Consider the following 72,089-nt stretch of genomic DNA (forward strand, 5'->3'; position numbering starts at 1 on the left):
ACTATACAAAGTTTTCACGACAGAGCACGCATTAAAACAAAGATCGGACTAAAAAAAATTGCTGTTAACTAATTAAAAATTTCATATTTCCCTAAGTTTCACGACAGAGCACGCATCAAAACAAAGGTCGCACCAAAAGAATTGCTGTTATCCAATTAAAACTTTCATATTTCCTTAACAAGTGTTGTTATCCAATTAAAAATTTCGTCTTTCACGGCCACAGAAGTGGAATGTCTGTAACAACAAAATGTCGGTTCCCTTTACTAAAGTTTTAAAAAAGGAAAGTTAAAATGTATTCTGTCGTGTTTATGGCCTCTGTAGACACGACTTACCGAAGAATAGCTAAGAAAATAAACAGTTTTGACAGGGACCCTTGCGACGGTAATTCTCGATGAAATTAAAACTATTAACCCTCTCTATGTTGATAAGGGTAGTAGTCGACCATCACCACATATATAGGTGCATCAAACATATGTACAGGCACTCAGCGGTAGGTAGGGTCCTCGTAATCTATATAAACCTTGACACGAAGGTCGTCTTAACTAAACTATATTTCTCACACATGGGTGCGTTCTTCCAAAGAATGACAAATTGAGGGGCACTCGACAAGGAATAGGTATGTAACATCTGCTGGGCAGTTTGGCATACAATTTGCGGTGTATCATGAGAAAATTACTCACTGCTCAATTTTTTTTTTTTTTTATCGAAACATTTATGTTATTTAATGCTAGAGCTTTTTAATTGTGAGAGGCTTAGAGTTGTATTAACTGTTAGCCCATATGGTTCGCACGTCACACTTAATTTTGCAATGGCCGACCAACAGTTCGCTAAGTTATTGAGCATATAAGCTGTCACAATCTTCCTCTAAGACATTTCGATAGAATCAGAACTTTAAGCTCTGTCTCTGGTAAAAATAATTTCTTAAGTCGCACGATTTGACAGCAAAAGAGACTTCTTTGTGGTTTTTTCATCGCATATATGCATTTCGTATTTACATAACGCTCTGTGATATCCACTTTCGTCAGTTCTTATGGGGAGAGCGGCGGAGGCGGTTTAAAAGGCAATTAAATAAGAAGAGCGAGTGCAATCAATATTCTCCTATCAGCTTTGATAAAAGCCTACCCAGAGACATTTTCTTCATTACTTTCTGACATTTTCTTTCTTTTTGTTGGTCCTCACCCAAAACAAATGATTTTTGTTCAGCTATATGCAATATAAGGCAATCGAAGAGTATTTGGTGTATAAGTATGGCTGTTTTAAACAGTTAATTGAGTCGATAAAATAATCCGTGGCTGTGTTTTCACGTCACCGGATTAAATTATGGTTTATTAGAGGAGCACGCGCTCATTTAAATCAATTTGTTTGAGTTATGGCAGTAGATGCAGATGGTGCTTGCGTGTAACAAAAAAACATATGCCATTAAAGGTATTATCAGTGCTGGTTGATCAAATCAGGTAAGGTCAATGGTGGGGGTTAACGCTAGAGAGAAAAATCTCCCGAGGTTGGCATCCCTCCAGTTGCATTGAATATTTCCAATTGCTTTGCCTTTAAACGAGTGGGGAAAGCGACTGTGTCGATGAGACTCCGGATATCAGTGGCTAAACCACTTAAAAACTCTTTCGTGAAAGTACGGCCGGTGCTTGTCATCAGAATTTAAGAGAGTTAAATCCATAATTACATGATAACAAATAAGATTTCTTAGGGTCAACTTCAATTAATATAAGAATCGCATAGCTCCTTTCTATTACAGTACCGTAATGTATATAAAAAATATAACTGCATTGCAACATTCAAAGTTACCCATGGAAATAACGAAAAATAGTCTGTCGTTTTTAGGCCACTGGTCTACTATGTGATGAGTACTTTAAAACACTCAGTAAGAGCATTTATCTTCATTTTAACCCAGTTTCGTGATTCTTGAGACTTATCGAAACAGACACCCGCGGTACATGGATGATAAGCGACATTTTCGCTATTTATTCACAAATCCTTAATTGAGATCTAAATCTATCTCGACCTCTGTCTCTACAAAAAAAAAAAAAAAAAAAGCAAAAGCAAAAAAATCAAAAAAACAAAAAACATGCGAATGCACTTCAGTCAGTCTTATCAGTCTTTTTGAAGTGCATATATCCAAACAATTACACCAAAATATTTAAACCAAAAGCATTATAGTGAGAGGCACTCGACAAGAAATTGGTATGTAACATCTGACTGTTTGGTATACGATCTGTAATGTATAAAACTTACTCCTAAACGATGCTTAGAGCTCATTGATACTTTTTCAAAAATAGAGCCTATCGTGAAACATTTCGTGGTTTTTAAAAGCTGCAGTTTTTCCATTTGAAAATGCTCAATGTCGTACCAACCATTAACCCAAGGGGTTTGTGAGCAACACAATCTTGGAAACAGAAAGAACCTTCGAAAAATCCAGTCTATATGATCGCATCTGCCCAAGGAGCGGAAGTCCAACTCCAGTCGTTTCAGAATATTTCAGTGATGATTTAGAATAAAGAACAATTTTGTCGGATACGATCGTCATAGCATGCAGTGTCTTTTTTCCAAGTTTGGTAGAATTTCCATTTCCAAACTTAGTCGGCTGGGTTCATCATTGGATCGGAAGGATTATTTTAAAATGAGCAATTTCAGTTTTGAATTCGCTTATCGTTGGGGAAACGGGAATGACGAGTCAATGTCAAGTCAATGGTAAGCTAGGTCAACAGCTAAAGTCAGTTTTTCAATTTGGCTCTCTAATAAGTATCACGTGAATATTTTGCTGATTTATCGTCCATTGTGCCGAAATTCGTTTGGTCTAAGATTTAAAAACCAATTGTTAAGTCCTTTATACTCCATTTTTTCACTAAAAAAAAAGTTGCTTGCCGTCATGTTGCTACCAAAAGCATGGTGATGCCTACAACCCTGAAATCAATCGTTGCATCGTTTTGCAACGGGAAAGACAAAGCGTGATTTCTTGTTTGGGGTTGGCTTAGTGCTGTTAGATCTGAGGATTATTTTCTGCTATTTCATTGGGACAAACGGGCGTCAAGCGCTTTGAATTATAGGTCTTTCGTTAAACATGAAGTCTGAATAGAAAGAGGAAATAGTTCTATAATAATTCAAAGACATATTGGGATTCCACTTTGGTTTTCAGTAAGAGACTCTGAGTTAAATCGACCACTGTAGGAAATACTACAATCCGATAGTTTGAGTTGCCCCTACTGACTTAGGGAGACAATTTCATGCATCACCGAATACGCCGCCAAACTTAGTTCTTTGTCTATCAGTTTTCTAAAAAACGCGACTTTAATAGGCCATATCTAAAGAAATACAAGTGGAGTGCAGCTGGTTAGTGCATTTTGTGTGACCTCAGAAAATCTGTGAATTCAAGCTGTCAGCAACCAGTTAAATTTACGAGACAAATGTGAAACATCTTGTAATGAAGAAAATTTCATCTGACTTGTCGATGGAAATCAATAAAGTCAAGACCCCTTCCGATGAAAAAAAAAAAAAAAAAAAAAAAAAAAAAAAAGGAAAGAAAAGAAAAGAAAAAAAGACTACGTTGGGATCGAGGCCAATTATAGATGGTTCTATCTTTCCCGTGGTGGAATATGTAACAACTGGTTATGGAATGAACGTCTTAAGGTCAGACTCAGTGGCCGGCAATTCTTGTTTAGCTATAAGATCGTAAATCGTATTTTTGACAATGGTTTGGTTAATTAAAGCGAGATCTTTGTCGACTTTAGCATAAAAGGAGGTGTCGGAAAGTTGCCGCGAAGCTTCTTTATGGTAGAGGTCGGCCCGCCAAACAACAACTGCACCGCCTTTGTCGGTCGCTTTAACGCTGTAATCAAAGCGGCCGACAAAGGCGACCTCTATCAAAAAGAAGCTTTGCGGCAACTTTCCAACTTTTCATTCAACTAATTTATTCCTGTTTCTCATCAGCATGTTCCCACCAATAGCCTAGCTCCATTTTCTGCATATAAACCAACACACAACCCACAATTCCTCCAATCGCTCTGACGAAGGACTAACGCTCGAAACCCCAGCTTTTTTACCCTTTACGGTGGCCGATTCAACTCAGTTGTTAACACTAAATTACCTGCTATACTCTCCCACCGACGCAGCACTACAGTTTCTCTAGAAATTTACCCCCTTTATTCACTTATCAGATACAAATAACGAAGGAAAGAAAATGCATAGGAATCGAAAGCAACATGATATCTGTGGAAAAATTACAAGACAAAGATAGTTAGAAATTCGCGCCTTTCTCTGATGGGGAACAAGAAGGAATTGATCACGTAATTGTCAAACTGGAAGAGCTCAGTGCGCAAACTCACAACTTAACTTCGCCTTGCATAAGATCTTTGATCTTATGCAAGTTAGAAAAGCAACTGTTTTCACGAAATTTCCGATCTGACGTTAGCCATTCGCTAAGCCACTTGAAGAAATACTTGTGAAAACATGGCCAGTCCTTGTCATCCATAGTCAAGAGTTTGTAATCCACAACTGCATGATAACAAATAAAATTTGTCAACTTTTGATTGATGAAACGGTTCGATTGCTCCTGGTTATCTCAGTAACGTACTGTATCAGAAGAAATATTTTTGCTATGTGACATGGAGAATTATTGGTGCAAGTGACGAACTAATATTTATCACTTTTGGGCCCTAGACAAATTATGTAATGACTACTCTATTATCTTTGCTCGATCCCATGTATTGGGAGCGCTCCCGACATCTCGCTTCCTCGTTTAGCTGGTAACAGGACTTAACTAGTATCTGGAAGTCACAAGTTCGAGTCGAACTTCTTTTGTGCAATTACTGTAAGTGCCGCTCATCCGTGAGAGTAATCTTTTTCTTGTATTTCAATGACATGTTAGCACATGTTTCACATTTATAGGATAAAGTGTTGACGGTTGTTACTTATTTCCTGTTGAACAGGAAATGCCAAAACAAGGTGGAATTCAGATAATTGTGCAAGGCTAGCTGATTTCCTAACACTAGCCGAGCTGACGCCAAGTTAGATTCCGGTAATATAATAAACGTACAAGTTCTCGTGAACTCCGCAAAAGGCTGACGAAAGACCAACTATAAAACAAAGGTGCGTCTAATTACGACCCTTTGTCGGAAATTGGCAATAAAATAGTAAAGTTTCTATTTCAATTAAGTACAAACGGAAGTTCTAAGCTTTCATAAATTGAAACTGAAAAGGTTTATCTCCTTTTTGTTTCCTTCGCCTATATCATAAAACAAAATTCACGCGCTTTTTTTGTCAGTTTTTGGACGGAGCACGAAGTAGGCGTGCAGTAAGAGAAGGTGAATAAATGGACTAAGTGAACTTAGTAGTAAGTTAAATCCTATCAGTCTTTGCCATTATACTTTTTATGAAGAGTTTTGATTTTTCATTTTGTTTAAGTTGTCAAATTATTTTATTATTTGTATTATAATTTTATTTATTTACTTATTTATTATATTTTTTTTGCAGCCTTTGTAAATAACACCGCGAACGAAACCCGAAGAATTACAATGAGGAACAAACGAGAGGAGATAAGTATGTAACATCTGGACGTTGAGTGTAAACTTTACAGTGTGTAGAAACTTACGGGCTAAGATCTAATGCTTACCTTTTTTAAACATAGGACTGTAAGTGAAGCAGTCATTTCAGTTGTACCACCTGTTTAAGTCATGGGTTTATATGCAAAGGATTTAAGTTGAGTCACGCTGACACTTACCTGATTTCCTCCCCCCCCCTCCCCCAACAAGCATAAGGCTCCGAAATATTCTTATGACTCCCCCTCCACCCCCCCCTCCCCCTTCGTTGGCAGTTCATTGGAAGAGAATTATCTTGGAAAACCATAATATACCTTCTTCCTTCTCCCCTTCCCCCCTTTCCCCCTTCCCAACCTCCTCCTCCCCTCCTCCCCACACACAGGTTGTTGCAGCCTTTTGTTGTCATTATTTCATGGTCTCATATTTGTAGTTTTTTTCCCAACCTCTTGTTTATTTCAGTCTGTCTATAACCTGGCATTATAACGTATCATAGCTGGAGTGACTTCAGACCGCGTAATGACTTCTCTCCTTCAGGTTCTGCTTTGCTGTTTCTGGCTCTTTTTGTGACTTTCGAAATTCTACCATCAACGCGTGCAGCCCCAATAAATTCCCAAAAGAACACTGCAGTCCACTCGAAAGAAGCAGAGGAAGACGTAGTACCAAAAAAAGTGACATATAACAGGACATCCGAGATATGTAAATAAGATTCGCTATTCTCGTAGTGTTTTGACACCCCTTACTCATTTTCATGTTTCATTATTATTATTATTATTACTATTATTATTGTTTTCTCCTTATTATTTCTAACAGCTAAAAACTGTGCTGAGCTGTACAAATCCGGTCAAACGCTGAGTGGTATTTACACAATCGACCCAGATGGTTCAGGAGCCTTTAACGTATCTTGTGACCAAACTACTTCTGGCGGGGGATGGACAGTCTTTCAGAAGAGAATGGATGGCTCTGTTGATTTCAACCGCACCTGGGATGACTACAAATATGGCTTCGGTAACTTTACCGGTGAATTTTGGCTCGGATTGGATAAAATAAACCGCCTGACACGAAACAAGACAAACAACATGCTTCGAGTAGATCTGGGAATAAAAACTGGAAAAACTGTTCACGCTGAGTATGGCTGGTTTGGGATTGGCAACAAAACGGCTAAGTACCGGCTGTTCATTGGCAATAAGACTAGTTCGTAAACCCTTCCTTTTCTTTCATCGTTTGGATTTATCTATAATTTTCGTCATCCGTTCAGAACCCTCTCTCCCTCCTCCTCTCCCTCCCTCTCTCCCTCCCCTTCCACACGTAACACATGAATAATGGTTTGTTCCTCTAACCGTCTGATTTTAGTCCACTCTCGCTGGGTTGAGTCCAAGCTCCTCTGTTGAAAATGTTACTTTGCTTTGGAGTTTGCAATTCAATGATAATACAGTTACCGAACTCAGCTCCAGAAAAATATTATAGTTGATTTACTCTCTGACTTGCCCGCTATTAACAAAATCACGATATTTCTACTCTTCGAATAATAGTTAATCAATTATCGTCATCTGCCATTGAAAATTCATGACGTTTATGTTAGGAGAAATCTTTTTAATCGATGCAGTATGTAGCTACTGTTTAAATTGAGTTTTGTTCTGCTTGCGTTTTTGTTCGCTTTGGTTTTTCTTTGGTGTTTGTTCGTTTGTTTGTTTTGCACAAACATCAAGCTTGACACTTCCAAGGTGTCAGCATGATCCTAATGCTGATTCATTTCTTTTTTGGTTTGTTTTGTTTTCAGATGAGACTGTGATCTTTGATTCCCTCGGTCGTCATAGGAATCTCTCTTTTGGTACCTGGGACAGAGATCCTCATAATTGTGATCAAAAGATAGGCGGAGGCTGGTGGTATGGAAATTGTGCTGTTTGGTCAAATCTCAACGGGCTTTACTTTGGTAATAAGACCTCGCGGGCAATCTACTGGAGTATGTTAGGTACCATACCAGAGGAAAGCATTCCCAAATCAGCAGAAATGAAAATTAGACCAGTGGACTTCGTTTCTTCTTTTTAGTGGTATATTGATTGAAAACCTTTTTTTTTTTTTCTTTGTCGTTTCTGAGTGGTATTGTAGAGCATTCACAGGTCAAAGGATACCTTTCATCGGTATAATTAAATTATCCTTCATTCATTGATCAAGAAAGTATGTTTTCAATACAGTACTCGAGATTAGGTTCTTTTTTTTTTTTTTTTTTCTTTTTTTTTACGCTTACTCAGGAAAGTAAACATACAACAAGTTTAAGTAATACTAATACTAGCATAAAGTAGAAAATTATTTACCCCAGTGTTGACGAAGGTGGTGGATATGTAATTACACCGGTCAAAACACAATGCTCTTTTACAAATGTCGCACATTGCCGTATTTATTAGAGCAAGCGCTGCCCAATATACTCCGTAAAGGTGCCAGACCGCAGTCTAGGCCACACCAATGATTTTCTATTTGAAAACGCATGCCTCTGAGGGCACGTCAACCTATTTTAAACACTAATACGACCAAAACGTTAATAGAAATGTAGATTTTGCTCTAAAAGTGGGGGTTAAAGAAAAGGTTCTGTTTCTTGGGATGACAATAAACAGGGGCCTTTAAAGAAAACGATCTCTTTTATCACCACTTTTGAGCGTATTTGTCAAGACAATAGACATAAAAGTATAAAAAAAGTCCAAACTTCCAAAGTGAAAGAAAAACGAATTTATATAGACAACTAAACAATGTACTGAAACGCTTGTGTGTTGGACCGGCTTTCTTGCCCTTACGTGTAGACGAAAGTAAATACTCATTCAGAAGTTACTTTCGTCCGGTCGGGCCTTGAAAGCCCCCGCAAGATACCTCCCCAAAATCAAAGATCCAACCAAAAGCAAAGCCAATGGAGACGGCAGGGTTTGATCGAATAATTACGGACAGCCGCAGTGATTGGATTTTGTCTTACACCCAAACTGTCCCTTCATCCTTCTGTGATTGTGATTGGCTAATTAGTGATCGCGTGTTTGAATGTATTCCACCGATTAAACACCATCCTGGAGTGTTTCCCTCACAACAAGACATGAAGTGCAGTATTTGCATGTTCCGTGGGGGAGGGGGTGGTACATGGACCAATTTTTGCTGGGTATGTACCGCTGGCCTCCCACAGCCCCTAGCCTATACTCCAAAATTTAGGTCGCTTGTATTTTAGTCCATTTTTTTCAATGTATTACTCAGTGATTTTTAGAAGTGGATTCCTGGTTTAAGGTACCATAATGATAACAATTGTATCTGCCCAATCAATAAAGTAGTTTGTCCGGGAAGAAAATTGTGGTTCACTTTTTTCAATACCTTCAATTACAGTGGATCAAATTATGATAATATGCAGATTAGCTAAGTAGCAAAGTCATAGACTGAACCATATTTTATCAAATTTAATGAAATATATCTTAGCTAGTTTGTATCAAAAATGTTTGGTTCTTCGCAGACTTTATAAGGTGTGTTTAAAAATTATAAACATATAACGTGAACAACTTTAATTTCAGAAATGAATATTTTCATCAATTAATTCTGCAAGACTTACAATTGCAATGTATTTATACCCTTAGCTGCTGTTTATACATATTTTTTCTTACCTTACAGTTAATACTTTTCTAGTGATTTTTAAACATTGCTATTTCAGTGCTATCGATAAAGCCATTTCCGATTATATCGTTAAAAAAATAATCTACGATCGCTATGTGACTTTTATATCGTGAACAAATAAAGACTATTATGCATTACTTCTGTTTTTATATAGATAGATTGCGATTGTGTTGCCATATTAAACCCGGCAGATCGCAGAACTTCTCCTATTATCGAGGATTTCCAAGCCTACACCGGTTTTTAATTTTGATTTTTGCCAAGAAAGCTTTTTATGGGTGATCTGACAAACATATAAAGGTGTAAATTGGACACAGAATTTCCTCACAACTTCTCAGTCTGCCATGTTTCATTGTTCGTTGCATATTGACCGAGATAGCTCCTTTTAAATACTTTTCAATATAAAACTGGATCATGTAAACGGCATCACCCGTTATTTGTTTTACATATAGCACCGACAAAAAGAAAAAAAAAAACACAACAACGACAACAACAAATATGTCCAAAACTAAGATCGATGTTCGGAAACGGAAAAGTTATCATTAATCTCTTTATAATTTTGTAGGATAAAGAAGGTAAAAACAGAAAAAAGAGAATTTGCTTACTCAGTTTACCCTTAATAAGCGTAACCCTCTTAAAATTGTCTTTATTGTCATTGTTATTATCATACTAATTTTCTGCGCATTGTTCCTAGAATTTAGGAAACTGCTGATTTATCAAAGCGAACCAGTCTAAAATGTCTTTCTCTAAGCCACAAAGTTGTTTTCCTTGGTAATGAAAACTTACTTGGACTTGAGCGAAACCACAAATCATTTCATAGATTAGCAAAGTGAAAGTTGAAATACCGCCTTGGTTTTTTTTCTTTTTCGTTCAATCGTAAATCGCAGACAAGTCCTTAACACGCATACACGACGTTATGACTCTGATGCATGCACGACGTTCTGACTGAAGAGCAACTAGCATGGCATAAGGGAAAAAGAAGAGAAGTTTATGCAGTGCAAGATCAGCACTGATACTATGTATAACACGCTCAAAACGCGTACAAAATATGCACGCAGCGTTCACGGTAGAGCCACACTTTAAAATTTCGAGCGTTTCTGAACGGGTCGGTCCGCGAACCTTATAAGAGATCACTTTATGAGCGAACATTGATAAATGAAACTTCCTCGAGAAACATGGTATATCAACTGAGCTATCAAATGTTAAACGAGAGAGGCATAAATGCAAATGCTATCGTGTATGTAGACGTGATTGTGAACCAAGGAGAATACCAATACAAAGTTTGAAAATTTTAAGGAACAAGAGCAGAAGGGTTAAAGAATGTGTCTATACACGTATTCTTTCATGTTTACATTCACATGAAAGCGTTGTATCGTCAGAAACGGTTGGCGCATCGAGCTATTGGCGAAAATCTTAGAGGAAAATAAATCACTTCTTTTTTCGGCAACGTTTTACTACGCGTCATCGTTGTGACATCTTAAAGTGCAAACGGCTAGGCGGCTTACTTCACATGTAAACAGGCCCCTTGAGCGGAAACTTTACGGTAAAATTCTAAGGTATATATTTTTTTGCAATTTCAACTGCGTTTGAAGAATTTTTGGACATGATTTACCAAGGATTCGCTGAGACGGGAAACAATTTAACGGGTCACTCTTGACGGTCGTTCTCGAAAAATTCTATACCATTAGTGTTGTCTCTGGCGTCAACGGAAGTATTTGACTCCCCCTCAGGTTAATTAAGGCCTGGGTCACCCTGCCTTTAACCCATATTTTTCACAAAATTGAGAATAACTTAGCTATTTTGCGAGGGATTTTTCTCATACTTGGCAGAAATGTGTATCACTACCATCTCTCTCGGATTGAATTGTGGCAGCGTAATATGATACTCTCAACAGCCAAAAACAGTTAATTTAGGCGCCAAATTCGTCTGTTGCTTTCTTGAGCAAATTCCCACCACTAAACACAAGGCAAATCAAAATGCAGTTATTGCTATGAATATTTGAGACGTTTTTCATTGTTTTCCCACTCGGAATGGCTGCCCAAAAAAAGAGAGATGTGCTAGGCAGATTAAATCAAGTTTTGTCTCTGCGAAGCTGCTTCCTCTATCATGGTTTTCGCCCGAAAACATCTTAGCCTTTACCTGGTTCCAACCGCTGTCAATGAAAGTAAACATACAGGTTCCTATTTATTTGGAAAAAAGACAAATTAAAACTATTTAAGGGGTGGGAATTTTGAAAACTCACAGTCACGTATTCAACTTAGTGTCCGCCATTTTGACACGCGAGTGTTCAGAAGCAATTAAACTTACCTAAGAACTGCTTTGGGGGATTACTTTTGTAAGTAAATTCATCTGCTTCTCAGAGAAATTGTTTCCGAAGCATTCAAAAGCCTAAATTTTGAGACACCATAAGTATACACATCATGATATGATAGAGGATTTATCAAGCTAAATTTAATTTCAAAATTGAATGGTATATCCTCAATGAAACTTTTTTCGATGCATTTGTTACAAAACATAGTACTTTTTTCTATGCATAAGTTACAAACATTGTAAAACGCTATTGAGCTCTAGAAATGAGCGCTATATTATAAATTCATGTTGCATTGTATTTGCAGTGAAGTCAATGAACATGTTGAGAGCGGTGTTTAGAAGTCTTCGTAGGTTCAAAAGGGTTCTCTTTGGCTTTAAGATAGCGATATCATGCCATTTTTTGAGGAAATGAAGACAGCAAAGAAAATTTTATTACCTTCTTTTGATGTCTTCCTCTAAATTGTCGGATTCACCGGCGAAAATGGGAAAAACCAATGCAAAGCCGACACTTCAAAATGGCGGATGCCGTTCACGAACTACGCGATCTTGATTCCAAGTAACTATGGTTACTCGCGCAGTCCACGCGAATTCCGCGAACCTTGCCGGGGAGCCACTGGAGGCGAAAATCATTTTTGACCCAGGCCTTAATTAACCTGAGCCCCACTTGAAGAATCATTAATGCATAGAACAAGTGCCCACGCAGCTCTGTCAGCTACTTATGTCTCAGCAGAAGGTCGAGTCCAATCAGTTTTGACAAAACCTTGCCATCAAGCATTTTTTGGCAGCCTTTCTGAGTGAGACTACATAGAACGCCATAAGAATTACAGTGAGAGGCATTCAACAAGGAATGGTTATGTGAATTCTGGCTCTTTGATAAGCAATTCACATCTTAAAGAGAATTTAGAGCTTGAAGTTGACTTCAGGTTCTTATAAACGAAGGCTGTCTCCGATCACTTCCTTCGCTTGGTTCTACAAAACAAAACACGTGATAAATTTAAGAACTGGTTCATACGTTAGCTTGCGTTCACCGAGATATGAAGCACGCTCTAGCTTCTTGAGTGCTCTCCAAACTTCCCAAGTGCTTCATATCTCGATGAACGCACAGCTGACGTATTAACCAACTGTTTTATAACATTTTTAACCTGATGGTTTAAATGTTTTAAAAGGGTTAATATTCCCTCTGCTACGCTTCAGCGCATTGATAATTTTGTTTCAGGAGAACATTTCGCTACGCTGTAAACGATCTTGTGTTAGATTGGTCAAAAAACTGACAGGTAAATTCATGCGTACGCGTGTAAATGAGCTTTATTTTCTGATTGAATACAAAATTCTCTAATCCAAAAGAAAAACAAAGATGCTGTTTCATTGGCTAATTTACAACTGGCCATATCCTAGCTTCGTGTGACGAAAAGTTCGACTCACAAACAAATCTAGGAAGGCATCGCCAAGGTTCCTAAACATTTTTTTTCATTATCGAGAGCAAATAATATTTCAAACATACTTTTATGGTATTAATATTTGGAAACAGTAAAAAATAACGGAGAAAATTTTTTTCTCGAGGGATTTGTTTCCTGACGTCATGAGCGTGCACAATAGGAATATGAAGCGCGTTCACGCAATTGAATTTGATTAGACAGATTTACTCGCCATTTTATAATATAAAGTGGGGACGTTTTCGCTGAAACAAAAAGATAATGCAATGTTTCTTTTGGAAGTATTATTCCATGTGGCTTTGAACGTTTCTTAGATTCAAAATAACTGCATTTTGTGAATATTTAAAGATCGGAAGCAAAATTGACCTCTGATCGTTTGCATTTGAAAACTTTGAGTAAAACAAGAGCTGAGCTCAGAAAGCAATATCGAGAAGCGGAGAATTTAATGAAATTGTTGGCTTCAATTAGAACACCTTAGGACAGCTTAAATACATTGAGCCGCTGGCCTCGTTGACTATTTTCTGCATTTTTTTTTTCAGGTCCAACAATAGGCTCTCCTGAAAACTTGTAAAGCTTGAAGGATACGTGGTAAAATAGTTTTAATCAGATCTCGACACGTTTGACCGCAATCTGAAAGAGGAGATCTCAGACAAACTTAAAGTTATTTCGGGCACAATAAGCGCTACTACATGAAAATAAATAGCAAAACACCAGAAATTCTGTCGCTAGCTGTGGGAAGTTGTACAGGTTTCAGTTAGATATTAGTTGGTTTTTTTTTTGTTTTTTTTTTGTTTTTTTTTTCTTATTATTATTATTTTTAGTTAAGTTTATTATCACAGAGTAGTGTGCCCCCTGAAAAAATTCTCCCCAATTATTAGTAGTTTTGTCAATACTAATTGGATTCAACCTTCTGCTGAATCATAAGTAGCAGACAGAGCTGCGTGCGCACATGTTCTATACATGTCTCGTCAAGTCGTGGTTATCGCCAGAGACAATACTAATTGTGATAATTTTTTTGAGAATGACCGTCAAGAGTAACCTGTTAAATTGATTACTGTTTCAACGAATCCTTAGTAAGTCATGTTCAGAAAGTTTTCAAACGCACTTAAAATTTCACAAAATATACTTTCGGATTTGACCGTAAAGTTTCCACTCTTACACGTAAGCAAGGGAAAGTTATGCTTTTCCGGCAGGATATATGATATACTTAACGGGAAAATAACAATTTTTTTTTTTTTTTTTAAGGCCGACCTTTGTTCGAGGACGTGCGAGTTCGTGAGAACTGTGTTGATTGTTCAGGTAGAATTTGTGATTGGTTTCAACTTCAGTTATGAGATTTATTATTTAATGATGAAAATGGCACTAATCTTTCATATACCGGAATCTAAAACGACAAATTATTAAGACTTAGTTTCATGTAGTCCGGCTTAAGAGCCACGAACTAAGGTTAAATGATATTTATAGATATTTTAGAGTATCATTGTCTATTACATCTGAGACCTAAAAGTGATAAATTCCATTTTATTAGTGGCACGAATAACTATGAAAATTGAAATGAAAATATTTCCCTTCTGATACAGAACTTCAACACAATGGGAAGGAGAGACACAACTGTCTATTTAAGTTATGATGACCCTAAGATCCTTGATGAAATTGCCCTAAAGGAATTTTTTTATTCTTAAACGTTAGCGGGGGTAACCGAGGTTTTTTGGAACGGAAAGCACTCCTCCATGGAAATGAAAGGCATGATTCTTATTTTGATAGCAAAATATTTTTAGGGCTGGTCTTTGCTATCCACATAACATAGCTCGCTATGGCGGAATTAGATTGAAAAGAAGCTCAAGGATTACGATTACAGCTCAACACACGTTCGCATCTGTATCCCAATCGCTTGCATTAGTATCGTATCAGAGATACCTCGGTTCAAGTCACACTTCAGTATCCACCATGTATTAAAATGGCATCCGTTATTAAATGGTGGCATTTTAGCTACCTAATCTTCGGAGCCATGGAACAAAATAAAAATATGATTTTCCTGTTGTTTAAAATGTCTATCTTCATAGTAGTTGCAAAATATATCATTGCTCCCCAAGTGCAAGTTCGTGGGAACTGTGTATGGTGAAGAGTAAGAGTTTGAGAAAGGTTACAAATGCATTTAGCATTAAAGGAAAAATGTCACTTAATCCTCAGAGCTATGAAGCAAAATAGAATTACGGTTTTCCCTGTTGGTTAGAATGTCGAGGTTAGTAATTTCATAGTACACCATTGACCCCCGGAAAAAAAAAAAGATTTCCCCTAATCAGAAGCATAAAAAGAAATGAAATAGCGAAAAAAAATCAGGTTACACTGAGGAATTCTTTCTGATAAATTCATTTCAATAAACAGGAGCAATGAAGCTGTGTCCTCCACTGATATTTGACACTTCAAAAGTGCTTGATGGCACCGTTATCGTCTTCATTCCGTTCCTTCATCATGCACTCCTGAATGCAGACCACACGTATAAACTATTCCAAATATTTCAGTCCATGAAGAATATCAGAATTCGTTTTGTGAGGTCCATTACGAATGTTTATTACAACTTTTCATCGTCACAATCACTTCATTTGCTCTCATTTTAATTGAAGTCGTCATCGTTCTCGGTATTATGGTATTGATCTCTTATAGTATCGTGCATACTACAGATAGTTCTGGTATGATGTTTGAGGAACAGTAAGTCGTTAATAATATACTGTGTTCTCTCGTCTTATCTGCATTCAGAAGAGCTCGATGAGAACGGAAGTGGAATAATAATAATTACATACTTTAACTTTAGATATATAGCACGCGCATTAAGGCCACAAAAATAATATTCAATGGCTCCTCCCAAGTTATGCAACATGAAGTTCAAGTTATTTTACTGGTAAAACTATTTTTAACCTAGTTTCGGGATGTTTCTAACTCAATAGCATATTTTTGTTAAAGAGCTCAAGAGCTCGAAAGGAAATTGGTCAAATAGTTTTGGTACATTTTTCACGCGTTTGGCCAGGATATAAACGATTTTTTTTTAATATTTCTATTTTTGTGTACAATACTGCGGAACACCATGATCAGTCAGCTGATACGTTGACCATCGTTTCATGTCAGCATTGGACTTAAGTTAAAAAATAAAAAAAAATTAAAAATTAAAAAAAAAAAGAAATTATTGCTTTGACCATTGAAAGTTTAAAGCAGATCACTTTTTGTCTTTTTTAAACAAAGGAAGAGAGAAACAGCCCTAAATCTCTTATTTTACTGTCCCTGCAACCAAAAATATATTCAGTCTCCCCTAAAAACTCATAAACTTTAAGATAGAAAGATAAATTGCTACTTCCAGTTTTTTAGCAACAAACTGAATACGGGATATCCTTTTAGACGCACGAAAGCTATTTTTTGGTACAGTGAACGCCAGTTAAGACTGGTGAAATATTTACTATCGTTCATCTTAAATCATGAATTTAATGAAATTATAGAATGACAGAAATATTGTCGTTGGATCTGGAAAGTTGAAAGCTCGTACAGCTTGAAAAAAAGTTATTCTACATGTTTGTGATGTGATTTTCTTGTTTTTAATTTTGTTGATGTTTTAAATATGTGTAAATATAAATCTATATTGTTTAGTTAGATTGAGAGAAATATTTTGAAGAAAAATGTCTTCAACGATAAAGGGGGTAATTTCTGAAGAAAATGGGAGAGTATAGAAGGGTAATTCAGTATTATCAGCTGAGTTGATAACGTAAATTATCTAATTCATTCGCTGATACAGACGGGACACAATTGAGGCAAGCTGATCGACTGAAGTTTCGATCGTTACTCTCTACGCCATCTCTCTAGGTGATAACTACAGGAATGTTATCTTCATCGTGGTGAATTGGCCGGTCTAAGTCGACTATTCATGCTTAGTAACTCTTAATTTACCAAGCTAAGAAAATATGAAGTCTTTCTAATTGAGATGTTAATCGAAATAAGTCACTAGTGAGCTCAATAAGGTGAAAACGTTTAAATTATAAGGTGACCACGGACTGCATTCCCAATCTTGTTATCTTTCGGAAACCACAATTTTGCACATTCTAATTTTATTGCATGGGCTTCCAATGATAAAAGATGACACCCTCGCTCTGATCATCTCGCAGAAAATTGATTGCAGGATAAAATACAATCTTCGATCACCAGAATTTCTCTTATGTTATTATTTTATTAAGTCCATTATAAGTCTATCATGAACGATGATTGGCGCTTATTGTACCCGAAAGCTTATCGTACGTCAAAAAGATATCCATATTCAAATTTTTAGACAAGTTGAAAATTACCCTTAAGCAATTTTATAACTATATTTTAAGCTTTACGAGTATTTTGGGGAGTTTGACTATCTTTGGTGTTTATGGCAGGTAGTATAGAATAAGGGAAGAGAGGGCTGTTCTCTCTCTTAGCGAAAACTTCAAAGGCCACTCAATTTTTTGGAGTGAATAATTGAATAAAGATTGAGGATGAATGAGGAGCATGATGAAACAAGGAAAGAGAGTGCTAATCCGTTAAACTGATAAATCTGAAAAAGTCATTGCGTATCGCATTTGTGGCGTCGGAGAACGTGCCGGAATGCTGTTTGTTTCATATGGAACGTAATGATCATTGATTGATGTGAGCCTCAACATACGATACTGCTACAGCCCTCTGAGTTGTACCTGTCTTCTACACTATTGCTGATCCGCGATTTATAAGGTAAGTTATCAAAACTGAATTTTGATCACACATGTGGTTTAAGTAAATGTGCCAGATTCTTACGGCTACCGAGCCATCGAGTGCCTGTGGATGTATCAAAGGCATTTTTTGAGCGATTGGAATATAAATCCAAAATATGTGTCATCCAGACCTCAATGAATGTCGATCCATGTGGTTGTCGTATGAAATCGGACTCCATTGTCACCATGATGCTATTTTAATTTGATGATGCTTTACGTTTTCTCTTCACCTTAATTGCTTATCGATATCCTGTTCTCCTTTTTAGAGATCATAAGACAAATTCATTATAATTTACTTCTTCGAAAGAAGTTGTCAAGAGGGATTGTCAAGGTCGCGCACGTAGGCGGCACTACACCAGCATTAATCACGCAGAGTAGAACTTATAGTGCAGAGATTGAAATGCGCTCTTCGTTGTTTGATTGCAGGAAAAAAAACAAAAACAAAAGCAAGTTCTATTTTTGCACACCCTCATAATGGAGGTTTGCATCTTATATGGCGAATAAAGATTTTGCCAGTGAAATGAATGGTACGTTTGAGCTACAACTAATCATTAAAATGAAGTTAGGTTTCTGCTCGTCAATAATTATGTTGATAGGGCTTCAAAAGTTTAGTTTGGAATGCATAACGTTTCTTTAATTTTACTATGATAATTGGTTTTTCCCGAAGCCAAAATGTCGATTTCAACTTTTTTCGGTGGTTTTGACATGTTCGTTTGGATTTGGTCAAATGCAGTCTTCAGACTCTTGCGAGCGGAGAGGAAAGGTCCGCTGGAACGGCTCTCAAACGTGTAAAGTCTTGTACAATGCGGCAACCTGAGGCTGATTTTATCTTCCAAACAAAAGACGAGAAAAAGTAGACAAAAATTCTTCTATTTCATCCATTTCGTGCATGACCCAAATTAGCTTTCTGCCGTTTAAGATTTATTTTGGATTGTAGCCAAGCACTAGAAAAAATGCACGAAACTAATTGAACATTTTTGTCTTGATCCAAAATTGTGTCCAGTGGTATCAGTCCATTTTTTGAACCGGAAAAAACTGTTTTGTGGCAAACACCGGGTAGTTCAACAAAAGAAAGAGAAGATTCTGTTTTCTCTCCACGCCTGAAGGTGATAAGCCACTTGAGTTCTTTCGCAAAGGTAATTATTAAATGACGAAAATAGATTCAACAAGAAAATATAGTTCTACCTATTTAATACTCTACTATTTAATAACTTCAACTTCTCATAAATAACCTGTGCAGACCACTCAATATTGCGTCTTAATGCACGTGATATTTTCCTATCTTTTCTAACTTCTATACACGAACGTATTTGAACGAGGTTGTAAAGCCCCTAGACATTACTTGTTTAAATAAATTAACGATTGCTTGAATGATTGATACTGCAGTGTGATTTTCAGCGAGGTGTTCTTTCAAATACAATATTGCTGCAAACTACTGATGCGTGTCTGTCTCGTACTTTGATCGTGATTGAAACAAGATCAGGCATATTATTCTTCCGTGTTTTGAGTAGTTGTTTTTGTAAATATAAGCTTCCAGAATCTCCAGACTGCTTTGTCATCCTCTCATGCGTACCATAGAACGTTCTAGAAAATTTCATCAAGTTACGCAGTAATTACGTGATACTTCGAAAATAGGTCTTTTGCAAGATTCTGGAAGGTTTCAGAACAATTTGTGAATATATATTAAGACTCAGTTTTGCGATAGTGACCAAATGTTTAGGAGGTAATGAGAGCATGAGAGAGAGCTACAGTGAAGCTACAGTGGAAGATTGCTGATATCAAGAAACTTTAGAGGAAACTCTGAGTTCAGCTCAGTGGTAAGCTAAGATATAGAGTGCGGTGGGCTTCGGTAAGTGTATCAAGGATAAATACTGTACTGCCTTTAGGAGTCGCTCCTTGTCTAGAATATCACTGGTTGTTCAGTAAAAGTAGTTGAGCTAATAGGATTTTAGTGTTTTTCTGTCGGTTAGATTATACCGAAACAACTGTTACTATGATTCTGTTGTTATCAAGTTTTCAGTCACAGCACATAGGACCAGATAAAGCTACCTTTAGCTAAAGATCGAAATATCTGTTTTATACAAGAATATTTGAAGGATAAGTGATAAAATACAAAGAATTATGAAGGCTTCAATCAAATATAAGAATAAACAACAAGTATCGTGATGCCAAGAATTTTTCATAAAGCTAGAACACAAGACGAATTTTGACATACCGACAGACTAAATTGTTTGGTAATATTGATTTATACAGGAATTGGCGATTAAAATAACCAAGCCATATCATAAAAAGGCTAGGTGAAAACAATACCAATACATTATCGTCGTTTGTCTCAGATGTAGCCAGTTGCAATATCCTTTTCTTGTGTCAAAAACTTATTGAGATACTCCTTAATTGCAACCCTCGTAAAGTTATATCGAAACACCTCGCTCCCTTATCGAGGTTGAGTCTTCTTTCCACTGCACTCGTTACCAATATTGAGACCAAGATAATGGAAAATGCTCCAACAGATGGCGAATCTGGGCCATGGATATAATGTATATAGATGAATAAAAACCAACGTTTGCTTCAAGTGCAATGGAGATATGTCAGACTCACGTATAACGTGGTAATGAAAATGGATTATTCTTTTTCCCTTTTTTCATTTGCTTCATACATGGACTTCTGGCAGAGATATAAAGGATAAAGTCGCCACACGCTGTGGAAAAAAAATTGATTGATTGATCTATCAATAGACTGACTGCCTGACGGACTGAATAAGTGATTGGTTGAAGCATGTGAGTGCTCAGCCTCTGACTCTAGAAGTCTAGTGCATTTACCATGAATATACTACAAAACAGCTGCATGGTAATTATTTCCTCCCTGCCAAAGGAAACAATGAAACAAAGTTGTCTTCTGAAACAACTCAACGTTGACGTGTGTAAAACACGAGATCGACAAAGATCTAATAGCATCTGCATAACGGAGCAGAAATATCCTTTTTGGGAATAAATAGCCAAAAACTAATTTTCTTATCTTTTTCTCAAGTTACATGTAAGGCACAAAGTGTTGCAATTCCTTGCTTTGATTTCTTTTATATTTAACGCACAAAATCGCCTATAGACTGTCTCCATTTCACTTCTTTTGTTATAATTAATGGCGAGAAATGGATGCTTAACCCTTTGCTCAAGAGGCAGTGGAAATACATGCGTACTGAGGCACGAATTCCGAGATTTTGAGCATGCAAATGGGATTCCTGGAGCGAAAGTTAGTAACTGACAAAGAGCCAACATTTTGGTTGAAAGAATCTTTTTGCGTCGTCTGCATTCAGAAGTGCCTGTTATAACATAGCGCGCGTGCTTGCCCTCTATAAGTCCTTTAGAGCCAACAAGCAACAAAAATAAAGCCGAAAAAAAACTCAAATTTTGGCCGAAAGACATTCACTGGGAAAAAAAAAAACAGTCAGGTAAACTTTCTGCTTTTATTGTTGTTTTTACATTTTTTCAATCTTGGGAACAAAGTAAACAGTTGTTAATTGGGAATTTACAAAAACCAAACACGACTGCACTCTATCACAATAAAAGGCTTCTTCGCGCAGATCCTTGTTGTCGTTCTGTCATAAAAGAATTTGCTCATGCTTTTAGCTATGCGTATATCGAGTTGTGGATGCACTTGGGAAGTTCGGAGAGTACTCAAAAAGCAAGAGTTGCTCTCGGCTGCGCGTCGAGCTATTCTTACTCACTTTTCGTGCTCTCCAAACTTCCCGCGTGCATCTATAACTCGATATGCGCACGCTAAGCATGAACAAATTCTTAAATACAGGAACGGAAATGGAATGTTAACTATGCCATCAAGCCAGTCTTATAAAGTGTCAAATATTTGTGGATGATACAGCTATAATACTACTGTTTATCATAAATGATTGTAGTAAATGTATCAGAGTGAATTATCAGTGCCACTTGATTTACTCTGACAGATTGGTAGCTTTCCCTGCTTAAGTTTTAGGATGGAAAGGTCAACTCTGACCGCGACTGACCAACGACTGGCTAAGACATTGAGCATCTAAGTTATCCTGACTTTCGATAAAATCAAAGCGTTAAGTTCTGTTTCTGGCGTTTAGAATTTAATCTGTCCCACCATTTGACAGAAAAAGAGGTTTGTTTGTTGTTATTTTTTCTTATCCTTCTAATTCTGATATTAGCGAGCTATCTGAAACGCTGATAAAATCCGCTAGAAAGGGTCAGTCCTCTTCCTTAACAGTCAAGTTAAAGATAACTCCGGATGTGAGTTCATCAAATACTCTGACGTCAATAATCGATCAACATATGGATTGACTGGTTGATTGATTGATTTGTTGATAATGTGACGGTATTTTAATACGTGCCAAGACATAATGACAAATTCTATGCTCTCACGTTATCAAAGCTAACAATCGAATGGCGAGACAACTCTCTGGAATAGAACACAAGATCCTCAAAGAGCTAATGGTGTCTGTCTAATGGCGGATAGGTGAAGACAAGCTGTTTAAAAATTTTCGTTGTAACCTATTTGTCGTTTTAATTGTGCGAGCTAATTGAATCGGTTTAACTGACAGTGGTCTTTCCAACGTCACCAGATAACATCATATTAACCTTTTCGTCAGAGTAATTTGAGGGGAGCAAATTCAATCTGTAATTGAGGCGGGAGAAGTATAAGGTATCTGAATATAGCATAATACTTTGCATTTTCAAGTTTTGAAGAAAGTAAATTTTCCTTGAATGGCATGCTTAGTCTTGGATGATACCAAAAAACTTTTAAGATTGCAAAATGCATAATATTTATTCTGGCTGTAAACGGATCAGAATAAAAAATTCGGCTTGGTTTTTCCTCCGCAGGAAAATGCACAATAGGCGCTACGTGGTAGTTTTTAATTGGCGTAAAGCAATGTGGCAGACATAGCCTGGAAACGAGGTTGAATTTCGGCATCGAGTGAATTCATGCTTGAAATGCTGGGCTGCGCATAAATTATAACCAAGCTTGTTACAGTTTACACTTATCTTTTGAGTAAACTTTAAAATATTTATCTAAAGCACTAATATAATCCTGTAAGTCGCTTCAATTGTTAAATTGCTGATTAAAAACAACAACCGTCGGAACAGTCAAAGTTTATTGGCTCATTGATTTAATGCGATTAATTAAGTTAATTATCTTATGTAAACATTGTCGATGGGATAGATCAGTAGATTGCTCTAGCGGACGGCAAAAACCCTACTCTTCAGACAAAAAAAGCTCGTGAAAGTCACTGCCACATAGCTTTAGTTTTAATCAGTCGAAAACCTCGCAGTCCATAAAATGCTTTCTGTGGTATATCGTTCCATGGCAAAAAAATTCAGAGGTTCGTTATCAGATGTAAGCGGGAGAAAACTTTGTAAGCAAAGATCATCGCGTTCTAATGCAAATATTTATTCAGTGACTTTGAGGCGAAAATTGACATAAGAACGGAAAATAGGGAATTTGGCTTGTGCAGGCAGAAAAACATTTGAATCGCAGCGTTAAAATTTGATGAATTTTGCTACCGGAAAAAAGTCTTAATCTACATAACTCTCCATATTTATAAAACGTAAAAAGGACTCAACAGCTATTTTGCTAAAAACCGCAAGGCCTTCTATTCGCTCCGTCTGAACCGGAAATCCGGCCAGAATATAGCCTTTTGTTCGTCTTGTTTCGCGGAAGCGATGACAACGAACACCTGCTGTGTTTCCGATGTGGTAGCCTAATTAGATTACCCACCATACCCCTTAGCGCTAATCCTCACTTATTAGGAGATATAAATTACACAATTGTTCAGTTGGTGGCATGAACTTAATTTCATTTGTTAGGAAATAGGTTGTTTTTGATCGTGGTAGTTGGATGATATTATAAGTTTGTTCTATTGTCTCACGACAAGGTCACTTGATGTTGAACGTAACCTTTCGACTGCTTACTGCATGTCTTCATCCGGTGACGGGGTCGACTGGTTGTGGCACGACATTATGTATCATGGTGGTCTGTTGTGATTAGTGCGTTTCGATCCGGCTATCATTCCATGTACCATGGTTTCCTCAGGCGTTCGCTGATTTTTCGTGCGTCGTTGGTTTAGATGTTTTCTTATTGTAGGCATCCACGCTTCCGGTATTTCGGTTCCGTTGTCCCTGTTTATGTTATTTGGGTTGAGTCTATCTTTCCCTTTCCTTGTGTACCAATGGCTTTCTCGGTCAATAAATTTAGTTTCGTTCCATAGCGGCTTGTGTCCGGTTCCGTTGGCATTTTCTGAGTGCGTGTGATTCGTATATCCCTGTCGTGCTCTTTCATTCTTTCTTGCATGAGTCGTCCTGTCTCCCCGATGTCGAACAGACAAGAGACCACCATGATACATAATGCCGTACCACAATCAGTCGATCCCATCGCCTGAGGAAGAATTGCAGTAAGCAGTCGAAACGTTAGGTTTCCACAACAAGTGACCTTGTCGTGAGACAACAGAACAAACTTAATTTCATTTGTATTGAAGTTTGCTAACACGCTTACTTTCAGATGAGTTTCGAAAGCGAACGCCCTTACAACGTTTTATGCAGTAATTTGATGACTATGTCGATAAGGGGAGTAGTCGACCACCATCACGTAGGTGCATAAAACATATGTACAGGAACTCGGCGGTAGGTAGGGTCCTCGTAATCTATATAAAACCTCGACACGAAGGTCGTCTTAACTAAACCATATTTGTAACACATGGGTGCGTTCTTCCAAAGAATGACAAATTGAGGGGCACTCGACAAGGACTAGGTATGTAACAACTGCCGTGCAGTTTGATATAGAGTTTGCAGTGTATCATGGGAAAACTACTTACTTCGATCTAATTTTTTTTCCGAAATATTTATGTTATTTAATGCAAGGGCTTTTAAATTGTGAGAGGCTTAGAGTTGTATTGCACGTCACACTTAATTTTGCAAGGGCCGACCGACAATTGGCTAAGTCATTAAGCATCTAAGCTGGCACAATCTTCCTCTAAGACATTTTCGATAAAATCAAAACTTTAAGCTCTGTCTCTTGTAAAAAAAAATTATTAGGTCGCACGATTTGACAGCAAAAGAGACTTCTTTGTTGTTTTTTCATCGCACATATGCATTTCTTATTCACATATCGCAAAGTGACATCCACTTTCGTCAGTTCTTATGGGGAGAGCGGCGGAGTCGGTTTAAAAGGCAATTAAATAAGAAGAACGAGTAGAATCAATATTCTCCTATCAGGTTTGATAAAAGCTTACCCAGAGACATTTTCCACGTCACTTTCTGACATTTTCTTTCTTTCTGTTGGTCCACACTCAAAACAAACGCTTTTTGTGCAGCTGCACACGGTATATAAGGTGATCGAAGAGTATTTGGTGTATGACTATGGCTGTTTTAAACAGTTAATTGAGTCGGTAGAATAATCTGTGGCCGTGTTTTCACGTCACCGGATTAAATTATGGTTCATTAGAGGAGCACGCGCTCATTTAAATCAATTTGTTAGAGTTATGGCGGTAGATGCAGATGGTGTTCGCGTGTAACAAAATACATATGCCATTAAAGGTATTATCAGTGCTAGTTGATCAAATCAGGTAAGGTCAATGGTGGGGGCTAGCGCTAAAGAGAAAAATCTCCAGAGGTTGGCATCCCTGTAATTGCATTGAATATTTCCAATTGCTTTGCCTTTAAACGAGTGGGGAAAGCGGCTGTGTCCTTGAGATTCCGGATATCAGTGGTTAAACCACTTAAAAACTCTTTCGTGAAAGTACGGCCGGTGCTTGTCAGCAGAACTGTTAACAGAGTTCAATCCATAATTACATGATAACAAATAAGATTTCTTAGGGTCAACTTTAATTAATATAATAATCCCATAGCTCCTTTCCATTACCGTACTGTAATGTATATAAAAAATATAATTGCATTGCAACATTCACAGTTACTCATGGAAATGGCGAAAAACAGTCTGTCGTTTTTAGGTCTCTAGTCTACCATGTGATGAGTACTTTAAAACACTCAATAAGAGCATTTATCTTCATTTTAACCCAGTTTCGTGACTCTCGAAACTAATGGAAACAGACTCTCGCGGTACATGGAAGATAAGCGACATTTTCGCTATTTAATGACAAATCCCTTAATTGAGAACTAAATCTATCTCGACCTCTGTCTCTACACAATACACAGATCTCATCACCTCGCACCTCTTTGAATAAAGGTTGGCCCAAAAATTTTGTTTATATCCAGTTAAGATTTAATGCATTCTTTTCTTGTCACGGAAGCGTGGTGTCTGTCCAACAAACTTTCAGTGTTCTCTTCTAACATTTTAAAAAGGAAAGCAATATCAAAATATTTTATGCGCCATTTTAACCGCGTTTATTTCCTCTCTGCATGTGACTCAGCAAAGACTGGCTAAAGTAATAAGCATTTTAACGGCGCCCCGTGGTGATCATTTTCGATAAAAAAAGACCAGAAGTGCCGCCTTTATGGTGACAAGGAAAGTTCTTGAATTCCACGACACTGATGTATATATAAAAAAAAAATAAAAAACATGCGAATGCACTTCAGTTAGGTACTTAAAACATCGACAGTAAGTGAGAGTCTTACCACTTCTTTGAAGTGCATAAATCCAAAGAATTACACCAAAAGATTTAAACCAAAAGCATTATAGTGAGAGGCACTCGACAAGGAATTGGTATGTAACATCTGGCCGTTTGGTTTACGAGCTGTGAAGTATAAAACTTACTCATAAACGGTGCTTAGAGCTCATTGACACTTTTTCAAAAATAGAGCCTATCGTGAAACATTTTGTCGTTTTTAAAAGCTGCAGCTTTTCAATTTGAAAATGATGAATGTCGTACCAGCTATTAACCCATGGAGTTTGTAAGCAACACAAATCTTGGAAATAGAAAGAACCTTCAAAAAATCCAGTCTATATAATCACATCTGCAAGGAGCGGAAGTCCAACTCCGGACGTTTCAGAATATTTCAGTGATGATTTAGAATAGAGAACAATCAGTTTGTCGGATACGATCGTGGTAACATCTAATGTATTTTTTCCAAGTTTGGTAGAATTTCCATTTCCAAACTCAGTCGGCTGGGTCAATCGTTTGATCAGAAAGATTATTTTAAAATGAGCAATTTCAGTTTCGAATTCGCTTATCCTTGGGGAAACGGAATGGCACGTCAGTGTCGAGTCAATGATAAATTAGGTCAACAGCTATAGTCAGTTTTTTTAATTTGCCTTCCTAATAAGTATCATGTGAATATTTTGCTGATTCATCGTCCATCGTGCCGAATATCGTCTGGTTTAAGATTTAAAAACGAATTGTTAAGTCCTTCATACTCCATTTTTTTCACTAAAAGGTGCTTGCCTTCATGTTACTACCAAAAGCATGGTGATGCTAACGACCCTGAAATTGGTCGTTGCATCGTTTTACAACGGGAAAGACAAAGCGTGATTTCTTGTTTTGGGTTGGCTTGATGCAGTTAGATCTGAGGATTATCTTCTGCTATTTCATTGGGACAAACGGGCGTCAAGCGCTTTGAATTAAAGGTTTTTGGTTAAACATAAAGTCTGAATAGTACGAGGAAATAATTATATAATAATTCAAAGACACATATTGGCATTCCACTTTAGTTCTCAATACGAGACTCTGAGTTAAATCGACCACTGCAAGAAATACAACAATCCGATAGTTTGAGTTGCCCCTACTGACTGAGGGGGACAATTTCATGCAGCACAGAACACGGCGCCAAACTCAGTCCTTTGCCTATCAGCTTTCTAAAACACGACTTTTATGGGCCATATCGAAAGAAATCCAACTGGAGTGCAGCTGGTTATTGCATTTGCGTGGCCTCAGAATTCAAGTGAATTCAAGCTGTCAGCAACCAGTTAAATTTACAAAGCAAATGTGAAACAATTGGTAATGAAGGATATTTCATCTGACTTGTCGATGGAAATCAAATAAAGCCAAGACCCCTTCAGATGAAAAAAAAAAAAAAAAGAAAAGACTACGTTGGGATCGAGGCCAATTATAGGTGGTTCTATCTTTCCCGTGGTGGAATATGTCACAAGTGGTGATGGAATGAACGTCTTAAGGTCAGACTCAGTTGCCTAAACAAATACTAAATCTTATCTACCACTAAAAATATTCGATGTGTAGCCAGGCAAACTAACAGACAGCAAGAAATCAATGATATCGACCAGCGTGGCTTGGTTATCCTTCCATATACCAAGGGATTTTCCGAGAGAGTCATAAAAGTTCTTCGAGGTTTAAACATCGAGGTCCCCCATAGGCCTATCCGTTCTATCTCGAGCATACTTAAAAAGCCAAAAGACAAGATCGAGAAAGGGTCTTTCAGAGGAATCGTGTACCAAATCAAATGGAAAGGTTGTGATTTTGTTTACGTTGGTCAGACATCGCTCTCACTAAAAACACGCGTAAAAAACACACAAAGGCCATACCAACATTGGATGAAAACTCTTTGTTGGCCAAACACCATATGCTTCACAGTCACCGAACAGATTTAGAGAATGTTGAAATTGTTGACAGGTTATTGGCGTGGCGACAAAGATCGATTCTTAAAGCTTGGCATTCCCTGCGAGATATAAACGCTATAAACGAACACATAACACTACCAAACACATAAGACTATTGTTACATTTGAAAATTCCTGCGAGATTTATTTTTATCACACATCGTGAACACATACTAAGCAGGACGCCGTCAGACATTTCCATTTTTATCTTTGCTGAAGAAGGCAACTGTAATAACCGAAACGTCCAAAACTATACAGTTTTCAGTCAGTGTCAACTTTTTTCTTTACTCTTTTTGACCAAAATTTTTAAACTACCGCCATTCCTGACCATTTCTTTCTAATCCTTTTCACAGGCAAAATGGCTTGCTGCTTATAATTCTCTTCTTTATTTCTCCTGTAATTCAATCAGAAAAGTGGCAAGAGTCAATTTTAATAATGCTCTTCGTCGTCTTAATTTAATTTCATCAGTCTGTTCAAGACGTCATGTGATCTCTTGGTCAGATTTGATCGAGATAAAATTTCTTCGGAAAAAAAATAATACTTTGGGAAAAAGCCAACACGAGAGATTAAGGACCTGAACCGTAGATTTTTTAGCTTCCACTTTCAACCAATTCACTTCCAAGATCTCATAAGTGTTTCTCCTTGGCATACAATTCTTTTGACGGTAGTTTAAAAAATTTGTAATGGATCAACGGATGATCCTCCAATTGATATTTTCCTCTATGTTAATCACTTTGCTAGATACAGTATTGATTTGGTAAGGTGAAATTCAGTACTAATCACTCGTGGGAGTGAAAGGTTAATCCACCAAACTGAGAGATGAATTTTCTATAACAAACGAACGTAGCTATCTTTCCAATGCTGATGCTCGTGTTAGAATTGACTTCCGAAAGTCATATTGATTCTAGCCGTATCATGTCCTCCACAGCACCGACGAAATAACAAGTTTAAGTTCATGGTCGGAATTTCCAAATTTCCGCGATAATGGACGACTTCCAGGGATTGAGAAAAATTTTTAAAACAAGACTCCAGAAACATTATGTCCTATTCGATATTTGATTGGAATTTCGGGAATTTGTTATTGAATGGAACTATTTTGCAATTTGTGAAACCAAGAAAAAAAAAAACCCGGATTTCATTACAACTTGCCTTTGAGTTATAGCCAAAAAAAAAAAAAAAAACGTCATTTTTTTTCAACAAGCGACTTCCGACTATACGGTTACAATTGCTCATGCTAAAAAAAAAACCTTATCAGATACAAATTACGAAGGAAAGAAAATGTATAGGAATCGAAAGCAACATGATATCTGTGGAAAAATTACAAGACAAAGATGGTTACAAATTCGCGCCTTACTCTGATGGGGAACAAGAAGTATTTGACACCCATGATTGTCAAACTGGAAGAACTCAGTGCGCAAACTCGCAACTTAACTTCACCTCTTTGATCTTATACAAGTTAAAAAACAACTGTTCTCACGAAATTTCCGATCTGGCGTTAGCCCTTCGCTAAGCTACTTGAAGAAATACCTGTGAAAACATGGCCAGTGCTTGTCATCCACAGTCAAGAGTTTGTAACCCACAATTGCAAATAAGATTTGTAAGTGTCAACTTTGACTGATGAAACGGTTCGATTGCTCCTGATTATCTCAGTAACGTACTGTGTCAGAAGAATATTGCTATGTAATATGGAGAATTATCGGTGCAGTTGACGAACTAATATTTACCACTTTTGGACCCTGGACCAATTATGTAATGATGATGATGATTCTCCCTTAGCTCCGGTTGGAGCATAGGCCATTAACCACTTCCGTCCTCCATCGGGTTCTGTCCTAGGCAAATCTTCCTAAAGTGGCCCAAGTGTGGCCCCAGTTTCTCATTTGGGACTCTACACCTCTTCTCCAGGAGTTCCTGGGACGACCCCTCTTTCTCTTGCCCTGGGGGTTCCAACGTAGTGCCTGCCGGGTGATGTTGTTAGCCGGTTTCCTTAAGATGTGACCTGTCCATCTCCAAGAGATCTGAGTTATGATTGGTTCCTCGCCTGCTAATTCCCACAGCATCTCGTTCGTTACCCTGTCAGTCCAACTGATTTTTAAAATTCGCCTAAAGCACTTATTGACGAAGGTCTGCAATTTCTGGGACGTTTGCTTAGTTGTTCTCCACGTTTCTGAGCCATAGAGGAGGACTGCTTTGACATTGGTGTTAAAAATTCTAAATTTGGTTCTCCGTGAGATGACATGGGAGGACCACACTTTCCTCAGCATATTGAAAGCTACTCTGGCTTTGTTTATTCTGACCTTGATATCTTCATCGGAACCTCCGTCAATGCTGACTACACTGCCTAGGTAGACAAAGATGTTACTTCCTCCAAGATGGTATCCCTCACTTCTATGTTATGTAATGACTACTCTATAATTTTGCTCGATTGCAGGTATAAAGAGCGCTCCCGACATCTCGCTTGCTCGTTTAGCTGGTAATAGGACTTAACTAGTACTTGGAAGGCACAAGTTGAGTCAAACTTCGTTTGTGCATTTGTTGTAGTTGCCGCTCACCCGTGAGGGTAATCTTTTTCTTCTATTGCAATATCATGTTAGCACATGTTTAACATTTATCAGATAAAGATGTTAAAGGTTGTTAGATACTTCCTGTTGAACAGGAAATGCCGAAACAAGTTGATATTCAGACAATTTTGAAAGACTAGCTGGTTTCTTAACACTAGCCGAACCGACGCCAAATTATATTCCGGTAATATAATAAACATACAAGTTCTCGGGAACTCCGCAAAAGACTGACGAAAGAACAACTATAACACAAATTAAAGGTGCGTCTTGTTACGACCCTTTGTCGGAAATTCGCAACAACATAGAAGTATAAGTTCTATTTTAATGAAGTGGTAACGGAAGTTCTCAGCTTTCATGAACTGAAACAGAAAAGGTTTATCTCTTTTTGTCTCCTTCGCCTATATCATAAAAGAAAATTCACGCGGTTTTTTTTGGAAGTTTTTGGACGGAGCACGAAGGAGGCGTGCGGTAAGAGAAAGGGAATAAGTAAACTTGGTGAACTTAGTAGTAAGTTAATTCCCATCAGTCTTCGCCATTATACTTTTTATGAAGATTTTTTATTTTTGATTTTGTTTAAGTTGTCAAATTATATTAACATTTTTATTATTAGTATTATAATTTTATTTATTTAGTTATTTATTATATTTTTCTGCAGCTTTTATGAATAACACTGCAAACGAAACCCGAAGAATTACAATGAGGAAAGGCGAACGAAAACGACAAGAAATAGGTATGTAACATCTGGATGTTGGGTGTAAATTTTACAGTGTGCAGAAATTTACGAGCTAAGATCTAATGCTTACCTTTTTCAAACATGGGACTGTAAGTGATGCAGTCATTTCAGTTGTACCACCCGTTTAAGTCATGGGGTTTATATGCGCCACAAGCACGAGACTCCGTAATATTCTTATGATTCCCCGTCCCCCTTAGTTGGCAGTTCATTGGAAGAGAATTATCTTGGAAAATCATGATATCCCTTCCCCCTTCTACCCCTTCTCCCCTTCCCCCTTCCCCCTTCTCCCCTTCCCCCTTCCCCCTTCTCCCCTTCCCCCTTCCCCCTTCCCCCTTCCCCCTTCCCCCTTCCCACCCCCCCTCGTTCGCCACCAATCATAGGTTTTTGCGGCCTTTTGTTGTCATTATTTCATCGTATCATATTTGTAGTTTTTTCCCCAATCTCTTGCTTATTTCAGTCTGTAACTTGGCATTATAACATATCATAGCTGGAGTGACTTCAGAACACATAATGACTTCTCTCCTTCAGGTTCTGCTCTGCTGTTTCTGGCACTTTTTGTGACTTTCGAAATTTTACCATCAACGCGTGCAGCCTCAATAAATTCCCGAAAGAACACTGCTGTCCACTCGAAAGAAGCAGAGGAAGAAGTAATACCAGAAGAGGTGACATATAACAGGACATCCGAGAAATGTAAGTAAGATTCGTTATTCTCGTACGTGTATTGACACCCCTTACTCATTTTTATGTATTATTATTATTATTATCATTAATATTATTATTATTATTTCTCCTTATTATTTCTAACAGCTAAAAACTGTGCTGAGCTGTACAAATCCGGTCAAACGATTAGCGGTGTTTACACAATCGACCCAGATGGTTCAGGTGCCTTTAACGTATCTTGTGACCAAACTACTTCGGGCGGGGGATGGACAGTCTTTCAGAAGAGAATGGATGGCTCTGTTGATTTCAACCGCACCTGGGATGACTACAAATATGGCTTCGGTAACTTTATCGGTGAATTTTGGCTCGGAATGGACAAAATAAACCGCCTGACACGAAACAAGACAAACAACATGCTTCGAGTAGATCTGGGAATAAAAAATGGCAAAACTGTTCACGCTGAGTATGACTGGTTTGGGATTGGCAACGAAACGGCTAAGTACCGGCTGTTCATTGGCAGTACGACTAGTTCGTAAACCCTTCTTTATCTTTCATCGTTTGGATTAATCTATAATTTTCTTCATCCGTTGAGAGCCCTGTCTCCCTCCCTCCTTCCCTTCCTCACCTTTCACATGTAACACAAGAATAATGGTTTGCTCCTCTAAGCGTCTGATTTATTCCACTCTCGCTGGGTTGAGTCCAAGCTCCTCTGTTGAAAATGGTACTTTGCTTTGGAGTCCGCAATTCAATGATAATACAGTTACTGAACTCAGCTCCAGAAAAATATCGTAGTTGATTTACTCTCTGACTTGCCCGCTATTAACAAAATCACGATATTTTGCCCACCTCTTCGAATAATAGTTTATTAATTATCTTCATCTGCCATTGAAAACTTATGACGTTTGTGTAAGGAGAAATCTTTTTAATCGAAGCAGCATGTAACTACTGTTTAAATTGAGTTTTGTTCTGCCTGTGTTTTTGTTCGCTTTGGTTTTTGTTTGGTGTTTGTTCGTTTGTTTGTTTTGCCACAAACACCAAGCTTGACACTTCCAAGGTGTCAGGATGATCCTAATGCTGATTCATTTCTTTTTTGGTTTGTTTTGGAACAGGTGAGACTGTGATCAATGATTCCCTCGGTCTTCATAGGGATTTCTCTTTTGGTACCTGGGACAGAGATCCTCATAATTGTGATGAAAAGAGAGGCGGAGGCTGGTGGTATACCGATGCACATTGTGCTGTTTGGTCAAATCTCAACGGGCTTTACTTTGATAATAAAACCTCGCGCGCAATCTATTGGAGTAGGTTAGGTACCATACCAGAGGAAAACATTCCCAAATCAGCAGAAATGAAAATTAGACCAGTGGACTTCATTTCTTCTTTTTAGCGGTATATAGACTGAAAACCTTTATTTTTTCGTTTTCGTTTCTGAATGGTATTGTAGAGCATTCATAGGTCAAAGGATACCTTTCACTGGTCTAATTCAACTATCCTTCATTCGTTGATCAAGAAAATATGTTTTCAATACAATATTTGAGATTAGTTTTTTTTTTTGTTTTTGTTTTTTTTTTTCTAAGTTTACCTAGAAAAGTAAAACAGACAACAAGTTTGAGTAATAGGAGATGCCCATTCTAGTATAAAATAGAAAAATTATTTACCTGAGTGTTGATGAAGGTGGTGGATATGTAAATACACTTCGACAAGTAATCGCTGACTATTGATGTTTTGACTTCAAACCACACGGCTTCTTTACAAATGTCGTACATTGCCGAATTTATTAGAGCAAGCACTGCCCAATATCCTCCATAAGGGCGCCAGGTCTTAGGTCTAGGCCACGCCTATGATTTTCTATTTGAAAACGCATGCCTTTTAGGGTACGTCCACCTATTTTAAACATTAATACAACTAAAACTTCTGATAGAAATGTAGATTTTGCTCTAAAAGTGGAGCTTAAAGAAAAGGTTCTGTTTCTTGACACGACAATAAACGGAGGCCTTTGAAGAAAAAGATCTTTTTATCACCACTTTCGAGCGTATTTGTATAGACAATAGACATAAAAGCATAAAAAAATCCAAACATCCAAAGTGAAAGAAAAAAAAAGTTATTTAGACAGCTAAACAATGTACTGTAACGCTTGTGTGTTGGACAGGCTCTCTTACCCTTACGTGTAGACGAAAGTAAATACTCGTTCAGAAGTTACTTTCGTCCGGTCGGGCCTTGCAAGCCCCTGCGAGATACCTCCCCAAAATCAAAGATCCAACCAAGAGTAAAGCCAATGGAGACGGCAGGGTTTGATCGAATAATTACGGACAGCCACAATGATTGGATTTTGTCTCACACCCAAACTGTCCCTTCATCCTACTGTGATTGTGATTGGCTGATTAGTGATCGCGTGCTTGAATGTATTCCACTGAGTAAATACCATCTTAAAGTGTTTCCCTCACAACAAGACATGAAGTGCAGTATTTGGATGCTCAGTGGGGGAGGGGGTGGTACATAAGCCAATTTTTCCTGGGTATGTGCCGCTGGCCTCCCACAACCCCTCGCCTATACTCCAAAATTAAGTTCGCTCGTATTTTAGTCCATTTTTTTCAATGTATTACTCAGTGATTTTTAAAAGTGGATTAGTAGTTTAAAGAACTATCAAGACGACACTTGCATCTGCCCAATCGATAAAGTAGTTTGTACGAGAAGAAAACAGTGGATCGAGTTATGATAATATCAGATTAGCTAGGTAGAAACGTCATAGACTGAGCCATATTTTATCAAATTTAATGAAATATATCTTAGCTAGTTTGTATCAGAAATGTTTGATTCTTCGCAGACTTTATAAGGAGTGTTTAAAAAATTATAAACATATAACGTGAACAACTTTAATTTCAGAAATGAATATTTTCTTCAATTAATTCAGAAAGACTTACAATTGCAATGTATTTATACCCTAAGCTGCTGTTTATACATGTTTTTTCTTACCTTACAGTTACTACTTTTTCTAGTGATTTTTAGACGTTGCTATTTCAGTGCTATCGATAAGGCCATTTCCGATTATATCGTTAAAAAAATAATCTACGATCGATATGTGACTTTTATATCGTGAACAAATAAAGACTATTATACATTACTTCTTTTTTTATTTAGATAGCTTGCGATTGTGTTGCCATATTAAATCCGGCAGATCGCAGAACTTCTCTTATTCTCGAGGATTTCCAAGCCTACACTGGTTTCTAATTTTGATTTTGGCCTATGAAGCTTTTTATGGGTGATCTGAAAAACATGTAAAGGTGTAATTTGGACACAGGATTTTATCACAACTTCTCAGTCTGCCATGATTCATTGTTCGTTGCAGCATCTCGACCGAGATAGCTCCTTTTAAATACTTTTTAATGTAAAACTGGATCATGTAAACGGCATCATTCGTTATTTGTTTCACATATGGTACCGACAAAAAGAAAAAAACAACAGCAACAACAACAAATATATCCAAAACTAAGATAGATATTCGGAAACGGAAAAGTTATCATTAATCTCTTCATAATTTTTAAAGGATAAAAAAGGTAAAAACAGAAAAAAGAGAATTTGCTTACTCAGTTTACCCTTAATCAGCGTAACCCTCTTAAAATTGTCTTTATTGTCATTATTATTATCAATATTATTGATAATTTTCTGCGCACTGTTCCTAGAATTTAGGAAACTGCTGATTTATCAAAGCGAACGATGAAGAAGTCTAAAATGTCTTTCTCAAAGCCAAAAAGTTGTTTTCCTTAGTGATGAAAACTTACTTGGACTTGAGCAAAACCACAAATGATTTCATAGTTTAGCAAAGTGAAAGTTGAAATACCGCCTTCCTTTTTTTTTTCTTTTTCGTTCAATCGCAGATCGAGACAAGTCCTTAACACGCATACACGACGTTTTGACTTTGACACAAGCACGACGTTCTGACTGATGAGCACCTTGCATGGTACAAGGAAAAAAGAAGAGATGTTTATGCCCTGCAAGATCAGTACTGATACTGTGTATAATACGCTCAAAGCGCGTACAAAACATGCACGCAGCATTCGAATTTGCGAACATTGGTGAGTGAAACCTCATCGAGAAATATGCTATATCAACTGAGCTCTCAAATGTTAAACGAGAGAAGCATAAACGCAAATCCCATCGTGTATGTGGACGTGATCGTAAACCATGGAGAATACCAATACAAAGTTTGAAAAGTTTAGGGAACAAGAGCAGAAAGGTTAGAGAATTTGTCTATACACGTATTCTTTCATGTATACGCATATTATCTACATTGCATTGCTATGTAAATGCTAAAAAAAAAATTATTAAATAAAACGACGTTTAAGTTTAACTGTCGTGAAAGAATTCGACGAAGTATAAGAAAGATGAAATGTCATGGCAGTCGATATTTAACATTGTTGTCTTGTAACGAACTGATGCGTTCTTGCAAGAGTAAAGCTTACGTCGCGAATTATTGCAACTATAAATTAAGTAGAGGCAGAAAAAAATTCCTGGCCCTACGATACATGTTGGCCTAATAAAACAACAGCAGTTCCATATAGTCAAGGTAACAATATGTTGCAATGGCTTTGTGCTCTTTGATTTACAATAACACAGGGGGTCAGCTTTGCAAATGATCATACACAGATAATGAATATTGGAAATCAGCTCTATTCACGTTTGTCATGGTTAGCCAGACGGCCGTTTTTAATGCAGTCAGAATTGCCAACAGCATTGTGTTTGATACTGATTAGCAGAGTGAATGAAACCACAAATATATAATTAAAAGCTATCTCGGCCCGAAATCTTTTGTTAACCAAGAAAAAAAAAAAAAACACAAGAAGACAGCCTATTTGGCACATGACTCACGCCGCTATGACCCCTTAATAAAAATAAATAAATAAATGTGTTTACCATCTCTTACGACGCCTCAAGTTAACCCCAGCATAACGTATGAGAGTGGCGTTGAGTTCTAATGGAAGCTTAAATAGTTTGCCGTCAGAGTTTCCTTTCTTGGACCACGCAAATCTTGATGATTACACTGGCGTTGGTATTTTGCCGAGGACAGTTTGTTGTTGTTGCTGTAGCACACAGTTTAAAACGCACATGCTGTGCTATTGTTCTGCTCATTAAATCTTTTGTTTTGCTTCTTCCTCGTTGTTGTCACCGTCGTGGTCTGCTAAAGGTTTCTATTTATAGATGTACCGAGCCGCGAAGCGGTAGCCCATCGCTAGCCATAGACATCGATGTAGATAGTTGATTTATTATAAACTAAAACAGTGAAATAATTTACGCGCTTAAGTGTGATTGTGACTTATTTATACCTGCAACAACTACAACATTTTTGGTTGAAAATCCTTCGCACATTGCTCGGAGGTGAATAACAAAAGATATTCGGAGTTTGTGTGGCCAAAGAGAGCGCACCTTCAACGTTATCCACTGTTTCAGTATATACCATTTATCATTAACAAGTTGAGCCCCAGCTTCTCACTGTTAACCTGTGGCTTCAAAAGCTGGTTTTAGTTCTCAATACATAACGTTTCTTTAATTTTTACGGTGATAATCGGTTTTCCCTCATGTCAAAATGTCGATGTCTACCATATCTGGTGGTCTCGACATGTTAGTTTAGAGCTGATGATTAGTCAAATTCAATCTTCATACTTTGGATAGCGGAAAAAGTCACTTGAATTAATTTCAACGGAATGGGCTGTTTCCACTTCCGTTAAAAACACACCCGTTAAAAAAGAAATAAAAAAATTTAAAAAAAATTTAAAAAATTTAAAAAATTTTAAAAATTTTAAAAATTTTAAAAAATTAAAAAATTAAAAAAAATAAAAATAAATAAAAAATAGTTATAATAAATAAATCCAGTGATGCGAATTTTAAACTTTTAATGGCCAAAGAAAGAATTTCTGGCTCCGGTTGTTCGAAGGGTGAATAGCGCTATCCACTGAAAAGATCTCTATCCGGTGGATAGCGCAGTACGTTTTGTTAACACTTATGCACCAAATAACGATTTATCCGTTGGACTGCGTTATCTGCCCTTGAACAAATGGTTCCTGGTATTTTACTCAAGACTATCATTAACATAAAAGGTTGGTCAAGGGTCTAGTAATCCGTTCATGGCGTACATTGTATCCAAAATAGTTCTCTGCCGTCTGAAAAACATGTATTTGTTTCCGAAAAGTTATTTTCCATTCGATTTTCCACTGGAATTTCCGGAAATTTTTCCTATCAAATAGAACCATCCTGCGATTGATGACACCAAGAGAAACAAACCCTGCTGAGTTTCATCACGACTTACATTTGTATTGAAGTAGCCAACGTGTAGCCGTACCCTCCCCCGCCAGTAAAATTTTTTTTGGGATCACTTTCTGAAGGAGCTTAGACACCAGACTCAGGTAGGTAACCAAACCTTCTGATGACACCTTAACAATTCTTCAATCACCTTCCCCGACTGGTTTAAGTGCGATTGGAGGGGGCAAGGGAAGGGAACATTTTCGTTACTTGCGCGGGAAAAAAAAAATGGGAAGTTAACTATTAGCTTGTTTTTTTGTAATTTTAGCGGGAAAGAAGATTACCTTATCTCTCTACGCTCCGTTCATATACGAACCTTATGCCTTCGGCTAAAATATGCTTTCTTAGTTAATTCTAAACATTACTGACGGTCAAATGGAACCAAAGGGAATTTCAAACCTTGGAATTACTTGCTTTTGAATAGTGCCTTACAAGCTCTGCTCTCGTTGCCATGTTTTTCCGAAGGAGTCGCTGGATTGCAGCTCAATCATAAGAAGTGCACTTCATCGAGAATAGGTGTTAAAAATGTATGCAGTGTTATTTTACTACGTCAAAATAGCAGTAACATAGGCATTCGTCTGGAAGACATAAAATCCCAGCAGGAAAACAACAGTAACTTTTCGTTGAACCCCGTAATTGAACCATGTACTTTTTTTGATGAACCACAAAATTCGTCGTAAGTGTAGTAATCCGCTTATTTATTCTTGAGATTAAGTTTATTTCGACTAAATGAAAAAAATGATATCACTCATATTAAAATATGTATTTGACAACTTGATAATCTTATTAGAAAGTCTTAAGTTTCTGCACCGAGTAAAATCTATAAGGCCTTTTCACTGTCTATAGCAGTAAATTTATATCATCCCTGGAAGCTTTACACGTCTTAGTTATTTGCTCGATTATTTGTTGACCCTGTTGTGTTGCGCATCCAACTGAAGTGTACGTGTATGAGTGCTCAGGATGCAAAGAGTGAAAACGGCACACAAACGTGATATTTTGACTCCTCCTCCCCCGGCCCCACCCTCTAAAAAAAATTAATAGTTTCTGGACCATATTTACTTGAAATTTCACACTTGGTAATTCTTAAATTGATTGATGCCTCACACAAGAGAAAATTATTTTAATATCGTAACTGTGTACCACTGAGGCCTCGGATTAATAGAAAGGCTATTCTGGTATGTTCCACAAATTACTCTAAGTCAGATGTGTTTGCGACAAAAGATGGAAAAATGATTTTTTTTTCATTATTATCATTATTATCATTGTGTCACATACTCTTAAAAAAAATTTGAAACTTTACCACTCCCCTCCCCCAAAGCAGCTACTTGTATATAATACAAGGCCTTTTTAAAAGTCCTCACTGTTTAATGCCCTAAGGCTTGCTGGTTTGGCAGTCAGTGGAAAAGTCGGATTTAAATGATAATAATTAAGATTTAAATATCGATTCTAACTCAGCGCTGTCTCGGGATACAAAAAACAAAACAGGGATGCTGATTACTGCTTTAAAAATTTGAGCTTGTGTTTACTACACGCTGATGTTTCTTGTATTCTCCAGTGTGACGACATGAACTAGTGGCAAAAAAGGTCACGCAAGCAAGGAAAGGCTTGGGCACAAATTCAGTAGGCTTGGGTACTGAGTTGAGCCTGGTTTCCGAGCTCCTTCAGAAAGTGATCCCCCCAAAAAATCCTGTACCCACCAGGGTCAAACGGAAGCGAGAGAACGTCTTCGAAAACCTGACACTAATCGTGTTCTAAAATGTCAGTCTTTTGCAAGAAAATATATAATGACGTTTTATTGATTGGCACCTTTTGCCGATTCTTTCGTGAATTCTGATTGCCTAGAGTTGGTCATATATTTTCGTACTAATAAACAAGAGAGTGAAGAGAATGCTTTTCTGGTCAACTTTTCAGACAACAGCGATCTACGACGAGGTTTTAAGGAAAGTTTGCACAACTTTTGGGATAGAGACATTTTAAGAAGAACGGTAGAAAGCCATAGATACGTTTTTCGAAGTTAAAGGTATCTCCGTTTCGTTATCATTTGGCTAATGAAAAGATTTCATATATATCAAGCAGCGCTAGTGATCGATCGCCTCTCTTCGCAGGAATAAACCGGGCACTATATTTATGACCAGCCTGTTAACACTCTCTTAAAAGACCAGGTGCACTATCTTAATGGACTTGGACCAAAAGGAATGTCCGCCTTCAACTTTTGGTCTCTTTGCGAACGGTGCGCATGCTGCGAAGCAATTAAATTAGAGCTTGTCATTTCTTGCAGCGATTCTTTCGACTGAAAAAACCAGTCGCTCTCTCTTCCCACTTGCAGCGTAAATATCTTGTAAAGAACTCTGCTAAAACCTTAAGACTGCGGCAAATGATCCAACTTTTTACGACGACTGTGTTTACAAATGCAAGCAGTAACTGCGTGGACGTTGAAATCTAGTTTAGTAATCGAACGTTATCGTCTTCTTACTCTAAAGCTAAAATCGCTCATAATCTTTTCCTTTAATTATCCTTAAGGCAAAGTAAAAATTTGCACTCGGAGGCTAAATTGTAAATTTACCCGAAAAAATGGAAAATGAATTCACTTCAGTGTTGTTGTTTATCTCGATAATTTTTCATGCTAACACGTGCCACTTGGTAAAAAATATTATCAAGTTACATAGTTTTGCATAGATTAGGGTGACGTCTCAAAACACTAGTAGTGTCAGGTTTTCGTAAAAAAATCGAACGATGAATGCTTAAAACTTGAAACGGTTTACTTACTTATGATATTACCAAGGTATAACCGGTGATTAGTTGTCTCCCAATCCCAAACCAGCCATACTCATGGTGAACAGTTTCGCCAGTTTTTACTTCTGGATCTACTCGCAGCTTTTTTTTTTTTTTTTTTTTTATGTTTCGGGTCAGGCGGTTTATCTTGTCCAATCTGAGCCAAAATTCACCGATCAAGTTACCGATGCCGCATTTGTAGTCATTCCAGGTGCAATGAAAACCAACGGAGCCATCCACTCTTTTCCGGATCACTGTCTATCCCCCACCAGCTATAATTTGGTCACAATATACATTAAAGGCGCCCGAACCATCTGGGTCGATTGTGTAAACTCCGCTGACCCTGGAACAGTCTGCCTGCAAGCGTCAGAGACATCGATAACCTTACTTATTGGTTTTCAAGCAAAAGATAAAGACTTACTCATTTAGGAAGGCTTTTGCCTGTTATAGTTAGATTGATTAATTTTAGATCGTAAATTTTTGGCACTCTTTAGTATACTTTGCTGTAATCATTACAGGTAGTTATAGTTGTAAGGCGCATTTAATCGTATTCAGATGTTAATAAGACATAAACCACTATTATTATTATTGTTATTATTATTATTATTATTATCATTATTATCATTATTATTATCATTATTATCATTCGACCGGATTCGTACAACTCAGCACAGTTCTAAGCTGTTGAAGATAAAATGAAGTTGCTTGACGGTGTGGGCATGTATGCTCTAAAACAGAGGTTTGGCATGAAAATGCTCATATCATCTGACGAAGTATCTGTCTTGGAGAGAAGACTTGGTTTCGCTACATATCTTTTATCTTTAAAAGTGTATCAAATCATGGGCTAAGAATAAAAAAATATATCTTGAAAAAACTCGACAAATGACTAAAAATTCGAGAAACTTTCAGAACATTTAAATTATCCTGTTGTCAATGTTCAGCCACTCTGCAGCTTGAACAGAGACTTGCTAAAGACTAAAGATAGGAGCTCCAAGCATGCAGGAAATTTTGTCATCCAGGTTCCCAAAGGTGATTCCTCAAAAACTGAATGGAAATCGCCATGCAAAAGACTACCTCCTTTATAACAAATAGAGAAGCCTTGACTGTGCTTTGTTCTGTTATAAAGCACGCACGAAGCGGCTAGAGCACGAAAAGCTTCTCTATTTGTTTTATAATAAAAAAATCCGTTACATTCTCCAAGCATTACTTTCAATTTTCAAAACAAACGTTATTTCCAAAGCGAACAACAGTGTCGTCAGCGTGCTCTATACTCTCATAAAGCACGCTACAATAAGCCAATCAGAATCCCTGTTAAAATGGTTCAAATAATCTGATTGGCTGTACAAGTCAAAAACTGTCAAAAGTGTCAAACCATCAAAGTTCACAATCTGCGATAGTTTACAAACTAAAATAGTTCGGCAGGTCGAATAGAACACTTTTTCCTGAAGTTTTTAAATCTCTAATACAGAATCATGGAGTGAAATGTTCAGTGAACTTCAGCCGAAATATGGCTCATAAAAACACGCGAGTTTTTTAACATGACAAGGTAGAAAACTGTTCAAGGCGAGTGTCTTTTGAAGGTACGACAGCCGAATTCACCGGAACATGAAGATCGCTCGGGATGACAGCGACGCAAAACTCGGCTGCAGTGACTGATGTGACTTTCCACTCAACTCATCGGAAAGGATATCAGAGCAAGCTCTTATTTTTCACTCGAAAGGTGGCCGATGTAGTTTCTGAGGCTAGCTTTATTGTGATGACCAGAGATAGCCGTGATGAGCGAGTCGCGATGGACTTCAGCATGATCATATTCGCTCAGACACCGCCATGATTAGTATGAATTTTAACAGTTATGTCAGTTTGGTTATATTTTTCATCATTTCTGTTTTGTTCTGTTTTGTTTTTGAACACTGAACTTTATATACTATACGAGTGTTAGCTGTGCTTGATTTTATTACCTTACGTAAGCTTGCAATCTGACTGAGTGTGAAAATATTTAAAACTCGGAATGTCTATTTTGTTTTTCCTTTGAGGATACTCATATATGCTCACGTTTTAATGACGTAAATTAGGGCGCCTGGTATGTTTACAAACCTTTGTTTGGTTCTTCTGTTGCTACTTGCCGGCTCGCTTGTTCTGAAATTTCACTTACGATTATCGGAAAAAAGCTAAAAAGAAGTCCCGGAAAAGGTAGAACATAGTACAATTTGGCAGATAGCGTGACAGCTTTAGCTCAGCTCTATGCTTTATACTCTCATAGAGCACGCTCTTTCAACCAATGACAGCGCGCGTTATATCCGAACGTTATTATAAATAATCATAAAGATAAAATGGAATAATCAGTACAATTGAAGAAAAGAGTCTCGCGTACATCGCACCAATGTTCTGTTCTCCGTAAGAATTTTAACCTCAAATTTTCAGGCCTTATTTTCACTACTACCCAAGTTGTGCACATCACTGCGAGGATCACTTTCATTCACGTCTTTATCCGCAGTTCAAATATATGACTTTCATATATTCTTAACCGTTTATTATCACTTCACGGGTTTATTTGGAACCAACATCATAACCAGCTCCCAGTTGGCTTGTTAGCTCAGTTGGTAGAGCGCTGCACCGGTATCGCAGAGGTCATGGGTTCAAATCCCGTATAGGCCTGAATTTTTTTCAGGCCTTATTTTCACTATTGCCCAAGTAGTGCACATTACTGCGAGGATCACTTTCATTCACAATAAGATTTTTTGTTTTTTCATGTCCTCGTCTCCGTCATCGTCGTGGTTTTCTTAAGGTCCCTAATGGCAAGAGCTGCTTTTGATACCCGACGAATTCGACGGAATGACATTTGGTCATTATTGGTAAATCAAGGAATTAATCGAAACTGAACACTGGCAATTTCTTAGCATCTTTCGAAAAATAGACTCCTTATAATAATAGCCGCATAAGATTGTGAAGTCTAAATTACCAGCAATGACAAGGAGGCACGTTTACGTAATCAACTCAGTTGATAAAACTAAAATTATCTCGTAGGATCCCCTACTGACGCAGCACAGCAATAATCGAATACTAAATATATCACGAGTTGGCACGATTAGTTGAAAATGTTTGAATGATACTTTGACCGTGTTGGGAATGCCCATTCTTTTGACGTGGCAGAAACCGGTGTTTTGCACATCGTAATTTTATCGAATGAGTTTGCACCGATAAACAATGACAAAGACACTTCCATTAAAAAGTTCAAATATTTGGACTCTGTCGCAAACATTCGTTGTGCTTTTTCACTGATTACTCAAATCGCAAATTCGCCAATAACAGATGCCCTAGATAAGTTAATGTCTCATCTTTTTCTCTTTGCCAAACGGAGCAGCATATTTTGCGCTCTTCAGTTTAATGTGTTTTTTTTATCACATTTAACACTCCCTCGGTAACATTTACAAAACCCGAGGCAGCCATTTTGAAATTAAGCACCCTTACTTTAATCACCTCGTGTGAAGTGGTTACTGCGAGATATGACGCCATCCTCGATCCATCAGAGCGAGAAAATCTTTATCATAATAATCTCTTGAGCACTGGAGTTCGTAATCCTCGTGTTTATGAACAATGTTAACCTTATCTTTGATTACAAACTGTTTACAAATAGTATAAGCCTTACCAGAAAGATCCCACTGCTAAAACTGCTATTACATTACAACAATGATTAAACTGATCGAAGTACGATTAAAGCATTTCTCTCAAAGTCATTTTTATCAACTTATTATCTACTACAGTAATTTTTTTTGAACCCAGGGGTAACATGTCATAGTGAAGTTTGATCGTCCGGGCGAGTGCAGTCCTAAGAAGGACTTTTGTCGGTTGCGGTGAGTGACGTTTTTTTTTTTGAATAGACGCTGATGATGACTACAGTGAGAAATCGAGCTTTTAACTTCCCAGATCTAGCGACAAAATCTATGTTATTCTGTTATTTCATTAAATTCGCGGTTAAGTCCATTTTAAACGATAGTCAATATTTCACCAGTCTTAATTGGCACTCGCTGTACCCAAAATTAGCTTTCGTTCGTCCGAAAGGATATCCCATATTCAGATTGTTGCAAAACACTGGAATTTACAATTTACCTTTGTATCCTTAAGTTTATTAACTGGCGTTCACTATACCCAAAAATAGCTTTCGATCGTCTGAAAGGATATCTCATATTCAGATTGTTGAAAAACACTGGAATTTGCAATTTACCTTTCTATCTTAAAGTTTATAAGTTTTCAGGGAAGACTAAATATATTTGTGGCTGCAGGGACAGTAAAATAAGAGAAGAGCTGGCTGTTTGCTCTCCACGCGTAAAACTGATAAGCTTCTTGAGGTGTCAGAGTGAGTCACTAAATAAAGAATTTTTTTGAGTCAGAAATACCATGAAACAAGGTAGGATAGTGCTAATTCGTTAAACTTATAAAGCTAACGGAGCCATTAAATATCACATTTTCGGCGTCTGTGAACATGTTGAGTTTCATAGCATATTATCTGAAATATAATGATTACTGATGGATGTATACCTTCTGATACAATATTGCTACAACCTTCTGTGATATATCTGTCTTAAAATTTATTTTTGACCCAAGAAATATATATTTGGTATGCTATCCAAATTGAATATCACATTTGTGGCGTCAGTGAGCGTGCCGGATTTCCGGAACCACTTAATTAACGCTAAAAATAATCTTTCAAGTACATTTCAACCCAGTTTTATCTTTCGAAACAAGGTTAGTTATATTTCTAAGTGCGAATTTGTACTTGAGGTGATCAATTATGACAGAATTTGGCATTTTCTATCGTTTTTTATTTTTTTATTTTTTATTATTATTATATTTTTTTATATAATACCCCTAGTCTGTAAAACCTGTATTTAGCGGGCGCTCCTCTATTCTTCGAACAGGCCGCTTTTAAAATACAGCCGGGTTCGACTGTCTGTAATTCCCTATGTTCACTGTTAGTGAAAATAGTTTTTCATTTCCAATTTTCTTTCATACGCTAGTCACTCAAACCGCTGGCTCGCATGTGAAAGGGACATCCCTGTCTGAGACAATCGCATGTTTCACAGAAAAATCGATAGATAGACTTACAGACAGAATGGCTGACTGGGTTACCGATCAATTAGTTGACATATTGGTGTGGCATGTGATTCCTTTGCCACTTATTTTCAGAGCTTAAGTCTCTGCCCCGTACCGCAAGCTGAAATATCAGTATGCCAAGGAACAGCTGCAGCGTAATTTCTCTCAAGCATCAGTCTTTCGTGAAACAAATCGCAGCACCAATGAGATAATCTCTTTTTCAAATAATCAAATATCCTTCTAAGTTTATTCTAAGTGCTTATTTGAATTCATCAGCTGGACTGATGATATACATTGGCCAACATAAAAAGTTTCCAAAGCTGTCGTTTCGAGCGTTAACCGTTCTTGTCACGCTCCGACAGACGCACCACAGTTTCTTTAGAATGATGATAAGCCTGAGCTACAAATAATTTAACACCGTTATGAAGGTCGCTAGTTGTGGATATTTACCACGCCCTGCTGCAGTTTGGTAAATAGCTTTTCCTAGCTACCGAAGCGAATCGCTGTTTTAGTATATGCTAGGACAGTGGGATGATATGATGCAAAGGGATTGTTTGAAAACATTTATCCATGAAGCAATAAGAAAACTTTTGGGCGTAAATCCCGGGCGCGTTGCTCGGGGGTAAATAGCAATGGATATTCAGAGTTTTAATGGCCAATTAGAGCGCGCCTTGAACGGAAAGATCGGAATAACTTGAACCTCTTTCAAAACTTATGGGCAATTGCGTTGTGGAGATTTAGGGTTTTTTCTCTCTTATCTTGTTTAAAAAAATTCAAAACGTCTTCTGCTTCAATCCACGTGAGCCTTAAACTTTCAATGGTTCATTGTTGATAGGAAACGACGGTCAATGAATCAGCTGACCGATCATGGTGTGTCGCAGTATTGAACACAAAAATAGGCTTCCTTTAATCTAAAATAGAAATGTTCAAAAGATCGTTTGTATTGTATTGTATTGTAGCCAAATGCGTTAAAAATACACACCAAAACTATTTGACCACTTCCTTTCGATCCAAATTAGTTTCCAGGGGAGTCAGAAATATCTTTGAACCAGACAAAATACTTTATGACAGACATCGAATGAAAGAAATAGGAAGAGTCGTTGTTCTCTCGCCACGCTTGGATGTGATAAGCCACTTGAGTTCTTAAGCCAAAAAAAATTTTATTGAGTTAGAAACATCGCGAAAATAGGTAAAAATAGGTTTGCTCGTGAAATAACTTGAACTTCTTGTTATGTAAATTGGGAGGAGCCATTGAATATCATGTCTGTGGCCTTAATACGCGTGCTTTCTATTTAAGTGATCTAATAAAGAATATCCAATATCCGCACATCGCACATCGTGAACTCAAGAAATTGACACTGGCTCACCAACATGCCTAATATTCTTGAAGAATGTTAGGCCTGTTATTCTTATTATTCTATTTCCGTTTTCACGGAGCTCTTTTGAATGCATATAAGACCAGAGAACGCAATATATTATGAGCGGCTTGCCGTTCCTCAAATAGCATACCAGAAATATCTGCAGTATACGCGATACTCAAAAAAAGATCAGAACTATAACACGGATGATGATAACGGCTTCAATCGATATGAGAGCAAATGAAGTGATTGAGACGTTGTAATAAACACTCATAATAGACTTTACGACAGAAATGTTGTTTACTTTTGTAATGATTTTAACATTTGTAGGCACCATAACTGTACGAGGTAGATAATGATTTGATTGATGGATGATAAAATTGATTGAAGAAGGTTCAAGGAATGTAACTTCTTTGGTTGAATTAAATTGCACGTGTGGTCTACATTAAGGAGTGCCTGGTCAAGGAACGGAAATAGAATGATAACAGTACCATTCAAATATTAAAGGATAACACAGTTTCATTGCTCCTGTGTATTAAAATGATTCTATCTGAGATAATTTCTCAATGCAACCTGATTTCCTCTGCAATCTTATTTCTGTTTGTGCATCCGAGGGAAAATCTTTTTGTTTTTTTCCCTCTGGGGGTCAATGGTTTACTAAACAATTACTAACCTCAACATTCTAACCAACAGGAAAAACCGTAATTCTGCATTGCTTCATAGCTCTGAGGATTAACTGACATTTTCACCGTTTAATCTTGAATCCCATTAATAACTTATCTCAAATTCTTACTCTTCACCATAGGCAGTTCTCACGAACTTGCACTTGGGGAGCAATGATGTACTTTGCAACTCCGACGGAGCTCGACATTTTAAACAACGGGAAAAATCATATTTTTATTTTGTTTCATGGCTCTAAAGATCGCTCAGCTAAAGTCTCTCCAGTTAATAAAGGATGCCAAATTAGTACATGATCCACGGGAGAGTGGTTTCTGCTCCAACAAAATGTCAGTCACCCAAGCTAAGTTTAAGAATAAAAAATCATCCAGGGAAATTTCATCCAGGATCTTAGGGTCATCATAACTGGAATGGAAAAAAAAATTAATACAATTAGTGTTGTCTCTGGCGATAACGGAAGTACCTGACTCCCATAACTTGGGAGGCATTAATGCTTGGGACACGTGCGCACGTAACTCTGTCAGCTACATATAACTCGGCAGAAGGTTGATTCCAATCAGTTTTGACAAACCTTGCCATCATCCATCTTTTTTGGCAGCGTTTCTGAGTGATACTGCATACAACGCCAAAAGAATTACAATGAGACGTATTCAACAAGGAATGGGTATGTGAAATCTGGCTCTTTGATAAACAATTCGCATTCTAAAGAAACTCTCGTCGAAAACTTAAGCATTGCTTGATATGTGTCAAATATGGGATTTTTATTGCATGTCTATGTCATTTAAACCTAATTTCTTACTTCTGTATATAACAAGTATCATGAAAATAGTTGGTTGATTCGTCGAATTTCGTCCGGCCTAAGGTTTATGTCCTTTCCATTCCTTTATTCCTTTAAAGTGTACTTGCCAAAGAAGCAGGCTTCAGGCGCCTTCTTCTTCTTTCATTCAATATTGCTCTCTGCCGTCTTTTATTTTCTGTCCAAAGTAGTAATGCACTCATTTTGGCGGCGGTTTTTCTCGTAAAATTTAAAAGTTGATCTGGCTTAAAAGATAAAGGCGAAATGTAAAACCGCCACGTTGATAAATTCCGTCGTATATCTTGATATTTCATGTGAAGCGTATGAATGGTACGTTCCCTGAGCGCAAAAAAACATGAGAAATTCCGCTTGTTCATCGATGTCCAAATTCTGTTGATGCAAGTCTCCGGTAAAATTGGCGACGGATCTCTTCCCTTCAGTTAGGCCAAACAAGTGTTCCGAGTTATCAAAGTTTCTTCACATATATTGTTCAATCAAGTAGCCTACAATCAATCGCCCAATGGAATGAAAATTGACCGCCCCGACCGAAAACTTACCGCCAAAGTGATGTAAAAGGGGAAATCTATCGTCACCGAATCCCGACTTAAAAGATTGACAATTTAACAGGCTCGATTTGGCTAGATCAGCATCGGTACCTCGTAGCACTGACTCTGAATTGAAGTCATTCCACGTGGAATCAGTTGGCAGTTTGGTTCAGAAGTTTTGTTAAGGAATAGAAAACGCATAAGAAGCAACGGGAATCTGACCGCTACGGATAAGATTGAAGTTTTAAACTTCGAAGCAAATACTTGTCTCGGTCAGTTGGTAACTCGTAATTCGCACGCTCAGAGCATAAAATTGATTCCAGATTTTTATAAACGAAGGCTGTCTGCGATTACGTCATTCGCTTGGCTTCGCAAAACAAAACAAGTGATGGCGTATTCGTTTGTCGATGAGCTGGAACTCAAAGACTATGCAATGTTTCTCTCTAAAGTATTCTTTCCTGTTGCTTTAATCTTTTCTTGGATTCGAAATAACTACATTTTGTTTATATCTTGAAATACCGCTGTTTATTGCCTGGTGATGTTTTTTCCTTTTTTTCAGCTTCCGTCGTAGAGCAATGCAACTATCATATGACTAGACGGTTAAGAATATATGAAAGTCATAAATTTTGAACTGCGGATAAAGAGATGAATGAAAGTCATCTACGCAGTGATATGCGCTACTTAGGCAGTAGTGAAAATAAGGCCTGAAAAAAAATTCAGGCGTGTACGGGATTTGAACCCATGACCTCTGCGATACCGGTGCAGCGCTCTACCAACTGAGCTAACAAGCCAACTGGGAGCTGGTCATGATGGTGGTTCTAAATAAACCCGTGAAGTGATGAATAGACGGTTAAGAATATATGAAAGTCATATATTTGAACTGCGGATAAAGACATGAATGAAAGTGATCCTCGCAGTGATGTGCACTACTTAGGCAGTAGTGTTATACTATTATAAAGGCTTAATTTTTTTTGCCTTTTCACTTTTTGTAAATCCGGATTTCAAAATCTAGATCGAGATTTCCCAATTGAAAGCATCCGTAGATTGTTAAGTTCTGTCGGTTGTTCATTTCATTCTGTAATGTGCGTGGTACTGATCATAGAATATCAAAGCTGGAATGACTTCACACCCCACAATCACTTCTTCTCTTCAGGTTCAGCTCGAAATAAAATTTTAAAATAACAAATGCTTTATGGGATTAAAATATAGCACTCATCTTTTAAAAGAATGCAAAAGAAGGAAATTCATGACTCATTCATCTCAAGTTGGATAACTAATAATAATAATCCACCTTAAAAACGGATTTTTCAGCTTGAAAATCTGGTTTTTGATTTCATGTTTTGTCGCAAAATCTGAAATCCGGATATAATAAACTAAATCAAGATGTCCCAATCGAAAGCACCCCATAGTTTCTTTCTGTATTTTGTCAGAAATTCATTCTGAAATGTGACAGTATAATATATCGCTGCTGAAGTAACTTCACACAACAAAATAACTTATCTTTCAGGTTCTGCTCTACTGCTTCTGGCACTTTTTGTGACTTTCCAAATTCTACCACCAATGCGTGCATTGCCAATAGATTGCCAAAAGAACATTGCAGTTTGCCTGGAAGAAATAATGAAGGAACTCACCCAAGTTCGATTTCAGGTTAACATCCTCGCAGAGAACAGAACATCGTTGAGATGTAAGTAAGATATCCTTCGCTTATTCCTATTCATTATTCCATCTTCTCTCAATCGTTACTTATATTACGGGAGACTTATTCTACACAATGGTGAATCCAATTTGTGTTTCAAAGGACCAATTTTACAACTCTAAAGTACACAGTCTTCTGTTCGGAGCTCTTATCCTTTACTATACCCTTTTAAACAGCAGTGTAGCTGCACATGGAAAGGAAAAAAAGGATAACACTTTCAATTTTTTTCAGTAACTTTTTCTGAAAGGAGCAGCAAACGATAACATTAGAATAAGAAACAGTATATTGTTCGGGTCGGAGCCGATTCTGGAGGGAGGAACCGAGGAATGAAGGAGCTTGTTCCAGAATGTGAGAGAACGGTTTTGTTGGTGTGCGTTTGACAAACGCACAGAAACAAAAACTTTGACCATGTACTATTGATATATATGTTGTTAGAAGTGTGCTTCCTATTCCCTCTCTTATACATGAATCGCTTTTGTTTTATCGTACGGAAAAATGTTATTTAGCGTAAAAGGTATCTAATTAGCCTGCTTCATTATGCCCATCTCCATTTTTCTCTATTTTGTTGTAATTACTTAAATGTTGTGATTGTTGAAATGAAGAAAATAACGATAAAAATGTAATACTGACTATAATGACTCAATCAAGTAGCACTCCTTTCGCTAATAACCAGTGTACGTCTACAGATTAAGTTAATATACTTTTGTGCTCATACCATTTAATTCAATACGATGAATAAGAAAAAAAAAATCTATGAAAAATGTAGGTTCCGTCTTCTTTCCAAGTTAGAAATTTTAGACATTTTTCATCAGGTGCAAATCGATACCAACCCCTCGTTGTAGAAATTCCCACAACACCAAGCATCTTTATTTTATCTTCAATAGCTAAGAATTGCGCTGAGCTGTACAAATCTGGTCGAAGGGTCAGCGGTGTCTACACAATCGACCCAGATGGTTCAGGCGCCTTTGATGTATATTGTGACCAAACTACCGCTGGTGGGGGATGGACAGTGGTCCAGAAGAGAATGGATGGCTCTGTCGATTTTAACCGCACCTGGGATGACTACAAACATGGCTTTGGTAACTTGGTTGGTGAATTTTGGCTCGGACTGGACAAGATAAACCGCCTAACCCGAAACAAGACAAAAAACAAGCTTCGAATAGATTTAGGTGTAAAAACTGGCAAAACTGTTCACCCTGAGTATGGTTGGTTTGCGATTGGGACCGAGACAGCTAAGTACCGGCTATACCTTGGTGATATCATAAGTAAGTTAACCGATTTTTGGCATTTATCTGTCGATTTTTATACACTACATCTCTCTCATCTCAATCTCGATATTTTACACCACTTGGTCGAATAATGGTATTATTAAATAACAGGGTAGTCCTGAGGTAGACCCGCACGTTATGATTGTTTCTTACTCGGTCAGGAGTTTGGTGCGAGTCCCACATGAGAAACTTCTTACTAAAGTTATTTCATTTATTTATATACTTTTGCCTTTGTTTTGTTTTGTTTCTTTTTTTGCGGAAAACAACAAGTTTGAAGCTATAAAGACATTTTACGGACCCTTGAATTATACGGATTTCTTTTGTTCTGTTTTGAAACAGATGCCAGTGTTTCCTCTGATTCCTCTGATTCCCTCAGTCCTCTCAGAGATCAAGCTTTTGGTACCTGGGATAAGATTCCTGCTGATTGTGCTCAAAATAGAGGAGGAGGCTGGTGGTATGACAACAGCAGTGCTGAATGTGCTGTTTTGTCAAATCTCAATGGTATTTATCCGCGTTGTGGAAAAGAAACCTTGGCCGCTATCCACTGGGGATACTTAGATTCTCACAATGCCGAGACAAGCGCTCCGACATCAACTGAAATGAAAATTAGACCAGTAGAATTTATGCACGTGGCTTGAAGTCTACACATATGAAATGTGCATCTGCTTAATTGACGCTGTTTGGATAAACTTTTTCGATCTCTTCACTTCAATAGGTTCAGTTTTTTAGAATGCGCAAATTAGATTATGACGGCATCATAGACTCGACTACAATTTTGTTGTATAGAAAATATATCATAGCCTATTGGTATCAGAAATGTTTCATTATTTGCAGACTTCGTAAGATTTGTTTACAATAAAACGACTAAAATGTCACCAAACATAATATCAGGAAAAAAAAAATTTCAGCACACCGAGTTAATTCAGAAGAATTCTATATACAATGGAACGCTACATTCCACAACATAGAGTTTAAATATGTTTTGTTATTAATACTATAAATTTTATTTTTCTAATGATTTTTAAGCTTTATCATTTCAGTGCTATCAAAGATTAGATAAAAAAAAGGTATCTTTAAAATGTGGGTTTATAATTTGTGAAAAAAATAAAGACTGCTTTACATTATTTCTACTTCTATATAAAACACTTATCGATTGAGTTGCCATTGGAATTCTCTTGTTGAAGACCTTCTCCTATGCTCTCCTACAATGGTTTTCAATTTTGATATTTTCAGGGAGGATCTGACGAACACGTTAAAGTATCGAGGTACCCTTCCGAGCCTGGTGTAGCCGCTCATTTGCGCAAAAGTATCAGCTAAACATGTTTCAAAGGTCTTTACATCATATCGAGGGAGATAACTCCTGTTAATTACTTTCGTGTAAACAGAATGACAAAACAATTATGTCCCAAAGTAGGAAATGTTGACATCAATCTCTTACGGAATTCTTGAACGACATGCATAAAAGTTCAAGGGTTGAAAATTTGATTGACAGACAAGAGAATATACATTCTCGGTTTACCCTTAACTCTCTGCACACTGTTCTAAAGAGTGATGAGACGGCTAATTAATGAAAGTGAAAAATGGAACATTCTTAAATTTCTTTCTTAAAGTCACATTGCTGTTTTCCTTCACATCGAAAATTTACTAGGACTTGAGTGATACAGTCCAGTTTGTTTGGATGTCCGTGGTATGCAAAGGCTGGTAGAAAACATAGTCAGTTTTGTGTTTAGAGGCTTTTATGTGCCCAGTGAAACATATATGTTAAAACTTTAGTTATTTTTAGAATATAAATACTTTAAAAGCTTTCTATAATTTTCGAAAGTTTCTTTTCATGCAGAGTTCTCGGGACAATCGGGCTATAAGGCAGACTATTCTGTGACAGTAAAATTAACAAAAATTATTTAAAAAAGCGAATTAATGTAGGACTGAAATTAAACAGGTGAGAGGACTTATTTTCGCACTTTTATCTTTCTACAGCAAGCGATAGAATTTCTGGTATTTGTCATTAATTTTTAGTAAGCCCATCATGAACGAATGTCAAGGTTTCAGTCAGTCTTATTATCGCCCATTGTGCCCGAAATAACTTTTATCGTGTCTGAAAATATCTCCTCGTTAGGATTGTGCTAAAATGCGTTGATATTTCTTTCAAACTGTTTTATCATTTATACCTCAAGCTTTACAAGTTTTCAAGAGAGTCTGATTATTTGTTGCAACTGGAATAAGTGTTTGTGACAGAGAAAGCAAAGTACGAGAAGCGCTGACTGTTTTCTCTCTACGTGTATAACTGATAAGACACTTTCGTTCGTGGAGTGAATCGCTAAATATAGATTACGTGTCGGGAATATGATGAAACAAGGGAAGATATTGCTAATCCGGTAAACTGATAAATCTAACGGAGTCATTGAATATCTCACTTGTGGCCTTGGAGCACGTTCTGGATTCCCTGACTAGCAAAATTTATGAAATGTAATGATTTCTGAGTGATGTATTCCTTCTGATACAATCTTGCGGCAAGTTAGAAACTTGAACAAGATAACATATCTAGTATTGGCCCTTAAATAGTCTCATGGAACTGTTCCGGTCTCTATCCAAATAATATTTAAAAAAGTATTTATGCAAATGCAATTTATGCAGGAAACTGTTCTATGAGGTACGGTGCTCTTGAAAACGGAACTCCGTCGCAGATCTACTAACTACAAATCAATAAGCTTTCAGAACTCTCTCATACGTTTTTTTTATTCCAAGAGATATTAGGTATCTTATTTACATAATTTTAATTCTGACCCTATCGTATCGAGAAACTTGAATGCAAATGACACCAATATCAGAGTACTGCTGTTCCCAAAATATTCTAAAAGTTGCTGTGTCGCATTTTTTGTTTAAGAAATGCTAAAACACAGAGGATGAAAACCGACTTCAATCAAAACGAGACCAAATGAAGGTATCACATTGCCCAGTAAATGTAATAAACCGTGGAGGAACTTTGAAAAAATTATGTCAAACGAAAGAGCGTATTGATATTGATATGAGGAAGGAAAAGTGCAGTCACATTTGATTTGAAAATTTTTAAAATTCTGAAATTGTACGGTTTTAAAATGAAAATACTATATTTTGACAATACCTTATGAAATATCAACAGCTAAAAAATAATATCAACCGTTTGGAAAGCCAAGTGATGTATTCAGTTACGTTTGGGATTCCTTCTGCTGGAATCTTTTGGGACTCGTCGACCGCTACGCTCGCCAAATTTTGTTGAAAAATCCAGCTCCGCATTAGTTTGGTTTGAACAACTGCCCAATGTTTCTCGTTTCAAGCGTCGAAAAGAAGTATAGGGAAGAAGTCTCAACAATTATGACCAGGGTTTTGGCGATTTGGAACCATGACTATGATTTTATCAAATTACAAATCATCGCACGATTGTAGAGAACCAATACAGTGAGCATGTACACCCTTGAACAGTTGCCACGATGCTTAGTCTTGCACATTTCTTCATCTAGAGAACAAACATCACTTTTTGTGATCCATTTGGCAACAGAGTTATGGCAAATGATTACTGAAATGTGATTTGGACCGAGGTATTCTTTCTAATAAATATTGCAAATTAACACAAAAAATATTAGGCATGTTATCTTAATTATTCTTATCGAGCAATTTGACTGCAGATGAGACAAGAAAAGACTGCTATTAGAGAGTTGCTGTTCTGAAAAATACCAAAAATACCAAAAACATGTATAAGCGATACTTTAAAGGATCAATGCAACAACACTGAGACTGATAACGACTTCAGTCAAAATGAGAGAAGATGGAGGTATCGTGATACTAAGTAAATACAATAAAGCAAGAACACACACATCATACTTCACAATAACAAAACCATTTGGGAGCAAAAATGATCCAATCGACACAAATGATCCAACCGACATAAATGATCCAACAGACACAAATGCTTCAATGGACAGAAATGTTCTAACAGACACAAATGATCTAACAGACACAAATTATGCTACAGACACGAATTATCAAATGAACACAAATGCTTCAATAGACACAAATGATCCAACAGACACAAATAATCTAATAGACACAAATTATTTAGTCGAAACTAATAACCCAATAGACACAAATGATCCAATGGACAAATTAAAAGCCAGTTGCCTTTAGCAACATGGATGTCCAGATTTAATTCGTGGAAATTTCCAATATCTTTTGAAACTAAGGAATTTGTAACTATAACATGAATTATAAAAATTCCTATTAGTTCACCATGGATTAAAAATCTCTGTTAAATCGGATTCAAAATTTAGAGCAAGCCGTCTATTAAGATAATACGTTGCTGTTTTTAAGACAAAGAATCTATCAACGTTGATGACATTTACGTGACTTTTAATATCTATTGCTGACCATCAGTTGTTATTTTCCGTCGGTCATTCTGGGTTCTCTGAGCTACCACACGCGATCTACTCCGTAAACCACCACCATAATATCTACGAACAACAACCGACGAATCACAATGAGAGACAATCGACAAGGAATAGGTATGTAACATCTGACTGTTCAATATACAAGTTACAGTGTTGAGAAACTTACTTGCTAATATCCTATGCTTCCTTTTCTCAGATATAGGTTTTTCCGTTTTAAAGTTTTTGAAATTTGCACCTAATTTTAACTGATGTGGTTTGTTATTATTAGTATTATAGCAAACACTAACAACTAATCGAAAACCTGGTCGATCGCAGGGAACAGAATTGCGAGAGGTGATTAATTGATCAAGATATAGAAGGATGACAAGGAAATGTTCATGGGTAGTGATAAGTCTGGATTTAATGTCACTTTTTTCAACTGAGTTTGTATTTGAGACTTCCCTTTGTTTGGGTTATTTACTGTTTATTTCACTGCATACTGGAAGCTCGAACTTAAGTCCAAATACTTCCAAAGGCAAGCTCGACAAATTAAGTTGATAACACAAATTGCAAGGAACGGCTGCACTACACCATGGACTCAGGCTGATTTGGTTCTCTTGAGAAATGCCCTACTGAAGTCATATTTTTGAAAACTGTTATTCAAAGGCCTGGGTTTAGCGGCGCGTTTTACCTGATGCATATTGATTGTTCTTGTTGTTGGTTGGAGTCGCAAATGGAGCCCCTTGGGTTAACAGTTGGTACAGCTCTCAGCCTCTTCAACTTAATAAGGTTTAGCATGAAATAACATGAAAAAAGGTCAAAATTTGAGAAAGTAAGCATTAGATCTAATCCCCGAGTTTTGACGAGAGTTTCTATACACTGCCGGATTGTATACCAGACAGCCAGATTTAACAAAGCTATTTCCTGTCGAATACCTCTCAGTGTACTTCTTTTGGCGATTATGCAGTGTTACTTAGAAACGCTGCCAAAAGATAATCTCTTTGATGACGACCGAAAAGAAAGTTGAGCAACTCTACAGATATTGCATGGTTGCAGGATTTTGTCAAAAATGATTGGACTCAACCCTCTGCTGAGCTTTTCTGAAAGAAACTGACGGAGCAGCGTGCAAAATGTGTTTTATGCCCCTATGCCTTTCCAAGTCGTGATAGTCAAGTACATCCGTTATCACCAGAGACAGCACTAATCAAATTGATCGATCGAATCGGTTGCTCTTTCAGTTACTCTTTGGTAAGCTACGTCCATGAATGCTTCAAAAGAGGACAGAATCGTGCAAAATATATCAAAAGATTTAACTTTCCATTCTTAAATGTTAACAGAGGAAATTGAGGTTTTTTTGGAACGGACATAACAGTTTCGTGGCAGGGAAAGTCGCAATTAATAACTGGATAGCAACAAATTATTCGGGTCAACCTTTAAACAGTGTATAGTGTTTAGACAGGATACAAATGATGGCATTTGTGATCGGATGCTCAATGTGGTGTTAATTAGTAAATAGACTCGTTAAGGCGGCTGGTATGTCGGCTGTCAATGTCCACGGCAGAGATATATTGTCTGAGATATGAATGTTTGGCCGAGAAGTGAAGCTGACATATCACCGACATATCCGCCAGCCAGAAAGGAGTTTATTTATTTCATAACCTTCCCATAAATTTTCATATCACTATCGCTGGAATCAAGAAAATTAGTAAGTTTTTTCTATCATGCAAAGTAATGAAGACGAAAAGTGAAAATCTTGAGTTGGATGAAATCGGAGGACAAATATCGACGTAGTCAAGGATCCTTGCGTGATGAATGTCTAACGATTTTGCATCATGTGATGTAAAGTAGCCAATGGAATCGCGCGAAAATCATAATCTTTTATATACTGAAGGGGTTAAAAATTCACCATTTCACCGACATTGAGGTGAATAATTGTCTTATTATAAACCCCAGAGATGCCCAAAGATTAGTTTATTTCTTTCAACAAACTGAAAATGGTTGGCAATAAAGTCTTGACGCGCGATTTGTCTCATCGGCCGCTCTGAGTTGAATAGTACAAGCAATGAGTCTTAAAGTCACAAAACAAGGCTAAATGAAGATAATTCTAATTGTTAAATAATTCCTATCTTTAAATATCTTAGAGTAGTAATTGGATAATATGTCACTGGCCTACAAATGATTTATTTCCTTTTGTCAGTCGCACGAATAACTATGACATGGCGAAGAAAATGCATTCCTTTCAAGAAATCTCATTTGTTTTCATTCAATTATGAACTAAAAATTATTTCATGAGGAAAAAAAGCACAAGGGAGCGATTTTTCTAGCGGCTCAGCATATGTCATCCGGAATTTTGTAAGAGAGGTCGCCTTTCCAACTTCCCCTGATATTAAGGAAATTGGCAAAGTAAAATTCAATTTAAATTAAGCTCAAGCCATCAACTGCATCAGTATGCAACTTATTTCCCTTAATGAAAAAGAATTTACGGTCAGTAATCCGATAAGGCTGTCAAATCAGAAACAGAGCAGGGGGTCTATTTAAATCACTCGCGTAAAAAAAAAGGTTAATGATTACGCGTTTTCAGATCTTTGAATCTTCTCTACCTAAAATTATCCACCAGCTAACCTTTCAAGGAGAATTTCCTTTCTTTCAAGTTTGGAAATACACGGTGTCATGCAACATTTGATTACGGTATGCATCTCAGTTCCGCCATAACTACAAACTTATTTGTTTGTGAGCGTGTTCCTCTTACATTGCTCATACGAATTACCACTATAATTATATCTGGCGACGTGAAAACACGGCCACCAATTATCTCACCGATTCAATTAGCTTGCACGCTAATGAAAAATGATTCACAACTAGATTATTTAAACAGTATATCTTGACCTCGGCACTAGTAAGCGAATGTCATAAGATCTATCAGGATCCTACGTTTAAGTTCTAGAGATGTCCTCCGTTGAGATGTTTCTAAAGAAATCCTTCTCCTCGTCATTTAATCATTAGCTTCGTTAAAGTGGGGGTGCATATCTCATGACAATATACGTCATGGTACACTCGCATTATGACGGAACCGAGAGTAAAATGCATTATACCATAATAATTGTCAGCGGGACTGGCAATTTAACATACCCAGACAATGTATTAATCACTCGGATGATTCGTGTACCGATAAATTTCTTAACCTAGGTGTACGAGGAACTCACTTTCTAATCCAGAGATATCTTTTACTTCATTGCTGAGGAACAGGAATTAGTCTCAAGTTAAGATTGAAATTTGAGAGATAAAGAAAACACGTGTAATACCATGTAATCAATATTAATGATGAAGACAGCTATACAACAGAAGCTTGATTCAACATCGTATTAGATTCCTCAGTTCAAGTCACATTGTGGTATTTATTATCTATTGACGCGTACCGAAATCTAGAAAGTTCCAAGGGGCTACAAATGAAATGTTCCATAGCTCTGCAAAATGTCACAATATTAATTTACATGTATGAAAAGTTCTATAGTTCCAAAAATGTTGCAGTATAATCTAGGGGATAGAGAGCATACTTCACTCCTACAAACTCAACTACTTCATTAAACAACGTGTAATAATCATTAAATCTCCTCGAAATGCTCAGTCTCTGAAGTATATCGCTGTACATCTCTCAGTGTAACGTTCCAGACAGTCGGTCGTCATATACTTGAAAAAAGTATTCTAGAACATTCTATTCACAAGTGAGGATCGATAAAGATAAAGAAGGCGACAAAGCAGAAAGGAATTCGTCTAATAATATTTTATGGTATGCTTTGCCGAAACTGATGGGTCTCTATCAAATGCTGAGTGCACTGGCTTCACTTATCTAATTGTTCTTTAAAGCCCCTTCTTCTCACTCCTTACAAGAAAAGTGTGTCTCATGTTCCTCTATGTGCCTACTTAATGTATATTTGCAATAAAAAAACAACAAACGGATCTCTTTTGCCGTCAAATTTGGGGAGGTAAGTTCATTTGACCAGAGATAGAGCCTTTGTTTTGAATTTATCGAAATTTACAAAGAGATGAAAGCCATGTTAACTTAGATGCTCAGTGTCTTGGCCAGTCGTTGGTCAGTAATGACTGGATTGTGGTCAAACGCTGTAAAAAATTGTGCAAAATGTTTTTGATAATGCTCTTACTATTCTCAAAGTTTGGCAGGGAAAATGAACGATTTGATGGAACAGAAATATCGCTTTGGTGGCAGTGAAGGACGACATTCATAACTGGACAACAACAACTTTTAACAGCCGGCCGACCTTGCTTTGTTTAAAGAGTCTAAGTTCGTGAGAACTGCGGAGAGCCGTTCGACCTAGCTTTGTCTGAAGACTGCGAGTTCGTGAGAACTGCGATAGTGTAGAATAAGAATGTGGCTATGTCATCGATTTCAATGATGGGATTTATAATTAAGTGGTGGAAGCGTCAGCTAATCTTAAGAGCAACGAGACAAACTATAATCATGATTTTTCCTCTTATTCAGCATGTTAGCATTCTAATTGGATGTAGTACATGAGTTCTTTCATCAGGCACTCTTGAAGGCAGACGACATGTACAGATTATTTCAACAAATGTACTCGCTCTCTCTCGGTTGCCACGTTTAACACGAATAATGTTTGCTCAAAATCTGAGACATTCGTATCTCAATAAGTATGTACTTTGACTGCATCGTGAGCAAACGGGAGGCAACGATTTCGGGTCATTAAGGGAGATGAAACGGATGAAAATAAAGCGAATTGTGCCTCAAAGATAGGAGGAATGAAAGGCATAGATTCTAAGCCTTTGTGCCTTCAAGATAAAGGAAAAGGTAAGAAAAGGCAACGTTGGGAATTTTGCGGTGCCCCTAACCGTGGGTTACTTCGATCAGTTCTCATGATTCCGTCGATTAAATTCTACTCAAACTCACCAATGATGCCTACCAATGTTAAAATCATTAAAATTAGATTATTCTTGCAACTACATTTCTAGAACTTTCCTTCATCATCATGCAAACGTCGTCAGTTATCGAACAAACTCGTCTTTTAAACACGGTCATTTTTTGATCACGAGTTGTTTCGAAAGAAACCTCGCAACTCTCTATTTAACCGACTGCTCTAATAAAGCAAAAGAAATTACCTTGCAGACATATCCGTATCTGGCGGGGCAAAGAAGATGGTGCAGACCGCTAATACACATATACTGAAATGTCAAATGCTCCAAAAATGAAGCAGTCAAGCTTCCGCTGGCTATCGAACTCCTACACCCAGAGGCCCTTCCGTTTTTGGTTTCAGCTCATGGACAATCATATTTCCTTTATGAGCACATGCTACCCTTTCGATGGCAAATTGCCGTTATGTAAGAATAACAATAGCTTCTTCAAAAAAAAGATTTTGGTTTAATTTAAATGATGTCGACCAGGACACCAAGAGTATTCATCCCAAACGAGACTGCTCAGTATGCAGTCTGAGGTCCGGAAAACCCACAATAAAAAAATCTTTTTTCGACTTCAAACCGATATTCTTTTGAGGACTAGTCACTGTGAACAAGGCTGCTCTTGTGTGGAAAAAAAAAGCTAGAGGGCGCCATTCAAATCAACAAAAGAAATAACATGGCGGCTAGAGCTGCTCGAGGTGTTTTCTCTGAAGTTTTCAGAGATCTAATCCTGATACGAAACAATTCCTATACCGTTCATGTGTAACTTTCAGATAGGATGGTAGAAAAAATATTATTTCATCGACGAATCTTCGGTCGCTACCTTCGACAAGGTGTCGTTCATAAATCTCACCGGAAGCGGATCGAGTTTTATTTAAAAAAAATTAATTAAAAAAAAACAAACGAAAGGAAAAAGACACTACAAGAAAAGTACGCATGCTAAACATTGCGAGATGCAAGAATGGAGATGACATGTCTGTTCAAAATTAGATTTGTGATACTGCAATACAGAAATAATTAGGTGAAATAATTAGGTGAAATAATTAGGTGAATGTCTTCTTTCTTGAAATTTCTTGTCAATTTTGTTGTTTTCCTCTTTGCCACGAAAAGCAAGCAAGAGAAAGTCCCAATCCTCTCTCGGCCTCGTCATTTTGTTTTGGTTTTGTCTAAACCAATCACATCAGAGGAAATGGTATAGACCAATTGGATATGGTCCGGACTAATTTTGGTTTTGCCCAGACCATTCATATCGTATGAAATGGTATAGAAAGAACTGTTTGCGGCCCGGTGTTTACTGGTCTTCATTCCAAATTTGCTCGTTGAGAACGGAGTTAAAAAATAGTTTAAAAAAATAACACGCATAACATTGTTTTGTCGCCGTCAAAGTAAGAAACAGACAGAAGTCAGCGGGAGTATATATGTGTGTGTGTGTGTGTGTGTGTGTGTGTGTGTGTGTGTGTGTGTGTGTTTAATAATTTCCAGCGTTTCACAAAAGTTTTATCGATTGTCTAGATGACTAAATGTACGAGCTTGAGTTTATTTTATGAGAACGCTATAGAAATATAGCACTCCCATTGCAATGAGGCCACAAACGTGATATTCAATATCTCGCCGAATTTACTTTGAAAACAAGTATTTTAAGGAACCTGAAAGTATAAATTTTTTTCTTGTTTCGCGAGATGTACGAGATTGGGTGCACTTTCTGAGATCGCTACAGAAATAAATCACTTGCACATACATCGAGCCCACAAATCGTAAAACTGTGTGAGAGTAGTACTACGTGTCAAGTACCTTTAGCTACTTGTTTTGAAAATAACTGCGACATCTCTTCAAATAACTTAGGCGGAAACATTTAACACTCTGATAATGTTGCATTTCTCATCCAAAAACCTTTACTTGTAAAAATCTATAACTTGTAGCAGTATTGTATAAGTAGGAATGAATCAATCAATAATCATTATATTTCATATGATACGCACGATTTTGCAGCTCATTCACCGAGACCACAATGTGGTATCCAATAGCTCCGTTAGTTTTATTGGTTTAACGCATTGGCACTATCTTACACGGTCTCGTCATATTACTTTATTTCTTCACAAAATAAAAACCTACATTCAAAGGGTACCTTTTGCGATCTAGTCCTTATTGATAGCACTGAAATAGCAAAGCTTAAAAAATCATTAGAAAAGATAAGAAGAATAGTATTAAGAACAAAACATATGTAAACTCTATCTTATGACATGTGGCGATGCATTAGAATTATTCTGAATTAAATTTGGTGCGATGAAAAGATTCTTTACTTAAATTACTTTTTGTGACATTTTACTCGTATAATTGTAAACAAATCTTAAAAAGTCTGCGAATAATGAAGCATTTCCGACACCAATTGGCTACGATAAATTTTATTCCTAACAAAAATGTGGTCGAATCAATGATGCCGTCATTAATCAAATTTGCGTATTCTAAGAATCTGAACCTCTTGAATTAAAGAGGTTAAAAAAAGTCATCGGCATTTTCCTGTTGCAAAAACAACCTCATATATGTAGACTTTAGGCATCGCGCGTAAATTCCATCGTCTAATTTTCATTTCAGTCGATGATGGAGCGCTGCTCTTGCCACTGGTAACAACTAATTTCCCCAGTCAATATCGGCCTAGGTTTTATTTCCACAACGCGGATAAATACCACTGAGATTTGACCAAACAGCACATTTACTACTGTTGCCATACCACCAGCATCCACCACTTTTTAGACCACAACCAGCGGGATCTCTATGCTAGGTACCGAAAACGAAATCTCTGTGAGGAAAGAGGGAATCAGAGGAGCTGTGGCATCTGCTCTGAAACAGAACAAAAGAAATTCGCATAATTCTAGGATCCGTAAAATGCCTTTGTAGCTTTAAACTTGTTGTTTTCCGCAAAAAAATAAAAATAGAAAAAAATTAAAAAAAGGAGAAAAAAAAAAGTAGATAAAAAATTTTAAAAATTACGTTAGTAAGTTGTTTATTATGTAGCATTTGGACCAAAATCCCGACCAAGAAAGAACCAATCAGAACGTTCGGGTACCTAAGGAGTACCTTAGCATTTGGTAATACCACTATTCGACAAAGTGGAGTAAAACTGATATCGAGATTTAGGTGAGACAGAAGTAGTATATGAGTTACTTACTAATAAAATTGCTAATGTACAGCTGGTACTCAGCTGTCTCGTTCCCAATGCCAAACCAACTATTCTCAGGGTGAAAAGTTTTCCCATTTTTACTCCCAGATCTACTCCAAGCGTCATTTTAATCTTGTTTCCTGAAGGCGCCTGAACCATCTGGATCGATTGTGTAAACACCACTGATCCTTCGACCGGATTTGTACAGCTCAGCACAGTCTTTAGCTATTGGAAATAAAATAAAGATGCTTGATGTTGTAGGCATGCTCTAAAACAGGGTGTAGGTATGAATGTGCTCATATCATCTAACGAATTATCTGTCGTGGAGAGAAGACGACGGGACTTGGATTCTTCATATATCTTTTATCTTTAAAAAGCGCATCAAGTGATAGTACAAAAATTGAAAAAACAGTCACCTTGAAAAAACTCGGCAAATAACTAAATTCAAGAAAAGTTTAGAGCATTTAAATTATTCAGATGTCAATGTTCAGCAACACTGCAGCTTGAAAAGACAGTTGCTGAAGATAAGAGCTCCAAGCATGCAGGAAATTTTGCCATCCAGACTGGCAAAAACGATCCCTCAAAAAAGGAATTGAAGTCGCCATGTATAAGACCACTGTTTTGCATGCTACACTGTATAATCATAAAGATAAAATTGAGTAATCAGTGCGGTTATAAAAAGAGCCTCACTTACTTCTCACCAATGTTCTCTTCTCCGTGAGAATTTTAATCTCAAATCGAACGGTCAGTTCCTTCATAATTTCCTCTAAGCAGACAGCAGTGTTCTTCTGGCAATCTATTGGAGCTGCACTGGTTGATGGTATAATCTGAGAATTTGCAAAAAGTGCCAAAAGCAGCAAAGCTGCACCTGAAGATAAGAAGACATTGTGCGGAGTGAAGTTATTTAAGCTATGATATTTTATGTTCAGTGTCGTGCACGTTACAGAATGAAATGAACAACCGTCAGAACTTAACAAGCTATTAGTGCTTTCAATTGGGAAATCTTGATTTAGATTTTGAAACCCGGATTTTGCACAAAATGAAATGCAAAAAGAAATTGAGCGTTCGTAACAGCATAACTATTTTTGTTGTAACCTAAGTTAGTTACATTACGTTTGATAATACAGAGTGGACTTTTCGAAAGTTCTTGCTTTTTGCAAGCTTAAGAGTCATATACAAACTCTGTGGGTAATAATTAGGGCTAGTAAGCATTTAATCTAAGAACTACCTCAGTTTTCGACGAAAGTCTCTTTAAGATTTCACATACCCATTCCTTGTTGAATACCTCTTATTGTCTTTCTTTTAGTGTTGCATCCGCTATCACTTATGCATCAATGCCCCTTTTAGTTGAGGGAATACTTTCGTTATCGCCAGACACAACACCAATTGTATTAGTTTTCTCGAGAATGACCGTCGAGCGTGAACCGTTAAACTGATTATCGTTTCGGCGAATCCTTGGTAAGTCATGTCCAAAAAGTTTACAAACGCAGTTAAAATTGCACAAAATATACTTTATAGGATTTTATCAAGAATTTTCTACTCTTAAACGTAAGCAAGGGAAACTTATGTTTTGTTGGAAGGATGATATACTTAAATGGATAACAATAATTTCTCAAGGCCGACCTTTGTTCAAGGACGTGCGAGTTCGTAAGAATCGCGTGTAGAGTTCAAGCAGAATTTGTGGTAGGTTTCGACTTCATTGATAGGATTTGTGATTAAATGGTGAAAATGGCGTTAATCTTTTATATACCGGAATCGGAAACGACAAATTTTTTATAACTTAGTGTCATGTAGTCCGGCCTAAGAACCACGAAATAAGGTTAAATGATAATTTTTAAAGGTATTCTAGAGTATAATTTCTCATCACATCAGAGGCCTACAAGTGATAACTTTCATTTTGTCAGTTACATGAATAACTATGGATATTGATATGGAAATATTTTCTTTCTGATACAGTACCTTAATACAATGACTAAGAGAGACACAACTGTCTATTGAATCTATAATGACGCTAGGATCCTGGATGAAATTGCACCGAGATTCTTAACTGGATAGCAATAACTTTTTAGTGATTACTTGGGTGCGAAGACGTGCAAGTTTCGCGTGAACTTTGTATAATTCAGAGGAAGAATTTGTGATACGTTTAAAATCAGTTTCAAATAAATTAGTTGAACAGAATGTCTTCCCTTATCTGCCATTGAGAAGATGCCATAAGATGCTAGAGATCTTCTCTTTGAATCTATTGATTTTTCTTATGGTGTGTTGTTTCCAAAGAACCCTCAATCTTCTTCGTTTGATCGTTAGTTATGAAAGAACCAAAAGCGTATATATCTTGTGACTATATGTGCTATCAGTGGCATACTCATATTATAGCGGAGCAGAACATAAAATGCAGTGGGGTAAGCAATCACATCGTAAATCGATAAATCCATAAACAGCATGTAGTGATAAACTGTTTTGTGTCAGAGTATTCGATGAGTTTGCCTTTTCATTGCGGGAAATCTTTTACTTGAGTAATGTGGCTTAGGAACCGAGTTTATTCTAAATAGTCGTGTTATCTACATTTAAGATGGCTCGCTAAGGCGGAATTAGAATGAAAATAAGATCATAGATTACGGTTAATGAATAAGACAGCTCAACACACACTCGCATCTGTATCCCAGTAGCTTACCGATACTGTATCTCAGAGATACAGTTTCCATGATATGTTAACATGGCATCTGTTCTTAAATGGTGACATTTAAGCTACTTTAAAAAAATGTCCCCTTATCAGATGCTTAAACAGAAATGAAATTGCAGAGAAAATCAGGTTGCACTGGGAAATTCTCTCTGACACATTTATTTCAACAAACAAGAGCGATAAAACTGAGTTGTCCATTGATATCTGACACTTCAAAAGTGTTTGATGGCACCATTACTGTCCTTACTCCATTTACTGATCAGGTTCTCCTGAATGCAGACCATATGCACGGATTATTTCAACTAAAATAGTTGCCTTCCTCTTACCCTCTTCAATAAATTTTATAATCCATGAATCAAATCATCATCTACCTCGAACAGTTATGGTGCCTACACATGTTAAAATCACCACCAATGCAAACGACATTTCTTGAACTTTCTATCTTAGTCCATGATGAATGTCAGAATTAGTTTTGTGAAGTTTGTTACGAGTGTTTATTACAACTTCTCGATATTACAACCGCTTCATTTGCTTTCATTTTGATTGAAGCTGTTATCATCCTCTGAGTTATAGTATTGATCTTTTTAAGTATCATGTGTACTACTGATATTTCTGGTATGATATTTGAGGAACAGCAAGTCGTTAAAGATACATAGTGTTCTCTAGTCTTATCTGTATTTAAAAGGGCTCGATGAGAGCGGAAATAGAATAATTAGAATAACATATGTAATATTATCTGGGTCACTGACGAAGAATGGAAGCTTGCAGTTCGCAGCAATATCGTAGGAGTGATATCTAAATTCCAGTCACATTGCAGTAATCAGTGCACACTATGCTGTGGCCGCATGCTCGGAGCCAAGTACGGTCTTGAATGGACTAAATGGCCGGCAGTCAGAAACGTTTGCCGAAATTTTCATAGATGTTCTTTTGAACTTCTTGAGAGTATTAAAGTTAGTGATGTAGAGGGATTCCAGGAACTAGTTTTATTTCTTAAGCTTACGAACTGTGCGACCTTTGATATCTTTTATTAGATCGCTTGAGATATATAGCACGTGCATTAAGGCCACAAACATGATATTCAATGGCTCCGCCTAAATTATGTAACAAGAAGTTCAAGTTATTTCACGAGTTAAAATATTTTTATCAAGTGTTGCGATGTTTCTAACCCAATAACATTTTTTCTTTTTTGCTAAAGAACTCAAGTGGCTTATCACCTCCAAGGGCGGCAAGAGAACAACCTTTTTCGTTTACTTGATGTCTGTCGCAAAACATTTTTGTCGGATTAAAAGAAATTCTGATTTCCCTGGAAACTAATATGGATCGAAAGAAAAATGGCCAAATAGTTTTGGCACATTTCATTACGCGTTTGGCTACGATACAAACTATATTTTGAATATTTCTAATTTAGATTGAAGGAAACCTATTTTTGTGTATAATACTGTGACACGCCATGATCGGTCAGCTGTTACGTTGACCATCGTTTCATATCAGCAATGGACTTACGTAAAATACTAGAAGCTGTGGTTGCTTAGACTACTGAAAATTTAAGTTTAAATTTAACAGCCCTAAATCACCACAATGTAACTGACTTTTAAGTTTTCAGAGTGGTTCAAGTGATTCTTTCGGCTCTCCAAAGCCTGGAGACTGCATTTGACAAAACATCCGCTATTAATGAACGTGTTAAAACTACCGGATAGTAGATATCGACATTTCGGCGTCGGGAAAAACCGATTATTGTTATAAAACTAAAGAAAGGTTATGACTTCAAACTCATGCCAACTTTTACAGCAAAATTAATTAGGAAGAAGGCTTTTGGTGGAAGTTCCTTTTTTGTCGTCGTTTATCGGTACAAGCTAACGCAATAAATAAAGATGTCCAAAACACCGGTTTCCGTCGCATCAAAAGAATGGACATGCCCTCCACGGTCAAACTATCATTCGAACTTTTTCAGCTAATTGAGCCATAGACAGCCTAAGCTCACGTCTCGACAAAAAATAAAAGTAATAATAAAGCAAGCTCAAAACGGCAGATATCGCCACATACTAGAACGGACACGTAGGGTGTGAGTAAGTTTTATTGATTTTCACGAGTAAATATTCATATGTCGAAGTATTTATCGTTGTAAATCGACCATATTTGGTTCCCCATAATATATAATAAATAATTCGTAACTTGTGTAAACTTTCATCGGTTCCTCTCGCAACTTAACACCGAGTCACACAACGCGTGACGCTTTCATGAGTTAATCGTTGGCTTTTTCTCGAGACGTGAGCTTGGGCCACCTGAGATTGTTCCAACCCATGATATATTTAGTATTCTATTTGATTTGAATCTCCAAAAAAGGTACTCTACTTGTTCTTACCTTGGTAAATTCACTCATTACCATGCTTGAAAAGTCGACATAAACCGGCTTATTCACAACAGTGACGTTAATTTCATTTTTATTGAGACTGATGGGAAATGAGTGAGATAGCCCGGCGACATTATGAACGGCGGCTGAACTAAAAAAATTAAAATATTTAAAAAAAAAACAAACATTGAGGAACCAAAAATGGATTAAAGAGGTACGTTTCTGGAAACAATGTTGTGCTGAGTCGGGGGGGGGGGGGATTCTACAAGATAAATTTAGTTTCACCGAGTGTGTTGATTATGTACATATGCCCCTCTGCCATTGCTGGTTATTCAGACTTAACAACGTAATCGATAGTTTCTGCGGCTAAAATAGGTCTATTCGTTATTCGTTCACCTTGAAATAAGATAAAGATGCCAATGAATTGCCAGTATTAAGTTTCAATTAATTCCTTAATTTGCCAAAAATGAGTTCTTCTCTTTATTGCCTGAAAAATATCTTGTTACCTATTCTCATGTGGTTAAAGAATAACGGTATTTAAGTCTCCACCAAAAAAAAAGCTCAAAACTTTGATGAAAACCTCAATTCAGCCAGAAAAATCACTAGTGGTTGGTACCAAGAGAGAGCCAAATATCTTAAAGCTTTATATCAAACTCCATGAACCAATGAAAAGGCTACTTATCATGAATACTGGCTTTGCTTTTGTGAAAATTCATATTGAAATTGCACTGGCCAAAATACGCTTTGCTGACAAAGGGTAGGAAAGTTCTTTTTTATATTAATAATGATGAACGGGACGTTTTGTGCAGATATTCTGCAGCAATTTTCCTCTCTTTCTGACTTGAGCGAGCTTCGATCAGCTCTCATTGTTAAGGGTGTCTTCAAGTTTTCCTCGGTTATACCGCTATCATGTTGAACATTGCGATAATGTACCCCATGCAAAAAGCTTCATCTTTGCCAAAGAATTCTAAAACATTGTTGCTCAGTCTAGCTATTCCTGATTTTGACGCTGGTTTATTTGCTCAACCTTTTTATACTTTCTGGTCAAGTGGCTTCAACTGGAGAACCCTAGCTGCAACGGTCATCAAATGCTGAATACTTCTGGCTATTTCTTTCTGCTCACTTCGTTCCTCGGTGTTGTGGCTGTTATTTTAGACAGGTTCTTAGCTATTAATCTTCATCTCAGACACAGGAACTTGTGACAGACAAGCGTGTGATTATTGTAGTGATCTCCATGTGGATGTATAGAGCATTTGTTTCTTTGATAATTCTAGTGCAAGTCTTTTTGTTTTCGTGAGAGTAGCCTTGGCTTCACTCTTAAATTTTTGGTTTACATCAGGTATATTTCACTGTTCGACGGCACAACAGTCAGATGCAATCTATGCAATTACATGATAAAGCTCATTCTGGTGATGTGAGATACTTTGCCGCCATTGTCAAATTCGCAGTCGCTATATTCTACATATATCCGTTTTTTGTTTTGTTTTGTTTTTTTTAATAGTTTGCTTTTTCCTTTCTTTATATGCGCTGCTGTTATCAGAAACCCTGGTTCCTTTCGAAAAAAATTATCTTATCTCCCTGACTTTAACACTCGTTAATTCAAATTTGAACCCCATTATTTACCGTTAGAAAATGAGACGCATTCGACGCGCTGTCATAGACATACCACGGAACATGTCTTGAGGAAGAAATCTGCCATCTCGTTTCGTTTACAATCGGTCTTCAAATGTCGTCCATCTTTATAAATGAAGCCTTCTGTGTGATTACAAAAAGGACTATGTGCAGTTCGTGCAGTTCGAGCTCGACAGGATAAATAGGGAGAGACGAGAATCGACTTACATGTATACTCATTGATATGATGCGATAGCCGAAAAAACTTTGCGTTCATGATCCATTGCAACTTTGGAGTGAAACAGCGT

General features: G+C 37.2%; 3 protein-coding genes and 1 long non-coding RNA gene across 9 annotated transcripts; all 4 read left to right on the forward strand.

Annotated features, from left to right (window-relative positions):
- Window positions 1-483: 483 nt before the first annotated feature.
- On the forward strand, window positions 484-9,319 carry LOC149037321 (angiopoietin-related protein 7-like). 2 transcript variants are annotated; one of them, XM_089187616.1, is made up of 5 exons: window positions 484-616; window positions 5,482-5,547; window positions 6,081-6,242; window positions 6,357-6,737; window positions 7,324-9,319. In XM_089187616.1, the coding sequence occupies exons 2-5, from the start codon at window positions 5,523-5,525 to the stop codon at window positions 7,590-7,592; spliced, it is 837 nt and encodes a 278-aa protein (XP_089043742.1). In that variant the 5' UTR covers window positions 484-616; window positions 5,482-5,522; the 3' UTR covers window positions 7,593-9,319. The 2 variants fall into 2 exon arrangements, with proteins under 2 accessions (XP_089043742.1, XP_089043743.1); XM_089187617.1 differs by lacking the exon at window positions 484-616 and adding an exon at window positions 4,949-5,097.
- LOC149037322 (angiopoietin-related protein 7-like) lies at window positions 568-35,277 on the forward strand. Of its 5 annotated transcripts, none has more exons than XM_089187612.1 (5): window positions 568-616; window positions 31,425-31,499; window positions 32,031-32,192; window positions 32,310-32,690; window positions 33,272-35,277. In XM_089187612.1, exons 2-5 carry the CDS (start codon window positions 31,430-31,432, stop codon window positions 33,544-33,546), a joined length of 888 nt encoding a protein of 295 aa, XP_089043738.1. In that variant the 5' UTR covers window positions 568-616; window positions 31,425-31,429; the 3' UTR covers window positions 33,547-35,277. The 5 variants fall into 5 exon arrangements, with proteins under 5 accessions (XP_089043738.1, XP_089043740.1, XP_089043737.1 ...); XM_089187614.1 differs by lacking the exon at window positions 568-616 and adding an exon at window positions 17,588-17,656; XM_089187611.1 differs by lacking the exon at window positions 568-616 and adding an exon at window positions 18,228-19,525.
- Window positions 35,278-51,202: 15,925 nt separating this feature from the next.
- On the forward strand, window positions 51,203-53,440 carry LOC113673926 (angiopoietin-related protein 7). Its single transcript, XM_089186481.1, has 3 exons — window positions 51,203-51,377; window positions 52,274-52,654; window positions 52,997-53,440. The coding sequence occupies exons 1-3, from the start codon at window positions 51,254-51,256 to the stop codon at window positions 53,293-53,295; spliced, it is 804 nt and encodes a 267-aa protein (XP_089042607.1). The 5' UTR covers window positions 51,203-51,253; the 3' UTR covers window positions 53,296-53,440.
- A 7,375-nt stretch (window positions 53,441-60,815) lies between these two features.
- LOC149037323 (uncharacterized) lies at window positions 60,816-62,033 on the forward strand. Its single transcript, XR_016180820.1, has 2 exons — window positions 60,816-61,040; window positions 61,229-62,033. It is a non-coding gene; the product is annotated as an uncharacterized LOC149037323 (long non-coding RNA).
- Window positions 62,034-72,089: the final 10,056 nt, after the last annotated feature.

The sequence above is a fragment of the Pocillopora damicornis genome, chromosome 11 (genome assembly GCF_964200805.1).
Source record: "Pocillopora damicornis chromosome 11, jaPocDami1.2, whole genome shotgun sequence".
Classification (NCBI taxonomy): Eukaryota; Metazoa; Cnidaria; class Anthozoa; order Scleractinia; family Pocilloporidae; genus Pocillopora; species Pocillopora damicornis.

Bases quoted from the DNA above. Each gene is read 5' to 3' on its own strand.
- LOC149037322 (XM_089187612.1), top strand. From the start codon at position 31,430: ATGAATAACACTGCAAACGAAACCCGAAGAATTACAATGAGGAAAGGC. The intron at 32,193-32,309 runs GTAAGTAAGATT...TATTTCTAACAG, and splicing joins TAACAGGACATCCGAGAAAT to CTAAAAACTGTGCTGAGCTG. The intron at 32,691-33,271 runs GTTCGTAAACCC...GTTTTGGAACAG, and splicing joins GTTCATTGGCAGTACGACTA to GTGAGACTGTGATCAATGAT.
- LOC149037321 (XM_089187616.1), top strand. From the start codon at position 5,523: ATGAGGAACAAACGAGAGGAGATAA. The intron at 6,243-6,356 runs GTAAATAAGATT...TATTTCTAACAG, and splicing joins TAACAGGACATCCGAGATAT to CTAAAAACTGTGCTGAGCTG. The intron at 6,738-7,323 runs GTTCGTAAACCC...TTTTGTTTTCAG, and splicing joins GTTCATTGGCAATAAGACTA to ATGAGACTGTGATCTTTGAT.
- LOC113673926 (XM_089186481.1), top strand. From the start codon at position 51,254: ATGCGTGCATTGCCAATAGATTGCCAAAAGAACATTGCAGTTTGCCTG. The intron at 51,378-52,273 runs GTAAGTAAGATA...TATCTTCAATAG, and splicing joins GAACAGAACATCGTTGAGAT to CTAAGAATTGCGCTGAGCTG. The intron at 52,655-52,996 runs GTAAGTTAACCG...GTTTTGAAACAG, and splicing joins ATACCTTGGTGATATCATAA to ATGCCAGTGTTTCCTCTGAT.